Below are 68,650 nucleotides of genomic sequence, written 5' to 3' on the forward strand. Positions count from 1 at the left end.
TGAAAAGATTTGATTTTGAAAAAATCTAAACGTAGCTATATTCTGAGACGGAGGAAGTACGGTATTGGAACAAGCTCACATCACATGACATTTTCTTTCTTTTCTGTAGTCTATATGGATCATCATTCCAGGCCACAGAGATCAGACGGTTGACTTATTCCTGATGCTCACTGATGCAGCAAACCTGCTGCAGTGTTTCTCCAACCTTGAATAGGTTGGTACTCAGCTGCGCGCATAGCTCAAACATGTAGGCACCCACCCCTGCTGCTGTGATATTCAGATATTGTCCTGCTTTGTTCCCTGGTCCTTTCATGTGTTGCTTGAGATGAGGTGTTGTCTTATGGACTTAGCCGAATGACCCATTGCCGTTTCATTTGCAATTTTTTGCTCCGTGTGCTCTATTTTGTACCAGAAATAAAAATGTGAGCTGATCAAATGTCAGCTTACCGCTTTTCAAGAAGCATATGACGCCTGCAACTGCCAACCAACACCTCTCGCCGGAGACACCCACAACAGCCAAACCTCGCCCCCCATCTGAGGGGTTCGAGCATCCCACTCCACAGCCTACCACCATAGGCCAGCATAGGTCGCCGACTACCTCACATGCTCCAGAGGAGGCACTTGACCGACTCTACTAATCGGATACTGAGGAGGAAAGCCCCGGCTCTCGTCACATCAATGAGCGGGCATTCAAGACGGAGGACAGGAAGCAGCAGCACAATGGGGACAGCACAAGCGGCGACACGGCACCGGAGCATCCTCGTCGGATTCCCTCAGTGGTGATAAAGCCGAGCACTCACAGAGTTTCGTACAAGGACGCCCTATTGAATCCAAGGACCTTCAAGCCAAGATTCCCGAGCGTGCCGTCTGATCACATCAAGCAAGCTTGACTTCATGAAGAGAGAAGAAGGCCATCGCGTAAGAGGGTGGCTTCGGTATGGTCTCGGTTTGGAGCTGGAAAGACAAGCATTCATGACCGGATAGGGGGGGTGGGTGAAGCAAGCTCAAGCAGCAACACACTGACCAGTGGCTTCAATTGCTCAAGGCAAAAGTTGGCTCCCGCTGCTTCAATTGCTTTGCTCCTGACCACCACATTGGAGTTTGCAGAGACCCGCCGCGGTGCCTCCTTTGCTTGCGCTCTGGCCACAAAGCTCGCCACTGCCGTTCCACCTCACGACCACCTGTTGCTCCCCTCGCCGCCAAACCCAACACCGCCGCTCCAGCAACCGTCTCCGCCAATTCCTACTGCTGCCCAGAACAAAAGCTTCCTGAAGATCTCTTCTCACGGCAACGCCATACGGCCGTTGTGAGGAGAGCAGCTATCGTGCCAATGGAGTCGAAGCTCATCCCTAGAGCGGCCAAACGGAGACCTGACCATGTCACGGTCTGTGTGCCGTGCTCGGCTGCTACGAGGGAGGAGGAAAGGATGTTGTCCTTGACAACGCTCATCGGTGTTCAGCTGGATAGCCGTGCCAAGCTATCCAGCCAGGTGGTGCGCCAGGATGCTCTGCAATAACTCCACATCTCGGAGCAAGATTTGGGGGTCAAGTGCCTCACTGCATCGACCTTCCTACTCCACTTCTCCACCCTTGAGTGATGCACTGCAACTCTCTACCTCGGGGGAATTGTTGTCGGGTGCACTACTCTCCGGCTCATGCCGTGGACATGCCAGGTTAGTATTTCTGCTTCAAAGCTCATGTACCGTGCAAGGGTTTACATTGAGGGTATACCGGAGCATGTTCAGCAGATTGAAACAGTAGCCAGGCTCTTCAATGCCCAAACTTTCATAGAAGAGATTGACAATGAGGGCAAATCTGAGCAGGAGAGGGATTGTTTATGCTTATGGGTATGGACATCTAATCCAGATGGGTTACCTAAGACGGTGACCATGAAGGTTGCTGAGCCTATCACCTACCCTGAAGAGTATTACTATCAAATGGAGGGCATGGATCTGCCACAAACTAGAATAGGCTCGACAGAGATGTTAGATTACAAAGTCATTATCCATCTAGATCGTGTCTTTGATTATTCCCCACTGCCCAGCAGTCCTTCCGACATAAGTGCTCACAGTGGCATCAGTGGTTTGCCTGATGATCTTTATGATGAGGAGTGGCCAGTGAAGCATCAATTTGTGTGGCATTACGGGGTTCCTGATGATTGCATTGTTCGTCGTCGACTACTAGTCCAGGAATGTCTTGGAGGGTGAAGAGATAGGTCACCGCCGGGCGGTGGACCAGCAGGTGGCCAGCCAACACAGCAGTACCCGTCTCTAAACTGGCATGACTTTAGAATGGCTGAGGAAAGAGGCTTCCATGGTGAAAGCAGCAGCAATGGTGGACGGCGCAGCAACTATGGCCGTCGCCATTAGCTTCATGAAGAGGACGGGGACCTTACGAGGAACAGTGCTCACATGGGAGACAATGGATAGGTCAAAGATGGTTCAGAGGAGAAGAGTGATACGGGAGCTTTCCAGCATGCAGAGCCAACTTTCCTTTAGGGTGAAAGACTGCTGGGTTTAGAAAATTCAGATCCAATGAGAAAGGAAGCCATATTGATGGCTATACAGGCCCGGGGATTATCTCAGGGCCAAGGCAAAGAAAGCAAAGAGATAGGAAAGAAGGAGACAACTACAGTGCAACAACAAGACACTACAGTACAACTACACAGCCTGTAGGCTAGCCAGGAGGGTCTGAGCACACTAGCATGGTCGATGGGGTCGACCAAATAATATGGGAGAAGGAGAAGCAAGGGGAACAGGAAATCGGGCATGATCAGGCAAAAGATCTTGAGCAGATTCACATTGGTCTGTCTCAAATGATGCACATGAATGGCAAGATGGCACAGGAAGAAGTCCCCAACCAATTTGAAGGCCAAGAGGTGTCCCAGCAGCCTGAAAAAGAAGTGTGATGTGGAGATGAAACTGTTGTCTGATCGGCTATAGTAAACAGAGACTTTGCAATGCAAGAGCAGGGCAAGAAGGCAGAGATAACAATCCTTAAGCAATTTGAGGGACAAGTGTATTCCTAGCAGTTTGAATAAGAAGCTTACAATGCAAATGAAGGTGTTGCCAGACCAGGTACAGTAAGCGCTGACAGTGTGCTGCCAGGCATGAAAACCCCAATTACTAAGACACTTTCAGCGTCACTCCTGGGAACACCAATTGAAACAAATACATTGAAGAAAATTGTAAGACAAGAAAAAGGGAAAGAGAATGCAGATGTTAATCCAAAGGAAGCATCTGAATCTAAAATAAGGAGCAACAGGTTAGCACATCGGCCCAAAACAAACTTGATAATGGAGGAGCAAGCCACAGTACTGTTGATGAAGAGATGTGGGACTTTGGAAAAAGGACAGAGTATGGATGCAAGCCATCACAGCAAGTTCAGAGAGCAATTTGTAGGACCTCTTAAAAAGAAGATCGTCGTTGCTTTCAGGGAGACCTTTGGCCTAACTGAAAATGCAGAAGAGGACTCCCTTGGCGCACTAGCGCTGGAGGGAGAGGGTTGCTGACCTTTCTACAAAATGTGTGTGTGTGTGAAAGGGGGGGGGGACAAAATAAGTGACTGTATGGAAATCATGACAGTGCAAGAGTTCACTAATCTATGGGGTGACTGTGATCTGGGATGGACACAAAGTGACCTAGAGTGGGCAGAACATTGCAAGGAGGACCTAAGAAAATATAATCTCCATGAATGAGCAAAACTGCACAATACTAAACTGAAATGTCAGAGGACTCAATGCCAAAGCAAGAAGAAGGGTTGTTAAAGATCTGCTCAAAGATGTAAGTGGCACAATCATCTGTCTGCAAGAAACAATGATTGAAGAATTTAGTGAAATTTTAGTGACAGAATGTCTAGGCTCCCAATTTGCAAAGAGCTATGGTTACCTTCCAGCAGACGGTACTAGGGGAGGGATATTACTGGCTGTGCATGAGGACTACTATAGAATACATGAATGCTTCCTTAGAGAAAATTCTGTGATAGCATGTATAGAAGCAACTACCTGCCTAGTCAAACGGTGGATAACAGTGGTTTATGGACCACAGGGGGATAGTGCTAAGATGGAATTCCTGAATGACATAAGGGATCTAAAAGGAAGTACCTCTGACAAATGGTTACTTCTGGTGACTTCAACATGATTTTGCACGCACAAGACAAGAGTAATTTCAATATAAATAGGAGAATGATGGGAGCTTTCAGAGCTATGATAAATGAGCTAGAGCTAAAAGAAATAAATCTAAGGGGCAGGAAGTACACATGGACCAATAAACTACACATACCATAATAGACGCTGTTTTGTACTACAAGTTGGGAGTGTATGTTGCCTGATGTCTTCCTTCAAGCTCAATCTTCATTGGTGTCTGATCACTGTCCTATGATCATAAAGGGGCAAACTGCAGCAACAAAATACAAGAGATCCAGATTTGAGTCATTCTAGCCTAAAATAAGAGGTTTCAGAGAAGAGGTGGTACAAAACTGGAACAAGCATGTGGCCCTGCAAAATTCTTTTCTAAGGCTGCACACAAAAATGCAAAGAACAACAAAAAGGTTTAGATTGTGGACAAAATCTGTCATTGGGAATAATAAGCTACTACTAATTGCAGCAAGACAACTCATAGGGATTCTTGATGTAGTCCAAGAGCAAAGGCCTCTCAGCCTAGAGGAACTGATACTAAAGAGAGATTTGAAGAATAGATACCTAGCCATGACTGCAATTGAAAAATTGAGGGCTAGGCAACAATATAGAATGACTTACATAAGAGCTGGGGATGCCAACTCCAAGTTTTTCTTCCTAGGAGTCACTGGAAGGAGGAGAAAAAAATTTATACAAACTCTGGAAACCCCAAGAGGAAGTGTGCATCTGCAAGCAGAAAAACAGGAAGCTATCCTACAACACTTTCAGAATGGGTCGGGGAAGGAGGAAAGCATAAATGAAACTTTAAACTGGGAATTACTAAACATTCAGAGACATAATCTTCAATTTTTAGAAGAGGAATTCACAGAGGAGGAGATAAATGCAGTGGTCATGGATCAGAAGTTAGATAAAGCTCCAGGACTTGATGGCTTCATTGGAATATTCTTCAAAACCTCCTGGGACATCATAAAGGAAGATCTCACCTTGGCTGTGCAGTTCTTTTACAACCAGCATGGACAACATTTCAATATCCTAAATTCAGCACAGATTATTTTGGTTCCCAAAAAAAATGAGGCAAAAAGAATAACTAATTACAAACCCATCAGTCTCACCAGCAGTATAGCAAAATTGATATCAAAGCTGTTGGCATCAAGGCTAGCACAAGTCCTAAATGATCTAGTATCAAGGAACCAAAGTGCATTCATAAGAAAGAGAAGCATCCATGACAACTACTTGTACACCCAAAACCTGATCAGAGAGCTACACAAACAAAGAAGGCCGACTTTGTTCCTAAAGCTTGACATTGCAAAGGCTTTTGACACACTAAGATGGGATTATCTGATGGAGGTTATGGAACAGATGGGGTTTGGGATCAGATGGAGGGAATGGGTCTCTATCCTACCGCACACAGCAACTTCAATTCTGCTAGTAAATGGGTCTCAAACAAGAAATTTCAGGCACAGAACTGGCCTTCGGCAGGGAGACCCACTGTCCCCAATGTTATTTATCCTAGCATTACAACCATTGAAAAGGCTGTTAACAATTACTGAAAATGAGTCCACCTTGTCACCAATCCAAGGAAGAACAGCAAAACTCAGAATAAGCTTATATGCAGATGATGCAGTAATGTTTGTCAACACAGTTAGAGAGGAAATTGAGGTGATAAGAACAAACTTTGATGCATTTGGCAGAGTATCAGGATTGAAAATAAATTTGGACAAAAGTGCTGCATATCCCATCAGATGTGAGGGACTTGACATCAGCTCTATTATGGAAAGGATGCCATGCCAGATCAAAACCTTCCCATGCAAATACTTGGGTTTGCCTCTAAGCCTCAGAAAATTAACAAGGATTGAAATCGAACCACTCATTGATAGAGTAGCAGCAAAACTCCTTGTATGGAAGGTTAAAGTGCCTTGAAAAAGTTGGCATGCTCACACTGGTTAGGTATGTGCTAACTTCAATGTCAATCTATTTCATCACAGTTTTTGCACTAAAGAAATGGGCATTGAAGAAAATAGATAAAATCAGAAGGAATTTTCTATGGAAAGGGTCAGAGCAAGCAAGTGGAGGACATTGTTTAGTAAAATGGCAGAAAACTACAATGCCAAAGAATCTAGGTGGATTGGGCATCCTTGAACTTGGAGCATTCAGTAGAGCCCTTCGGCTTAGATGGTTGTGGTTTGAGTGGACTAAAATTGACAGGTCTTGGGTAGGATCTGAAACTCCATGTGACGAAGTGGACAAGCAGCTATTTAGAGCAAGCACTGTGGTTACCTTGGGGAATGGTAATAAGGCCAGGTTCTGGCAATGCTCTTGGGTTAATAGAAAGGCTCCTCGAGATATAGCTCTATGATTATACAAACTGGCATGGAGAAAGAACAGAACTGTCCGGGACGATATGATTGATCATAATTGGACTACAGGTTTATGGAGAATGCAAACAATGGAGAAAATGGCAGAATTCATAGCCCTTTGGGATTTGGTGCAGGATGTGCAATTCAATGAGGATAAGGACCAAATCAAATGGAAATGCACGGCAAGTGGATCATACACTTCAAAATATGCTTATGAGGCACAATTCAGAGGATCCTTTACTACTCTTGAAGCAAGCAACATTTGGAGGGCCTACACTAAAGCTAAGCACAAGTTCTTTGCATGGGTCCTAATTCAGAGTAAGATCCTGACAGCCGATAAGATGATAGCTAGAAACTGGGACTGTCACACGATGTGCCCTCTGTGTGATCAGGAAAATGAAACATCTGTCCACCTCTATCTGAAATGTTGTTATGCCAAAGAAATCTGGGTGCTAGTAAGCATCTGGTCGGGAGGAACTATCTGCATGCCTGCAATTGATGAGGATGAAATGGAAATATGGTGGACACGATCACTAGAGCCTTTCAGCAAGAAGCAAAGAAGATCAGTGACTGCATACTTGATCATGACAACATGGAATATATGGAAGGAACGTAATCGTCGAGTCTTTGAAGGAACATCTCTAAGGCTAACACAAGTGTTTGACTTGATCCAAGAGGAGGTGATGATGCATCAGAGAGCGTGTGGTACCCCCGAGTTGGGGTAGTGTATCTTATTTTATTATGAGTTATCTTAGAGAACTTATCCATTTATGTAATATCGAACTACATGTAACTTTGAACTTCTATCTCCTTAAATGAAGTAGCAGTGTTCCTGCTTTGTTAAAAAAAAAAGAACCCAAGCACTAACTTATCAGCACATGTCTGCTCTTGATTATATTGGAATACCATCTTTCAACTGAATGTCTGAATGAGAACCAGTGGAACAGAGTTTTTCAGGAGGCATGGAAGATATTAGATCATACTGCTTCACAATGCTCTGTAGTTCGAAGTCGCAAAAAATCTTAAGCATAAGCCACATGTTACAGGACTTTGCCAATTGAGATTCCCAAGCAGTTCTCTATAGCAATAATGCATCCAATTAGATAGTCATGGAAGGCACCATTACTAGGAAAGGAAGAACTGAACAGATCCTGTACATGTCTGCTGCAGAAATCCAAGGCATGCGCTTCTGAACTTCCTCCCTACTTTATTGTGCTCGTTTAAATTTGAGTTTGTCATGATTGATTGATTGTCAATTAGCATATTTAAGGCTCTGTGTTCATGCCATCAGAAATCATGGTAGCTTGCAAATGATGCTTGATTTTGCACTCCTTGATTAAGTACAAAAGCATAGCACATCACATGTTTTTAGTACGTTGTGAGTCTGTCCCAATGAAGGGTATACTCGAAATATAAATTTATTTGAACTTTTTAGCTAGAGGATAATTGTCCATCGTTTGTATCTTCTTGATTGCTGTTGTATACTTACACGCAAGACATACACATACACATACACGCATGCATTTTTTATTTTCAGGACAAGTTTCATGCTGTGGTTATTGGTTAAGCTCTTGTATTGAAAAAGGAATCCGAGTTGGGATTGTGATGCAACTGGTGGCTGAGCCGTGAAGTTTAGCTTGCTAGGATACAGTACAACACGTGGTTTGAAATAAAGAAAGGGCATGTAAGCACTAAGCAATTGGATACTTCTCTTTGAAAGGACACAGCTCTCATCATGTTGCTATTATGATATTCCTAAAGATTATTGCAAGCTTTTGAGGAAAGATAGGAATAAGTGCCAAGTATTCCAATTATTGAGCTAAATTTTAAACAACCACATCTTTGCCAAAATGAAATTATGAGATAAAGATGACTCTTAGTTTTATCTAATAATATCAGGGAAGCAATTAAGCGTGATACTACTGCCTTGTCAGCTCCCACTTGTCCTTGTTCTATGTAGTAGCCACTAAGGGGGCACACTAGTAGCTTTTCATAGGTAGCTGCTTGGTGTTATTGGTTTATTCAGCGCATCATAGCCTTTCGATCATTGAACAAAATTCCCAACCCGCTTTTCACCCGATATATACCGCACTAAAAAATTTATTGAGTGCAGCAACGCCAAGAAATGGTATGCTCTTATAATTTGGATGCATACATTTTGTACTAGGAATCGAAGCCTGAATTAACGTCACTATCAAAATTTGTGATCCTTGTTGAAGCCGACCGCTAGAAACGCAGCCAACATTTATTATGCGGAAAATTCAAGTGGTTGTTTTGTGCTCTTGTCAGTCACTTCGGACATCACTTCCTGTCTATGAATCAGTTGAAGAAATCAGCAAGATAACAATAAATAGATGAAAGAACAACAACAGGAAGTGCATTTCTGTTGCTTTATGCTTCTGGTATGTTTTGATTTGACCAACTTTCTACCATGCTACTATTAATCAGTATGAGTTTTCTTTCGCTCGCATTTGCATTCATCTGCTTCCTGCTCTGTGTGTTGATCTAGTGCTTTATCTTCCATGCATGAGTTTCCCCTAGTTATTAATAATACTGAAAGTTTTGGATTAGCAATCAGGTGATAGTTATGTACTAGTATTTGTTGTTTTGCCAGCACAACTTTCCTTGCTGGATCAAACATTCAAACGTAACATGGATTTTAGTGCCAGACCATCTGTTATATATGCACTAGTGCGACATTAGAAATGCAGGGATTGTTTTTGTATGTCTTCCGGGATTCAGGCCCTAAGTATGTTTATTGACGTACAATTCAAGTACTAATCATGCCGCCATTACAAGGAGTTTCCAGCTCAGCCAGTTCAGATACAGATATCTTTAGGAGGCAGAGGCACTTCAGTAAGGTTCTCGATCCACCACCTGTGACTATGAGTGAACAGTGAACATGATCTGATTTCCTGATATCCCAACAGAATGAAAGCAAATCCGGCGAATACAAAGCCTCGTGGACCAGTGGCGCGCGTGTGATGTCTCCATCTAAAAAAAATCACAGAACGAAAGGTTTAAAATTGCATCAGAAGCAATGCTGTGTTATCTAACAACCTACCAAGGTGGGTCACGCAGACGACGGCAGACCGAGACGAAGTGTGGCACGCGATGCATCAGCTTTTCGCGCGGTGCCGCCGCTGCCCGGCTGCCCCCGTGAAGGCATCCGCTGCGACGCAGCACTCGAGGTGCGTGCGATGTCTCACCCGACCCAATAATTGGCGACCTTCCTCTCCTCCTCCTGCCCAAACATTAGGTGGCAGACGTGCAGGTGCGCCGTCCTGGTTTTTCGCGCCCTCGCCATCGTTTTCCTCACGGACTTTTGGTTTGGGGCCTCCCCTCCTTCCTTCCTTCCTGGTAACCCGGCACGACCGGACCAAACGTGTGCTCGGTTGCGCGCTCGTCCTCTGTCGTGCAATGCATGGTATTGCGATTGGAGAGGAGAACGGAAAGTGAGACGTCGACGTTCTGATGTGAGTGCTGCTGTGTGAGATCGATGTGTTTTGGTCACGCACCTTGTTGCCTTGGTTGATACTTCACCGTGTCGAGGTGGCGTTTCCCCGGGCTTGCTTATGTTGGAGGGGATCAATTAGCAGTAGGCCTTACGTTAAACACTCTGGCCGTCTGGCAAGGATCGCTGTATCTGTATGGGCTGCGTGGAGGCAGTTTAGTGCGAGAGCTTGTGAGGCATGCTACTCGCTGTTACTTCATCACATCGCTTTACTTGGGACCTTGTCTTTACTTGGACCTTGTCCAGACAAGGAGATGTGATCTGACAGAGAACCACCGGAATCTTTGCTATTACTGTTGCGCTCTCTCGTCCTCTTCCTGTGAACGATCGATCCCCTGTTCTTTTGATGGGGTTTTCAGTTGGTGTGGTGGGTGCACGATCAAAGGCTCATAACCTTAGTTTTTTTTTAAAAAAGGCTCATAACCCCTGGTGCTGATCGGACTGATGAATCAAGAAGCATGCTGGAAGCAGCACAAAATCTGGAATGAGCTGCCATAAAAAAGAAGGAAAAACAGAACAAGTCTTTGGTAGTAATTTTCATGTTGCTAGTCCAGTCTCGTTTACTCGCCGCTAGAATGCGTTTGGTCAGGCTTCGAAAATGTTGATCACGGCACCAATACCAACAAAAGTTCTTGATAACGCACTACTACTGTGCTACGGGAGCATCATAGTATCGGGCCCACTACATGAGAGTAGTAAGGAGCAAGTTGGCGACTAGACCATACATGAGCACTGCTCTCTTCAGAATCAGTTAAGGGGGATAAAGAAAAGCTCTACTGGCTCATAAACGATAATGTTCAAAACTGTGATGGAATAATGTACCTTTTAATGATCTAATCTCTCCGACCGACACACTGGAATTATGTCCGACAAAAAGATAAGAAAGGCTGGAAGAACGAAAAGGCGCACTACACTCGTACAACAAGCTAATAAGGCAACTTTAGTGTGTATTTTCTTAGCTAGGTTGAAGCATGGACATGTCATGAAGTAGGACCCACATAAATAGAAAAATCTTCACTTGAGCTTCCAACAGCTATCATTAAATACTCCAGTTGAAATCAATTGTTTATTCATGGCACCGGGTGCCCAACCAAGCCACAGGTGCTTGGAGATTCTAGCTTAGCACCTGGGCTCCAATGTATAGCACCTCTTCCTAGTGTTTCTCTCTCCTTCATGCACCTCCAAGTACACTGGAGTTGCCCTAACAAGGAGGACAAATAGTGCGTCGTGCAGTGGCCCAAATTCATTATCTGTACATTCTTGGCGCCGGCAAAGAGTTTTGCTTTTCGTCGTACTTTTTCTTTGTAAACTAAAAACATCAGTGATCACGCTTTTAGATAACACAAGATCTTAATACGAACTATGAACTATAATCATTCCACGAATTAGCTTATCAATTCCATTAAAAAATCGTAGCAGAGATGATTTAGGATGCATTTGGTCAGGCTTCGCGCATCTCCAGCTCCAGCTCCTCCAAGACTGTAGCGTCCTATGCGCTATTGTAACAATTCCGACTCCTCGCTATAGGATCGAAAAATAAACTAAGAGCCAGTTTGGTGGAGCTTCAGAGGCTCCGGCTTCTCCTACTCGCGCGTTATTGTTGCGCCAGAGGAGCCGAAGCAGGAGCTAGTAGCGAAGCTTGAGCAATTAGGGGCAGGTATGCTAATTTTCTCTTAAAATCAATGAACAATAGCCCATTTACTGTTCATATAGTGGGGATTTTCATTGGACAGGGGTGGCCATGGCCGCCTCTAGACTCCACTAAGCTCCGCCAATTTGTGGCTCCACCGGCTCCTCCTTGGTCTGTGAGAGGGAGGGAGAGGAGAGAGAGAAAAACAGCTCGCGTGAACAATGCCACTACAGTGCATTGTTAGGAGGAGTCAGAGCTAAAGCTGACAGAAGCTTCACCAAACTAGCCCTAAAGAACACAGAGGAGATGAAGCTAGTTTTTTTTACTTGACCAGCTCCTCATTGTTAGGAGGAGGTGGAGCCATGTCGAAGACACTCTTAAGTCTTAAGGCTAGTTTGGTGGAGCTTCTACCAGTTCCGGTTCCACCTGACACTTCACGGAAGTATGTTTTCTCTCTCCTTCTCTTCCCCTCACAAACTGGCAAGGAGTCGGTAGAGCTACAAATTGTGGCTCCACTAGCTCCAGCTCCTGACACCCCTGCTATGCACAGTGCTGGAGCCGGGTGAAGAGGCACCAAACGAGCCCAAAGAGTCCGTTTTGCCAGGTCTTGGAATCCCATCTGGTTAGCTAGCTCGTCAAACCACACTGCAGGTGCATGCATCGTGCATGTACCGGCGCACTACTACTAGCCCGTAGCCACGTAACCGCCGGTGGATGGAGCACGTACGCTAGCGTCCAATATGTCTCGCACTCGGCTGCAGAGCCAGCCGCGCGCGTCGTCGGTTGCGCCACCCCGTACACGCCGCGCCTCTGGCAGCACAGCGACGGCCGGCCACTCGCCCCGCCGCCCCGACTCCGATCCGTAGCAACTAGCCAACTAGCAAGGCGTACGGCAGGTGGCCGGCCGGGTACCAGCCGTGTCCGGCCGCCAAAACCGATTTATCCAGCCAAAACATCCACGGTCGGCAGGGGAAATCGCACGGCGCACACGCACATGACGCCGGCAGCAGCTCGCGCGCAGCCCTGCCCACCGCGCCGTACGTGCCAACGCCGTGACCGACGACCTGCCGCGGCGCGGCCGGGCGCGCCGGCCCCGACCTCGCTCGCGAGAACATTCGTCGCCCGCGTGCCGGTACGCGATATCAAGTATCGGGGGAGTATTATGTGCCTGCCCACCGACCCCCGTCCTATCCCTGCCACGCGCGCACACGGGGGGCCGGCCGGCCGGCCGGCCGGGCGTAACTGCGGCGACAGCGACCGGGCCGGCGAGGGCGGATGGCAACCGGGCAGCCACCATGGCAGTATGGCACCATCCCATTTCTCCTCCTCTCTTCTCGTGCGTGCCGCCCCGGCCAGGCCACCCAATGATTTGCCATGCACGTACGACACACGCCGTTGCGACCGTCCCGTCCCGTCCCGGTCATCACTCATCAGCCACCGGTCGGTTGAGCCGTCGCTGCGGGCGTAGCGTACCTGGCTGCACGTACGGCGGGCGATCCGCTCGTGGTCTCGGGCCTCGACGATCTTTTGGGCGATCGCTGTCGTCGCTGCGGCATTTCATTTGTGTGGAGGGGAAGCGTGGCGGGTGGCGCTCGATTGGACTTTGGGGGGCGCCGCGCCGGGGATTTTTGGTCGGCGCGGGCGTGTCGGTGGCCGGGCGGGCGATGAGGCGAGGCTGTCTGGCCGTGGGCGTGGCCGCTGCCGTGGAGCGCGCGCGTGGATCTCACACGTCACGTGCGACCTGTGGCTAGGTCAACTGCGCGGTCGGAGGCGATCAAGGCGCGCGAGAATGTTTTTCGTTTGGGGGACCCGAGGGTGAGAAATAGGCCGGCAGCAAAAGGTACGGATGGAGGACAGCCCATCACTTCACTACTTCGGCTCACGCCGACAAACAGTCTGTTCGCTTCAGCTTATCAGCCACTAAACAGTGTTTTTCTTTCACAACAAATTAGTCGTTTCAACTTTTCAGCCGGCTTATAAATCCAGCCGAACAGACCTAAAGTCCAATCCGCTGATTATTGCATAGTATGCTTGGTGATCGATCCTCGATCGGATTCGTCCGAGATTAGTTCCGAAGGAAGCTGCAGTATGGTCTCGACTTGGATTCTACAGTAGGGTCCTAAGCGCAAATGTGGCATGCTGGCATAAGGGTGAACTCTGCGATTAATTGCCAGCACATTTGGAATTCGGAACTGGCTAAACACGTGTCGTGTCATTGGAGAGACAGGATCATGCGGTGTGCGTGTTCCGTGTAATCGCTCGCCATGGCAACCCTGTGTGGGAGAGTCCAGCGGACTAGCACCACGTTGTTTACATGCTTGTGTTCCGCGCCTGGAGCCCAGGAGCTGTTGAATAATTCATCAAAAAAATAATAGAAGCAGGTCGGATTTAAAAACTAGAAGCACCTTTTTTTCCCCCTGAATGATCATTCTCTCCGGCACCTAACGCCCCCTACTCTATTCCTCCTGCCGAAGAATCAAGGTGGCCTCCACAGCCTGGCATTCCCCAGTCAGTCAGTCCCCACGAAAAATCAGATCAAATCAAACCGGAAGCTGAACCTCACTCATCCGTCCGTACATGCGGAATCTGCTCCTTCCGGAGTCCCGAAGCAGAAGCCCCGAAAAAGAAAGGGCGGAGGCCGCCGAGTGGGCACTGGGCAGGCACTGACGAGCGTCCATCCCGAGGGGATGCCGAGTAAATGCAGCTGCGGGGGTTTGGTGGGCCGCCGCAGTCGGTGCTGGTGCTCTGCCCTGCCGCGACCGCACCGGCGTCGGGTCGGTCCCGGGCTCCCGGCGACGCGCCCAGCGCCTCGGTCCGGCCACCGTCCCTGCCAAGCAAACAACTGGGAAGATTCTCACGATCCCATCTGACATCTCTCGTTGCGGTTGCCACGGGTGGGAGATCGCGACCTGCCTGCCGCCTGCGTCGCGTCACGTTGCGTCACCGCGCTCCTCTGCTTGTCACCCAAAAGACCGCGTCGTCGCGTTCGGTCGGTCGCCACACCCCCCACATGGCCCGCGCGTGCGTGGCACGGCAGCCGCAGCGCACGCTCGGCGCCGGGCGAGGGCGAGCTGGCTGATCCGCCGGCTCTTGCGGGGTTCCCCGCCGGAGAACACCACGGCGGCTGCTGCTCCGGAAGAGGAATTAGGAGTAGAACAGAAGAAATCACATTGAGTTTGCGAAACGTTTGTCAGGTTCTTGCTGTCTCGCCGCCTACGCACGATGAACTCGCCTTGCACGCAATGATATTTTGAAACGTCAGGTTATTCAGGTCAACAGACAAACAAGAGTACTGTACGATCGGGACGGCAATGTTTTTCTGTACAGTTACAGGTACGACTCCAGGAATTAACGGGCGCCGTTGAGCTGAAATCATCCGGCATGATAGACACCGGTCAGCGTCATCACCTGCATACAGACCGGAGCAACACGATCGATATATCCTTGCAACGTCAGTGTCTATCCACTATCCTCATACCCTCCTTTCAGTTTGTGATTGTCTGCCAAAGACAGCGTCTTGTAGCAATTGGACGACCTTGGGATTTCTACACGAGTCTCTTTTTTGCACTGCTGGTGAGGAGTGCTTACTAGCACCAAAGGAGGACATTCATCACTAGAAAACACCCTAAGAATAAACCGCAACCTTCAAATTTCCAGTTATGGAGTTGCTTAACTTCTTGAATCCAATGAAAGGAAATGAGTGAATTTTACTGTAGGTGCGTTTACTATTTCCGATGTCTCATCTAGATCCATGAAACTTTAAAATTTTTTAAAGGGGTCATCTAGAACCACGATCTGATAAGAGTGGATGGGGAGGTCCACGAGCCGGAGGCAGCTTTTGCCTACGTGACGATGCCAGCATGGCAACAAATTGCCAAAAAGACCCCGTCGATGAGGTTGGAGGTCCCCGTGCGCAGCGAGCCAGGGGTCCGAGTGCGAGTCAGCGCCGCGGAGCCAGGCCAGTGCGGCGTCGGCGTCTTCGTACGCGGCGGCGAGACGGCACTCGGGCGCCAGGCGGTACTCGAGGGACGCGACGACGCCGGGCACCGCGGCGGCTATGGCCTCGCAGTGGGCGTGGTAGAAGACGGTGGCCGGGGAGAAGAGGACGAAGCCGCTGCCGTGGAAGAAGAGCACGAGACGGGGAGACTGTTGCTGGTGGCGGGGGAGGGCGGCGGGACGGGGTTGGGCCGAGCGAGGCGTCGAGCGGCACGTCACGGGAGACGGCGGAGCGGCTGGCGGAGGCAGCCTCGGAGGCCGGGACGAGCGGGACTTGGGGGCACGTCACCATGCCGTCCGGGTTGACGGCGATTTGCCAACTCCAGCGGTACGGCGTTGGCGGCGGGCGCGGCGGCGTCCGTGATGTCGTCCATGGCGATTCCTCCGATCGTCTCGACTTGCTTTGTGTGTGTGTGTGTGTGTGTGTTTCTCCTGCCTTGTGGTGGGGTGCGTTCCTAGCACTGGAGGTGGGCATTCCAGCCATGGCGAAAATTGGAGGCGCTTCAATACGCGCCGGGATTTCTCTGTGGACGGATCTGATTTGTCAAAGCGCCATGTCGTGTGACGAGCTGACTGCGGCACCAATTCGCTGCCGGGTCGTTTCCGATCGTCTGCAAGGGTGCCCGCGTCTGGCTCGGCACCTTCCCCTCCGTGGGCCCAGGGCCAAGATCAACTTCCCCTCACCCGCCGACGCTGCCCCCGTCCTCGACCTCGTTGCCGGCGAGGAGGATGACGACCATCGCTACACGGCGTCCGTCGGCAACCATGAGGCCGAGCTCAGCGAGAGCTCCGACTCCGGCGCCCTCCCGGACTTCTCGTGGCAGGGCGTGTCGTGTGGGAGGGACGGGTGTGAGGACGAGGACGAGGACGAGAGTGTGAAATGAAAGATGGAGGGATATAGATGATCACTTTAAAATTTCACGGACCTTGGGAATAGTTAAAGTACCCACAGTGAAATACACTTAAAGAAAATCTTCCTTCCAGAATTTGCTTGGTACCATTGCACCAACACATTCATTCCTCTATTTCTCTCTATTTTCCTTCTTTTTTTCCTGAAGTCAATACATTCATAGTTGTATATAGTATTTGACTCTACTTAGTGCCTGATCTGAAACAATTCTTCCATATTTTCTCTTATAAAAAATCTCTTCAGAAATTTCTGATTAAAAAAGAACTCTTCCAAATTTGTTTATACAAATTCGCAATACGTAGAGTCCAAGTTCATTTTCTTTTGACGGGCGATACATGATACTACAGGTCGATGGGGCCCTGGCGGATGAACGAAAACCATATCCTACACCACTAAACTAGCCCGCCACAAAGTCGCCATCGGCTCGGATCGAATGAAGCTTAAATAAAAAGGACTCTGATCATAGATGACGATGACGACCCCGCACTGCACCCGCCCCTGTGCGCGCATTGAATTCGCGATTCGGTCCGCAGCAGCTCGCAATACAATTCAGCTGTACTCTTCTGCCAAAGCAGTACCACCCAGTACAGCAACACATGTTTATTTTCCCGTTTGACCTTGATGAGAGTCTTCCAGCCCAGCAGTATCTTTTTGTACCACGGGCCATCCCAATTCAACCTATCCATGATCTATCTCCCGTTGAAAGGTGAAACCCAAGGTAAAAACCACGTGCGATCCTCCTCGACCCCAGCGCAACATTTCACTAGCGATGCTGATGATGCCCTTTTGCTTTTCCCAAAGAGTGCTCTCCAAATTCTTTTCCGCTTCTTGTTCTTCTCTTTTTCCATCCATGTGGGGGGACTATTTTGGTCCTCCATTCCTTTCGCCGTATTGCGATTGTAGTGTGTGTATGGACCATACCAGACCGATCACCGATGGCGCCCTGTCCTGCGTCTACAATTGCTCGCTTTCCCACGCCCCCTCGTTGCCTCTCCAGCCTCCACCAAGTTCTTTGCCCAATTCTCGTTGTCCCCGTCAGGCCGTCACCTTTCCCCATCGCGTCATCGCCGATCCCACCCATTGCGGTTCGCGGCATTGCCCACATTTTTGTTCCTCCGCCCGTAGGCCGTAGGCCACATCCCCGCCACCCATCGCCTTGCTCCCGCACGCTTCCAGTGATCCCGTCGCTGTCACCGTCTCCTTGTTCGCTACTGCCACTGGCCTACGCAAAACCAGCAGCCGTGCTGGCTAGCTCGCCGGCGCTGACCGGCGACGGCGGCCGGCTCGGGCGTTCGTTCGTTTCGTCCGTTCCGTTCCTCCGGCCCTCCTCCCCCGCCGCGGGACGGCCGCGGGGGGCCGCCGGCCTCGTGCTTTTTGCGCGTGGTTGGAGTGGTTGAGCCGATGGCGACGATCCCGGGCGGCGTGGCGCGATGACGGAAACCATTTTAATACCCGCCCCTGCAGCTGAGACCTGACAAGCTAATCAGATTTTAGGTGGTTACCTGTGTCTCCCGCCTCGCCTCGCCTCCCACCCCTCGCGCTTCGCCGCGACGCCTCTTTTCCGCCCGCCCGGCGCCCAGGATATAGTTCCCGCTCTGGCCGCTTGCGCTTGTATCTTCCTCCTCGTCCCAGGCCTTTCGGTTTGGGTTGAGCGAATTCAGCCACGAAGCGAGTGAGTGGCCGGAGGGGCAGCGGCGCTTGGTAACGGAACTCGCTCGCTTTCCAGGGGCCAGGCGACGACCGCCGCCTCGGCACTTTTCTATTCGAGGTTCCGGGTCAGACATTGGTTGCAGATAGCCCAGCCAGCAGCCAGCCGCGGGGCGGGATCGTCTTGTGTCAGCGCGGAGTCCACGGCGATTAGTGGTTGAGCTAACCGGTGGCCTGCTGTGCTAGTTACTGACCAAGCTGCTTCGTCTGTGCCATGGCGAAGCGCGGCTCGTGCTGATTGATATCTGGAGCTGCGCCTGCGCGAGCTGCCTCACGGCGATCGAGTCGGGGGGCGAGCAGGCGTCATGGCGGTGGAGCACGGGGAGGGCGTCGGCCGGTGCATACTGGTGGGGCTGCACATGGACGCCGTCGGCAGGGACCTGCTCCGGTGGGCGCTCAACAAGGCGGCGAGAAGGGGGGACCGCGTCGTCGCCGTGCACATTTACCGCAAGTCAGGTTGGTATCTGCCAAGAACTCGATCGGCATGGCAGTTCGTCTCTGTTTCAATCCTAGTGAAAGGTGGTTGAGATTTTACATTTTTCTTGGTTCTGGTTGCAGACTTGTGCAGGACGAACACTCTGAGGCTGATCAGGACGCTGGACGACTACCTGGCGGAGTACGAGTCCCTCTGCAGCCAGAAAGAGGTAAAGCAAAGCAGGATGGGCCGGACGAGCAGCGCGTTGATTGCTTCGGAGTTGTGTGGTGCCATGCTGCTCCTGATTCATCTCACATGCTATCATTGATTGGGATTTTTGTGTCAGATCGTTCTTGTCGGGCGGGCGACGCCGGGGAGCTCGATCCAGAAGGAGCTGGTGAAGGAGGCCAAGCTCTGCGCCGCCATGGTCGTGGTGCTTGGCGCCAACAAGAAGTACTCCTTCGGGTAAGTGCGCTGGAATGGAAGCAACCTTTGTATGATCCAACTGTTTCTTCCGTCACCATTGCTTAGCAATTCTTTTTTTTTTCTTTTGGGTTGGTTGCGGTTGCTCAGAGGGTCGACTTCCCTGGCCAAGTACTGCGCCAAGAAGCTGCCGCCGACGACCACCGTCGTCGCCATCCAGAACGGCAAGCCCGTCTTCGTCCGGGAGGCCCCCAAGCCGCCTCTTGGTAATAATAAAGCGCCTCTTAATTCGAGCAATTAAGCGTGGTTGGTTGCGGGGACTTGGTTAGCGAGTCGCTAATCGTTTGGTGGGGAGCTGGTGTTGAGCGCAGGAGCAGAGCCGAAGCCGGTGTTGCGCACGGTGCTGCACCCGAGCGTGGGGCTGGAGCCCAAGGTGATCATCCCCAACCCGAACCGGAGCGCGCGGTCCATGGACTTCGACGCCGAGGGATGCGGTCACGCGGCCGCGGCCGCACCAGCGACGAAGTCCTTCGACGACGCCACCACGGCCTCCGGCGGCGTGACGCTAGAGCAGAGGCTCGGGTGGCCGCTGCTCCGCCGCGAGCACGCCGCCGCCGCTGCGGTGGCCGTCCCCGCGCCCAGCGCTGCCAAGGACCATGAGCCGCGGAAGCAGTCGGTGGTGCAGTGGGTGATGAGCCTGCCCCGGCGGACCGCGCCGACGGAGTCCCCGGGGACGCACGCAGGGGCGGGCCTCGCGTCGGAGCTCAAGGCAATGCTCGACGGCGGCGGCGCGCGGTGCCGGTGGTTCCGCTACGAGGAGCTCTACGACTACACCAACCACTTCTCCGCAGGTTCTTTCAGTTCCTCATCGTCAATCTCGCGCCTTTCATCATCTATCTATCCAACGATTCGCGGCCGTCGCCAACCCCGTTCTTGGCTTCCTCGCAGAGAACCTGATCGGGAACGGCGGGAACAGCCGGGTGTACAGGGGCAGCCTCGCCTGCGGGCAGCAGGTGGCGATCAAGCTGTCCAAGGCGTCGGCGGAGGCGTCCAAGGACTTCCTCCGGGAGGTGGACATCATCACCAAGCTCCAGCACCACCGGATCGTCCCGCTGATCGGCGTCTGCGTGGAAGGACCCAACCTCATCTCCGTCTACAGCTACCTCCCCCGAGGCAGCCTCGAGGACAACCTCCACGGTACGATTATCAACCAGCTCGTTTCAGTTACACTTGCACGTTTAGTTGTGTTCATGTGAAGTCACCAAGATTCGGTTCTAAGGAACCCGGGGAATTCTGCTCAGTACGGTGGATTCGGTTCTAAGGAACCCGGGAATTCTGCAGGCAACGATTCGTGGTGGAGATTAGTAGAAGTTTTTTTTTTAGGAAATCAGTCGTGTTCAGAACGGTTGGAAGGTGTGGGAGCAGTTGTGAGGAATTCCTCACTCCCTGACGTCTGATGATGCTTCCTGGTGGTGTGCCTGCAGGGGAAAGGTCAAAGCCGGCGCTGTCGTGGGAGAACCGGTACAAGGCGGCGCTGGGGATCGCGGAAGCCCTGAGCTACGTGCACTCCGGCGGCTCGCGGCCGGTGATCCACAGGGACGTCAAGTCCTCCAACATCCTCCTCACGGAGGAGTTCGAGCCCCAGGTTAGTGCCAACACCGACACGCCACCACACTCGCATGGGATCGTAGCGAAGGTTTTCGTTTGGACTTACTGACGATCGCGAACCCTGAACTCCCCGTCGCGGCAGCTTTCGGATTTCGGGCTTGCAATCTGGGCGCCGACGAATCCGACCTCCCTGACGCACAGCGACGTCGTCGGCACGTTCGGGTACCGTACATCTCCAAGCTTTGGCTCGGTGCACGGTGGTGTGTGGTTCGTCTTCGTCCCCACCGAATTGAAGGTTTTTTTTTGTTCCCTGTGCGCGGCAGGTACCTGGCGCCGGAGTACTTCATGTACGGGAAGGTGACCGACAAGGTGGACGTGTACGCGTTCGGCGTCGTGCTGCTGGAGCTCCTGTCCGGGCGGAAGCCCATCAGCGGCGACGGGTCGTCCCCCAAGGGCCAGGAGAGCCTCGTCATGTGGGTAAGATGACCTTCCTGCTAATCCACCGAACGCTCGTATCTCTCGTTGCATCACACGCACGAGGCGTAACAATTTGCCGCCGTTTTCTTGGCGCGACAGGCGACTCCGGTGCTTAGCAGCGGCGACATCTCGGACCTGCTGGACCCGACGCTGGACGTGGAGCACGACGAGGCGGAGATGAGGCGGATGGCCACGGCAGCGTGCCTCTGCATCCGGAGGTCGGCTCGACTCAGGCCGCCGATATCGCAGGTCAGCTTCAGCTCGGCTCGTGCGATATGCATTTCTACTCTGCATTTCACTGACCAGTTGGCTGTGACGTGCAGATACTGAGCATACTACGAGGCGAGAGCACGGCGAGCATCGCCGACCAGGGCGGCGCCGCGGAGCTGGACTGCCTGGACGACGAGGCGTACCCGGCGGCGAACGTGAGGTCGCACCTGGGCCTCGCGCTGCTGGACGTGGAGGACTCGGAGTCCATCTCTAGCACGGAGCACAGCAGCGGCCTCAGCCCGTTGGAGGAGTACCTGCGGGAACGGTGGAGCCGATCGTCCAGCTTCGACTGATTGACGACTGCGATTTTGTGCACATGTATTTTTTCGTTTCCCCCCCCGGTATCTCTCTTGTTTGTCGTTTGGTTTTGTTACCGGGACCGTGTACAGTACAGAATCATCAGAGCCACATTTTCGGCAACAACAAGCTTTCTGGAAGCTTCAGATCATACATGATAACAGTAAAGCATCACGAGAAAACGAAAGGAAAAGAGCGTACCTTTGTGAAACCTACAGGGGTTATTTCACTAACAGAAAGAGGCGAAAATGTCAGAATCAATGTTAAATACTGGAGATTGTGGATAGAACAGATACATCGTGTCATACAACAGTAACTGCCAAGAAATAAGTCACTTGCAGTTCAACTGCTTACATAAATGAGAAAAAGAATTCAACAACATTACAGTAAGTTTGCCATAACATAACTGTCCTGAAACGAAGAAACACTCTGGAACAGAGCTGGAAAACTGCGGCAGGGAACCATTATCTCCCACATCCACACAGCTCTCTCCCAAATCTCTTCTACTTCTCATCTACCTCACCAGACGTTTAAAATGGGACAACATATGGCAACTGGTAGATATGGAGGTCTGGCAAAAGAGTTGCCCTGGGTTGCAACGAAGGCTGCTGCTCCATCGATTGGAACGGTACTGAACAATCACTTGCTCTGCAGGTCATGCTGGCATCAGTGTTCCTTGTACTGCCAAGCAGCCAGTCTTGCTCACCAAGATCTGAACATCCCATCTCTACCGAAACCGGATTCCAGGTAACAAACAGATCTCTGTACTTCTTCTCTTTTTTTTCAGCCTTGCGGATTTTCTTTCGATCGGACCGGGACAGCTTCGGCTCCTGAACTGGAGCAGATTCTGCATTCCTTCCAGAGGTGCAAGGCTCTTCTTTGGGCAAAGAGGCGACTGGCACCTGTTGCTGCTTAAGGACAGACAAGTCCTTGGGTTTTTGCAGAAGGGGAAGCTGTGGGGCTTCTGGCAGTCCAACGGCTGGAGACCTGAATTCCTTCGGTGCCACCTTTGTACTAACCGCATAGCTTTTTCTTTGAATATCCTCAGATGGCAACTGAAGATCTTTCTGCAAAATCTTGGCAGGTGGATGTTGAACTCTCTGCGTCATCTTGACCGGTTGAGGATCAGACCTTCCCACAGATCTCGCAGGTAAAGGGTCAACGATTCCCGAAGACTTCGGAGGTAGGAGGTCAGATCTTCCAACTGCTGCCTTCACAGATAACTGGGGATCAACCGGCTGCGTGATCTTCACTGCCGGCTGCTGTACAACTCTCTGCATGACCTTTGCAGGGGGTTCCGTAACTGATCGTTTTTGTACTGCTTGAGAATCGCCATTGATCCTTTGCTGTGCAGCTGCAGATCTCCCATTTACTTTATTGTGATGCTGGATTGAATTTTGCTTGCTCAACAGGGAACTTGATCTCATTTGTTGGACCAATGGTGGCTCAGGAACCCTTGGTTTCTCCAATACAGCTGCTTGAGAATCTTGATTACTTTTAATCTTGATGCGCACAACGTTACCTGTAAATAAGAAGTTTAGGATGAATAAAATCCTGAAACAAGTATAGTTTCCAAAAAAAAAAAGGAACAGGAAGATGGCCTCACCATTCTTAGCTTGGCTAGGACTGGGCAGCACAACCTTTCTTCTCTTGCTGCTGTCCTGCGAGCTCTCAGGAGAGTCACGCACTGTTTGTATAAAACAAGGAGCACCAAGCTCCTCTGAGAGTCCACTCTTCTCCAACTGCTCAACCGATTCACTGGAAACCTTTTTGGTCTCCTTACCAACAGTGCTGACATCTTCATGCTTTCTCTTCTTATGGCTGTGCTTTGAATGCTTAGACGTCTCACCATGCAGGAGAGCTTTCTTGTCACTCCGTTTCTCTTTCTTCTTTTCGGCCTTTTCCCTTTCTTTCTGGAGCTTCAGCGACCAGAGTAATCGTCAGTTCTGATTTAGAACGGACGATGGGAATGCAATGCAGCATTTTGGCAATATCATAATGTATTTCGATACTTACACAAGCACACAACAAGAAACAAATGTAGCATTTGCACACCAGTGCTACAAATTACAGTTCAGACATGGATGCTTCACAAAGATTTGTTCAGTTATCATTAGAACGTTCATTACACAGTTAGCCACAAAATTGTAATTGTTACAACACACTCCTTTCTGGACAACAGTTAAGACCTGCAATACTGCAAATTCTATATAGAACAGAAGACTAAAAATGAACACAATCAACCAAACTCAGTTAGTTGCTAATATACAAAGAACAAAACAAAGCAAAGAATTCAGGACCCCACATTATATAGGCATCGTATGGTAACAATTAAATCCTATAATCAACACAAAATGCACAGGACTGGCACATATCATAAAATAAGAAAGCCCAAATGGACTGACCTCTCAGCAGCACAGTTAAAAATACGCTCAAAATGATCGAAAAAAAGGGTAATCCGGTGCACAATTCTCAGTTCAAATTAGCAAAAACGTGAACAAGATCAATTACAAAGTTCAAATCAAATATAACATAGGATACAATGCTAATGCCACTGCCGTGGATACAATATGAAATTCTACAATGAATGTATTAAATTCAATTGGTATGAAAATACCAAAGATTACTACATAGGCAACATTTTCCAAAGAAGATTTTGAACAGCAAAAATAATTGCTGGTCTCGGAAAGACTTCATGGTTGACAACATAACTATCCTTCAAAAAATATTATGGTCCAACCACCAAATTGGGCATTTACCAAATCTGGCAGGATCTCTCCTTGCCTCCCCAAGCTATTTGAGGGGAGTTTACATGTACACAAGAAACACGCAACAGTTCAATCAATTTTTTATTCTAGTCTTGTTTCAATTCCAATGTTATCATGCAACCAAGATTTGAAAACTCGGAGTTAACCAATCTCAACAAGCGGTCATGCCACTTAAAATTCCCAATCGACCTGAAAGACCTCGCGCAGCTAAGCTACACGAGATTCGGAGACTTCCCTCCGCCGCAAGGGTTAGCTTCCCGGCACGTGCGATCCCCAAATCACACACGCACTACCCACAGATCTGATCAAAACCAACAGGCAAGAACAAACGATCCGGCACGTGCGTGTGTAAATCCGATGGTTCAACAAACCTTAGCGGTCGTCTCCGCCTCGGCAACGGCCACGGGGTTTCGCACGTACCCCGGCGGCGGGTAGGGGAAGCACCTCGACATGGCCGACGGGCGACCGCGCTCTACCCCGCCGAGAGATCACAAGGATTGGCGGCGGGGCCGGCCTAATCGACCGCGAATCGCTCGAAATCGATCGATTCGCGGCGAGTAGCCCGCCGGGAGCCGGGAAATTTCGGGCGCGGCGGGATTTGGTTTTGGCGTGGCGGCTAGGGTTTCGCTACGGAGGATAGAGAGGGGAAAAACTTCTAGGGCTGCGGGAGAAGGAAACAAAGAGTCTCTTCGATGGAGAGGGGGTAGGCCGCTATTTAAAGCCGGGGGAGAGGAGCCCGAGTCGTGCGGGGAACTAGCGCGTCCGACTCGGTTACGCGCTCCTTGTCTGGACAGAGTCACTGACAGATTGGCCCACAAGCTTGGTGGGGTGGCTTGTCAGTGAAAGGAAACGCCGCAAGGTGCCGTGAGGGACCGTGCGATGCTGCTCCGCGTCGCGGGTGAGGCCAGCTTAAGCGGCGGTCCCTGATTGGCTGGGGGAGGTGGGTCCCGCTTTGCAGGAGGAGGCTGGAGTCGGGTTGTCCCGGGGCGCACGAAACGTGTTTGCGGTGTCCGGTGGGGCCCACGGCGCGGAACCGACCTAGAAGCGTCGGCCACCCGCGATCACGGGCCGGCGGCACGTGGGTCGCGGCTTTCGCGTTGCCAGCCCAGCCCGGGGGCGCGGAGGAGGGAGCGACGCGCGAGAGGGACTGAGGGAGAAGGCGCGTCCAAGCAGATCTGCGGTGCCGAGCGGAACACATCGCGCGGCGGCGCGGAATTCTGCTCGAGACCTCGAGTGGCTCGTATATTTCGCGTATCATCAGAAGGCAGAGATTTTCAGCTGTGTCGGCTCAAGCCTCAAACGAATTACAGATGCGGCATCAGAGCAATCAACCGACGGGGTGGATCGATTTGGATCACCAGCGCTGGCAAACATGCTGTCTTCCCAAGCGGAGCGAGATTGCCAAGCCAAGCAAAACAGTGACGGGCAGCCACGAAAACTATATGCAATAATCACGCAACGAAACGACCAGGTCAGTCAGCATTTCAACCTTGTTTTCGGCAGAATATAAGTTGCCTACATCTTCAACAGAATTAACTGTAGATGACAAAGTAAAACCTGACTACGCAGAACTAGGCAAAACAATGAATCCACAATGCAATAAGAAATACGCGCTCTAATCTTAGGCACCAAAAGGACTTCACCTGCGCAACACACACAAATGATCCTTTTCTGCTGCAAGTGGTCACATGAAGTTGCAACCAGCCAAATTATCAATTCTCGAACCCCATAGTCATAAACTGTTACAACAATGGTCGGGATCTAGAAAGAAACCGGCCACCACGATACAGACGTCTTGAGAATTACATGGCAGTCACGAATATAAGATAACGCAGCAAAATTCAAGTATGATCGACTTAACAGTCTTCAAACATAGTTCGGAAAGCACAAAATCTAGTAAACAAGACACCATCACCAGTCCAAGCCTCTGAAAAATGTGTCGCTGAGGCCCATCACACTGAAAGGTCTTTGGTAAATCAGATGAGAAGCTTCTCAATAGAGTCCTGCAAATCATTAAATTGGATTAACCTACTGAGATGTGCATATAAGATAACTTAATATAGTGACTATTAAGCAGATAACAAATAAATATTACAAAGTCATGATATGGGTAAATAAATTTCAAGCATTACAGAATATCAAGTACCTTGAGACTCTGAATTGGCTGTTTCAACTGGCTACCCTCATTGCTGGTCACCGAGCAAGCAATAACCGGCCTTGTCACACCACAAGCACGACCAAGAGCTTGCTTTGATGGAACAAACACATATGGCACGTTCTGCACATAGCATAGGACAAAATGAATTAACCAAGGTGATTGGCCATATGGCACTTTCAGCTGGCAAACAGAAGTTATTTATACAAGTCGTCAAGCAGGATAAACCAATAAAGTGCATAAAACATGTGCAACTAAATAAGCTAGCGTGCACTGCAAGGTTGAATTATCACTACAGGCCCCTTGCGCCACCAAATAAACCCATTCATACCATTTAAAGAAGGTTGCGGACAATCAACTAGCAAAACACAGTTAAAGTAAATACTTTTTGGACAGACTAAACGACAAAGAATGTCCAACAGAAGTACAAACTGACTACCAGCATCCATATAAGCAGTTAAATACAGGCATCGATATAAGCAGTTAAACCAAAGCACCAAAATAGCCGGCTCCAATTTGATTAAAGCATATAAGAATCCATCTAACATCCGGAACTCACATAAGCATTAAAACCAAAGCACCAGCTCATCCTCAAAATTCAGCTAATTCAGGCTTTAACTGTGGTAAATAAGGGCAGGCCAGCAAACTCCAGCTGCTTGCAACATAAACAGGCTAATAAGCACCTACCACATCACATATTCACAACAAACATAGCATACAGATGACAATCCAATCGAACTACACCCTTGCCACAAAGGGGAAATAACTATCAAATTGAAACAAGGTACAGTGATCACTTACACCGGACAAATAATAATCAGTTAATCACACAGCACTAGTGCAAAATATACGTGATACCGAACAAAAGGGGGGAAAGCAAATCGTTACCTTATCCTCAGCTAGCAAGGGGAGGTGGAGAAGGATCTCGAGCGGCTCAGTGTCCGCCGCCATCACCACGAACTCCGATATCCCCCTGTTCAGGGTCTTCGTCGCTGGGAGCAAACACACGAAGACACAAATTTAAGCCAAACGCCCCAAAATTAACAGAGCACAGCGCAGAAAACGTGGGGAAGGGACTGGTAAGATACCTTCGTTGGCGCCCTTCTTGAGCTGCTTGTAGTTGGCGGCCTGCTGGATGATCTCGAGGATATTAATCGTCAGCTGCGCGTCCGCCAGCGGGTACGCCTTCGGGTTCACCGCCTCCTGGCTCTGCAAGAAAAACAGAATCCACCGGCGATTAGAGGGCGGCAGCGGCAGGCGGATTCGATTCGACGGACAGGAGATGGGGATTAGAGATAAGATTGTAGGGGGAGCCTACCATGTTCGAGATTTCGAGGCGAGAGCGAGCGAAGGAGGAGGCGGCGCCGCAGGGGAGGAACTAGGGTTTTCGAGGGAGGCGGGGTGAGTGGAGGGGAAGGAAGGGTTTATAGGGGCCTCCTATATAACTCCTGTGGAAAAGGCAGGCAGAAAGCTTATAGGTCGCTCGGCCCAGCAAGCGGCCCAATAAGCCCAAATAACATTTCACTGCTCATCTGGAAAATTCTGCGCGCGCATCGTATGTTTAACAGCCCAATAGTGTTCAACTCTAGAAGTGTTAAACTAACGCAAAAAAAAAAACCCCTAAGTTTCATTATTAATGGCTGCATTCAGCTAAGCTCTCCAAGGAAAAGCGGATAATCAATTGGTGCACAGTACATAGCCAATGAAGAACGAAGAACTGCGCATCCATTTGGCGGTCATGTAACACATTGATCTTATACACTGTCGGAGAAGCTTTATTACTGTAACCAAGCGCTTGTATGTGCTTTTTGTACAAGAACACCACAATTTACATGGCAAACAGGTTAGCACATCCCTTATATTATCTTACAACAACATGCGTCCATCTCGAATGCAGCGAGTCCGCATCTGTTGGATACTTGGATCAGCACCGAATAGCTCACTTGGACAATATAAAGCTCCCTCTTCAGCGAAATGCTGCATCGGCGGTTCCTTCCTGACCAACGCAGCAAGTTGTGATGGAACCCTAACACCTCCACTCCTACATGATTGATGGAATCGAGTCGTTCTTATCCACGGAGGAGAAGAACGACAGGTTCCGAAATGCATCCAGACTATTTGCCATCATCCGATTCCAACTATTTTGACTGTCCCCTATGATTAAGTCATCAGCTTGATATCTCGAAGATGGTATGTCCAAGTCCAGTGGTCCAAGTGAATCAGGCTGCCAAAAAAAGAAAATGTAAGCTTAGCTCATATAAGGACAATATAAAAGAAAGCTAGGATTTCTTCTAGTACCCAATATATGTCAGCTAGAGACTGATCCTTCAAGTCATTAGTGTCATCATTTCGAGGTGGCGATTTAGCACAAAACTCCTCTCTATCTTTGCCATCATCATTACAAGGATTATCAGCAGCAGCCTCTCCTCCAGTCAAGTCCTATTCCATTAAATAATATATGAATAAACAAGGTCAGAATGTATAAACTTGCTTTACTTCTAGGAGAGACCAAAGATGTCGGCAGACCTGAAGAAAACCTTGAAACCCTTCCGAGTTTAATGGATGAACTTCATTGTCAGTATCAGGAGAGCTGCTGGAAGGAGTGTTTGAGCCTTCTTGCTTCCTGGAGGCTGACAAATTAAAACTGAACTCATCACATGTTTCTTCTCCTCCCCAGATGGTTGAATGGGGAGTATGGGCTGGCTGCTCTGATGCTTGAAAACGAGAAACATGAAGAGCAACGGCAGCATCAAATGAGTCATAGCTGCATGGATTCTCAAGGAGCAAAGCATTTTTGACACTAGAAGTTCCTATGCAATCCAAATGAGTGCCCTTGGATGCTTCAGTCAGTAAGTACCCAACACTGATATCAGTAAGGGTATCTGCCCACTCTCCTTCGGATATTGCAGCACAATTCATTCCTTGATCATCCTGAAATATAAATGATAATATATTATTAGGGAAAGGAAGATCTCGCCCATAGAAACATTTTAATGTCACTTTACAGAAGCATGCAAGAGACAGAAAATAGAACCTCAAAAGCTTGAGTTACAGGAACCCGCACTTGCTTCTGGCTGCCAAACTGAGAGGGTGTCTGCTCTGGAAGCTCAGTGATCTTGCCTGTGCTAGATGGTGTAATATGCAACAGTGCTGACTGATCTATTGAACTACAAGGATATTGCTCATGAATATTACTACTGAGCAAAGCGTCATCCTTTTGCACACAAGACTTATCTCCTGAGGGCGATTTGACCTGGATGTCTTCCGGCATCATGCAGTTTTCAAAATGGGTTAAAGATATTTCACTTACTCCTGCTTCAAGCTCAACAAGAGAAAACCAACCATACCTTAACAACAAAAGGTTGACACAACAATTAGCAATCTACAAGCGTCTACTAGTGATATAACAGATTGTGATTTTCTATCATCAGAGAAATTATATACCTTAAACGGAAAACAGAAGGGCTATTCACAGAAAGAAACACGTCAGCTACTGCAACAGTATCTCTTGTTGTCCACCTCTGATATGTAGCTAAATCCTCTTGGTGAGCACAATATGGAAAAAGAATAAGCTCTCCAGATGCAATGTTTGAATTACCCCATTTACGGTTCAGATGTTCTAACACAGATGATATCTTCTTCCTAGAGCTTAGTGTGAGCTCCAGATGTGGATTGTGTTCATCCTGTTAAGAGTTGACAAGGCAGTCATGACATATCCAATATGCTCACAAATTAGAGAACTGCACAGGATATCTCAAAACCCACACCAACCATAAAGAAAGGTTTGTTCAAAATGTAGATGGCACTAATCAGGCTATCCATTCATCATCTTTCATCTATATCATGCATGAATTTGACTACAGAGACCTGAGTGCTCGGCCAATAATTCACCAGTTGATTGACAAGTTAAATACAGCTGACGGAGGGAAAATGTGATTCATATGTGCTTTGCTAGTAACAAGAGACCATGATTTACCTTTTCCAATGCCTTCCGTGTAGCTTCATTTATTGGAAATAACTGCAGCTTCAGCTTTGCAGGTGCTTGTGAGTCTGCTTCCTTCATATGGTTTGTGCTGATGCCTGCCAATGCAGAATAAACACATCAAGACGATAGAAACCTGCATCTGCTACTGTTAACTTCAAGGAGGGTGTGAAACAAAGTTCAGTGATTACAAGAACAAAAATGAAACTGCTAGGAGCAATACCATCAACAGTAGAAAGTTTGTCTGATGAAGAAGTCAGCGTTCTAGCATCAACATTACATAACATGCCAGGGTTAATAGTGTTGCGCTCAAGCTCCTCAGCTGCATCAGCAACTAATGAAACACCAGCCATGGCTGCTCTCTCCCATTTTTTGTATGCAGCGGATGCAACAACACCACCTGAAACAAATCACCAGCTATCCACATTAATGCAACAAAGGTTCAACCATAGAGAGCTCCTCTACATAATAATTTGACCATCAAAGATTTTGTCAAAACTCAAAGCAGTGACAAAAGATGAGTAAGGCTAAGTCATATCAAAAGAAAAGAGAAGAAGTGCCCACCTGCCCTCCTTTTTTGTTTCACAGTTCTTGTGGCGGAGAGATCTCCTTTAGTTGCTCCTGACTTGCTAGAATTTGTTTCCGCCATCCGCTTGAAAAAAGCCCCTTTAGGAGATGCAACTCTGCTACCATTTTGAGCATCAACTGGCAAAAATTTTAGAGGGAAAGCCTCATTCCCAGGAGTCTTGCCAACAATTGGAGATGGAGAAGATACACACATATCCACTCGTGGGCACTTTCTTCTGGACTTATTTCTGTCCTTTAGCAGTTGATTTCCCTATATAAAAAAAGAGACATACTGCATCAGAAAGAAGAAACAAACTGAAGACGTGTTTATACTGAAAGGAAAAAAAACATGGGGGCAAAGTAACGCACCAATGCTTCTACAAATGTTTTGAATCTCCGAGGCTTCAGATGTAGCTTTGATGCACTGCAGCTAAATTTTTCGAGCAGAGACCACCTGCATCAAAATCAGCTCATATCTGAGGATTTTCCACGTGATGTAAAAGAAATAGTGCAAGGTCAAATGAAAAGGAAATGAATATCAACAACAGACAATTCAGATAATTCACATGTGAATAACAAATTTAACTCCCTCTACCTCCCATAATTCTGTTCCGACCAACAGTCAAACAAGCACATCCTTAGCCGGTGAAACTTTCATTATTAAGAAAAGGTTCTTTGAATGAGAGCCGTATGAGATAAAAACCTCATCTACGGTTTTGGAACAGAGCACCTTTCAATAGAATGAATGACCATAACACATGTTGGCTCAACCTGAAAGAAATTATGTGGAAGATTTGCAGAATCATTATGAAGCTGCGACTACTACTACAAATTGAATTTAGATCGTCCATGTAACACAGGAGTAAGGCAAGCACTTCAAAGTCAAGAGAATACCATTTTAACTAAACGGATCTGACAGAAAGGTGCATAACAGACCAGTAAGTATAACAGGATATCTACTACATAACAGAATTATAATTACTGGTTGTCCCAGCCTCAGATATTATAGCTGGCTAGCTACGAGCCTACAACCTACCAACGTGTTTTGTACTAGGAAGATGATAAATCTGAAGTCCTACAAATAGCATATGTCAAAGAGAGAGCTCAGGAAACATTACAAAGTAACTGCTAGTTTTTTGCTCCTATGCTGTATAAATAAGACCAAGTATGAACTATATTTTCTCAGACAATTTGCATATCGTAAGATATATTCAATTACCAACGGAGCATAGCAGCAATGGTATCCTTGGAGTTTTTTGCATCAAGTGAGAATCCAGGACCCAATAGTTTCTTCATGCGCCGAACAAGACGATAGTAGTAATGCCTGACCTGTATGGCATGGAAAGCATTGATTTTACATTACATTCATAGACAATGGAACTGAACTTTTATACAATAAGGTAGCCATGTGATGTCGTAAGAGAAGGCTAAACATTTGAAGTAACAGAGTTAGAAAATAGTATTGCAATTGCCACTTTAAATCCTGCACACTGCCCAGTTTTATCAAAGGCTCACGCACCTAGATCTCAAGCAACAAGCAGCATGGAAAACAATGCCTCAAGCTGCTCTAGGAGCACTCTAAATGCAAAGCATTTCTAGTCAAAGTGCAAGACTGCAAAGCCCAAAAGTCTGAAGGATACTATGCCCAAAAAACCCTTAGGAAAGTTCATACAGAACTAATAACTGTTTCACCTTGAACTTTCCAAACAATCCATCATGTGCAATGTCATAAGAACATCTTGGTAGAAAACTAAGTACCTGATCCTTGTTTTTACTCTGGACACGGTGTGTAATCTTCTCAAAGTTCTGGGAAAAACAACATGGGATTCCCCATCAATCGATTAGTATGCCCTGACTAGATAGCAAATAGGAGAAGAACATTGCATCCAGAATGTGCTTCTCACTTTTCCAACTTGGCGCAGCGCATTGAAGAAATTCTCCTCCTCTTGGCGTGTCCACGCAGCCCATTGACGAGTCGGCTTTTTCGCTATCAAAATCAGTCATAGCGCGAAAATATCAGGCAAAATCGAACTGGGATAGACAGGGAGTCTGGAAAAAAGGACGTACAAAAATAGTTCAAAAAAACGAACCAGGTTTCCGATTGGGATCGGAAGGCTGAGCCGAATCAAGCTTCTGATTTGGATCAGATGTTGAAGGAGCAAACTCTATAGTTTGAAGTAGTGGATTCAACTCTTCATGCACCTCCTTCTCCATGGCATTCGTAGCACAGGAATCACGAAATTCCTCTGCTCCGATTTGGGCAAACACGACAAAAAATTTACAAAAGAGAAGAACAGATCGAAGGACTGAATGGGCTATCAGAGCGAGGCAGACTGACCGTGGTGGCGATCGGAGAGATCCGCCAGTGAATTTTGATTTGGGGGAAAATTTTGGCACAGTTTGAGGAAATTTTGAGGATTGGGAAAGTTAGGGATTGGGGAATTGGGGAAAATTATGGGCGAGAAGATGAGTGCAATCGGTGAAAAGGGGATCTACCGCCACGTGTGCCTTCTCTTTTGATCGCACGGCTATTCTTCGTCCAGGTACGATATCCAAGCAGGCGGATACAGGCGCGGTCGGAGGGCGAAGGGGCGGCGCTGGTGTGGTGGTCCGGGGGCGTCAGGTGACGGCCAGGGGGTCGGGCTGAGTTCGAGATGGGATTCAGGCACACACAGCGGCGGTTTTGTCATTAAAAATATTTGGTACTGTAGCAGCGTAGAGTCGAAAGGAAAAAAAGGAACACGACTAAATCTCACGGAGTATATTGGCAGCACCTTCGGACCCAATATAATAATATAAGTGCTAATTTGGAAACTGTTGTAAAATAGTTTTTTTAGAAGTTGTAGAGCATAATTGGTTGTTATGAAATTAACCTGGAGAAAGAACGAGGAAGAGTAATAGTTCGGTTGGTTAGGACCTCAATATGCATCCTGACCACCAACGTTCGATTCCCGAAAAAGATGCTAGCGCTATTGCCAGCTTAACTCTTAAAAATAAAGTGAAATTTACACACATGTTGTTTTGTCTTCCCTACTACACGTATATTGACAACACCGTATTCCAGTAATCTGGTCCCAACATAATAATATAGTGCTATTTTAGAAAGTGTTGTAGAAATTAGTTGCAGAGTAGAATTGGTTGTTATGAAATTAACCTGGAAAGAGAACGAGGACCAAGCAGTACCTCAGTTGGTTGTCACGATAAAGAAACCGATCAATTTTGATGAGCTTGTCTGTAGCTACCACGTGTTTTTGAGGCGGGGAGTCAGGATGCTCAATCTTAATTCAATGATCCTGGTGTCTTTTTCACTTTTAATCGCAAATAAAATTTCTTCTCTCAACACTTTCACGATAGTAAGTTTTCAACCATGGCATGATTCCCCCCACCCCACCTTCCGTCTTTGACGGATCCATCACCACTGCTCACTCTTCTGCTAACCTCTCTCTATGTGGTACCCATGCCCAATTAGATTCCTTCACTACCACGTACAAAAGTGTTTGCCATCACCCCCAGCTAACCTACCTTCAGTGCATCCCTCTATACTCAGGGCTAGAGGATCTTCATGGAGAAATTTTTTCCTAAATTCTACTCCCTCAATCCTAAATTACTATTCGTTTTAGCATTTCTAGATATATCACTCTTGCTATGTATCTAGATAATTATGTGTAGGTGCATAGCAAAAGTAATGTATTTAGAAAAGTCAAAACGAATAATAATTTGGGACTAAGGGAGTAATCCTTAACCTAAGGACATAGAGCTTCGTTAGTCTCACGAGAGTCAAGAAAAAAACACCTTCTACAATAATATTTTAGTGGCGAATTACCAATCTACAAACGTCAAATGTTCAAATATTTTTCCCTCAAGCATTTGTTAGATTATATAAGTAATGGAGTCCGGAAGGCGCTAAGACTTTCTGGCGGACACATTAGACGAGCAACTGTTTTTTCTTTGTACCCACCGTATGGATGATCTACCAGGGGAAGAGGCTAGGGAAGATGATCCTATAGGCGCCGATGGCACGTTAGATGATCCTATAGGTCTCGAAGCATTTGCTGGAGCACCGCACGACAATGGAACTGTGGAAGTGACACCAGCCACCGAGGGGACGCGACCGTAGCCTAAAACCGCGTCGTGGAAGATGGAATCGACTGCAGTGGCAGTGGCACCACCAAATGGGAATTTAAACATTATATAACGCCGCACAGGGCGTCTCACTTGTCCTAGCAATGCCGAAGGGGCCAGATCAAGATTGGATGAAGAGTATGAATCACCTTTTTCGAGAGAAATACTCAGATAAAATTACCATTCTGACAAATCAAAACAGCTACCACATATGCTGCGGGACGAAAACAGAAGCTAATTCCTTCACGGGATAAACAAACATATTGGTCCATTCATTCAAACAGGGTGACGAACAGATTGTATTTCAAGCTACCATCTCTGTCCACCGTTAACCCATCAAACAGGCACTAACAACAAGCCACATCCGTTCCTTGAGCGATAGATCATACAGGAGGCACATAGGCAATTTTTAACTACTGATACCGAATACAGCAACCTCAGCCACAAAGCTGCGCGATGCCATGAAGAAATCTACCTCCTCACCGGAGGTGCACCACCTCGCCCGACTGGACCACCACCACGGCCAGCAGCAGCCTACAAATTGGCAGGTAAAGAAGTTTAGGAATTATAATGCACAACTCCAAATATAATTCAGATCAGAATGAGCCTCTGCCTTTTATTCTAACAAATCACAGTAATCTACAGGTATTTCCAGGTGTTGCATAGTCCATTTTACCAAGATATTTGGATTCCAGTATCATCCCATGTGCTCAGTTCTCTCATTTTAATATAAGATAAAGTATGGAGTTAACTTATATATATAAAAAACTTCTGTAGAGTTCACAAGATGCATCATGCATGCTTATTGCTTCAATCCTGCAACAGCAATTCAACCAGGAGCTGAACTTGTCGGCCATGATGACACAATGTTCAGGCCAGTGGAGATTTTTCAAACATGTTTGAAGCTCAAAAGAATCTTATCTTACAAGTTAAAAGGAACTGAAAGATGTGACCCACCACCACCCAATCACTCCCTCCCACCTGACCAGATCTACATTCTACAGCTCCAGCTAAAGATGTAGATATGAAAAAAAAACAAGGCTGAAGCTAGCCACGGAAAGGGTCAATATTGATATAAAGCCTCTCCTAATTTGTATATTTGAACATGTTCAATTCGTCCAGTCCACATTACATTTGTTTTGTTGTTCAAAAGAGCAGAAAAGAAAACCCCTCCATGGTTCATTTTGCCTCGCGGTACCAGCTAAAGTGAAGGACTATGATATGACCAGAAACATAAATGCCATGCACCCTTACCAGTTTATACTGTTCCCATCCTCACTGCAAACCATTGATAACCCCATCTAAAGTTCTAATAAGAAAATCTTAACACTCAACACTTTGCTTTAATTAGATAACAAGCTTTTTTTCCTATTGCACTGACCCTAGGCACTTCATCCAATTCCTCCATATGCAAATAGACAAACTTATCCCACAAATTCTGTGCAACTAGGCCTCTATCATAAAGAGCAGCAAATCCAATGAATTAAGATCAACAACATTGGTTCGGTAATGATTAATCTGTTCTACCACACAGATCACCATCGTAATATCAAAAGCAAACCAACAATCATACAACACAGATCACATCTCTATGTATTTCAGAGTGAACATAACAGAACTATCAAATTAAGGTACATCAACAAAACATACATGGACTCATAGCTACACTGCTTGTTTATTACAATTGTATCACAGAGCAGAACAGTTCATGGTGACGAAAATTTTTGCTAAACAGATGCTTTCATAAAACATGACTATACATGACAAGGGATGCCATTAATTTTTAGGAAAATGAAACAATATTAGTATTAGGGTACCATCGGATCCTAATGGGCAACCTCTGAATTTAGAGAAAAGACTTGTTGATCAACAAGAGCAATGCATAAAGCAGGTGGTGGCCAACAAACATAACAGAAACAACAAATTTTTCCACAGCCATAATACGTTAACAGTAACCGCGATAAGAAATAAACACTGTTCAACCCACATAATTTAGATACTTTTTTCCGTTTCTCCAAAAAGGGGGAGGGCCCTTTCTCCAACATGCAACTGCACCAAGATCTTCCCTTTTGTAGCAAATTCTTCAATTCCCACCTTTTTCCTATTTCTACTTATAGTCATTTTAAGCTCCAATTATGGCAAAGGAAGATAAAATGAAATTTATATATGATGATCCGGTGGCAGTGAATAGCAATTATCTGAAGTAGCATTTTGCACATTTAAAAATTTGGGGATGCCTTTGACCAGCCATATCACACACAACCCCCCAAAAAATATTTTACAACACCCATTAGATTAGTATTACAGGCTTCAGCAATCCATTACAGAACTAATGAAGATATTTTATTGGAATTCTAGCTATCCAAGAGCAAGCTGAATTTGCAGTATTATTCATATTTAACGTGTAGGATAGTGTGCCAGAAAAATTACCTTTCTAAATTCACAGTGGTTACTCGTCAGATATTTCTATACAGTCACCCAAACAAAAATTGTTGTGTTGCCTTTGAGAAGAGGCAATGCACAGTCAAGCGCACATACACATTGTATTTTTCTTTTAGAAATTATAGAAACAGGATTATCGTATCATGTTAAGTATCTAGTGAATGCCAAAAAAGAGAATAAGGCGAAGCAATCATCGTGCATAGAGTTAGAACATGGAAAGCAGAAGTTACCCGAGCACGCATTGCGACCGCACGACCACGGCCAACTCCAACAGCTGATCCTTTGCCCTAAATTAGACAAAACAAAAACATAACAATCATGCATCATCTCACCATTAGCTTGTCACGCAGCAAAAAACACAAAACAGTAGAGGAAATCAGCCACTAACCCTAATCCTCGCTTCCAAACGCTTGAACATAGGAGCGTTCTTGAGCATGTCTGGTATAATCATAAATCTGCAACATTATAAAGGCGAAACCCACCCGCAGAAGAAAAATTAGTCCGCTGCAACTCAACCAACATTACGTCGAGAAACAAATCGAGTCTTACAATTACCTTACTCTGCTTCCTCTGATGAAGACGTGCTCCAGCTGCGACACCTTCCCATCCTGCAGATTAATCGGCGAAAAGGAAGGGAATTACTCGGGGAAGCGAAATCGATGGGGATCTGGCTCAGATCCGGAGGTAGCGCGGGAGGAGAGAGCGTACCTTGGCGGTGAAGGTGATGTTCTCGAGCTGGCAGTTCCAGTTGTCCTCGCACTCGACCATGGACCCCCGGTACACCTCACCGGTCTTGAGCTCCACCGTCACCACGTGCCCCGCCGCCTCGTGGAGCAGCTTCACCGGGATTCCCAGACTCCGGCTCATCTTCCCTTCCCCGTCGTCCTCCTCTCTCTCTCCCTCTTGCCCCTCCTCTCCGCGCCGCTAAAACCCCAGCTCGTGGAAAAAGCAGGCGGCACTAGACGAAGCGGAGGCGGCGAAGTGGGAGGAGGAAGGGCAAGAAAAATAAAGAGGCAGGCTTGCTTGGATCATACTGGGCCGTTTGGTCACAAGACCCGACCCAAAAATGAAAACGGGAGCCCGGCCCAAGTCGCCGCGAAAAACGACCGCACCGAATCGCTTGGCGATGAAGGCAGCATGCCCGAAAGAAACAGATGCGACGCGGCTTCAATCCACCTGTCCGTCCGCTCACCTAGAACTAGAAGCCGAACACGCCCGAACCAACTGTCCAACTCCCACATTCATTTCGCTCCCCACGCGTACGAACTCGCAGATCGGAGAGATAGACCGAGGCGGCCGCGGAGTTGCCTCCCCCTCTTCCTTCCTTCCCCCCGTTCGCGCGAGAAGCTTCTGGAGTGTTCCAGTCGAGCGGGCCTCCGATGGCGCTGCAGTGGATGATCCTGGCGTGCGTGGTGGCGGTGGAGGCGGCGGTGGCTGCGCTGGTCACGCTCCCGGCGCCCCGCGCCGTGAGGGGCCAGATCGTCGCGCTGACGTCCTTACTCCTGCAGCCCATGGCCAGCGTGATACCCTTCGCTGCCTTCCAGCTCCTCGGTGCGTGCGTGGCCCCTGTCTCCCCGACCTTCTGCAGTTCTGCTGGTGCTGTACTGCTGTTGACGCCTTTCAGACTCTGATTGGTTAGCTTTTTTCTGATGTGAGTGCAGATATCTACTGGAAGAAGGAGCACAGGCTGATGTGCACCTCGGAGATTTGCACCGCCGAGGAGCGCATCCGTTTCGAGAAATCCGTGAGTGGTCGATTTTCTTTGTGTGTTTAGATTTGTTTGCTGTTTTTAGGGTTTTGGTTTTCCTACTTAGCTTTTTAAGTCTAAAATGTGTTAAGTAGCTGGTTCTCCCCCATAGAGAGGGCTAGATGTTTAGTCGGGCTATATTGATTCTATTTTCTTGGCATCTAGTACTTTGAAAAACACCACTGGTAGTATAGAGAAAAAATTGAAGTATGGAAGATTTAGAAATGGTTATGGCTGGATTACTGAAGTATTGGCAATACACATAGAGCTGGTTTAGAAAGTGTGGCTATTGAGGACTCATGAAGTGGTCCGATCAGATCTTATTATGATTTTTTTGAAAGGTTTAGTGTTGCTAGTACCTTCAATTTGATATGCCAGGTAGTAATATGATTACTCCCCAAATTTTAAATGGCTCTGGCAAGAAGCGGATTTTTTTATATTTTTGAACACAAGTTAGAGAACCAGAAACTAGGAACAAGATGCAGAAGAAAAATTTTGGATTGGGGTAACAGAGGAAACGAATGCACTCTTGTGTTATAGACACATAACCTATTATCCTTCATGCATAAGCCCACTATGCAAGTGACAGACAACATGATACAGATGAGCTTCACCTATTAGCTTACTTTTTGTAAAGGAACTTCAGGTTTTCTCTTATGCTAGAACCATGTTACTATATATCATCAAAGATATGTTCATTTGCAGCCAACTTAACTAAGATCACCATTTCTTAAAAGGACGCCGCTCTTCCTAAACATTTGCACTATTCCATCATTCATTCTGTCCTGTGAGGTTGGAATATCTGTGTTAAGAACTTTTTTCTCGAACACGCAGGAGAGCTGCGTATAAATATATTAAGAAGAAAAGGGTTTATGTAAACCCAAAAAATACAGCACAGGTTTTTAGGGCAAACCTGTACAGAAACCCCTTACACTATCTGAAATAGGAACCTTCTATATAGCACCAAGACCCAAAATCTAGACCAAGGACCCCAACTGCTCTTGTGAGGGCACTAGGGCGAGGAGATGTGAAATTCCTCGAGCCCCAGCCATACACCACAAGTGCATATCATCTCTTATGGAAGACAGGACAGTATTCACATCAGGCGGCAGTCCGTCGAAGACACAACGATTGCGATGTCTGTGCTAAGAACTTTGAAGTTTATATACCTTCCATCCCATATAATATGCAGGTTGCATGATAATTTACCATTGCTGAGGCACCTTTTGGGCTAAACTTCTCCTCAGTATCTGAAATGCTCTTGTGTATTGCAGAAGAGTAAGGCCCAATGAAGTCGGTAGTGCATAATACACTTTTTTTTTCCTTTAGGAGGAATGATAAATGGGTCTTGTTCTACTAAGAAAGGGTAACCATTGTGGATCATGACTGGTGCATTTCGATCATGTATCAATTTAAGGAACTAGGTGCACCTGAGGCAGAAGTATCGCGCTGGAGTAATGTTAGGCACAAAATAATAGCGGGTATCCCCTTTATTTTGTAGATTGACAAATTGAAACATTAAGTCAGCATTTGCAAATCCATTATCCATACACTGTGCAGAAGATATTCTATAATGTTACATCTGCAGAAAGAACGCGATTTTTGTTAACCTTCCATAAAGTAACCCACCTTTAAAAAATAGGTGTGTATGGTGAGAGTTGGCCCCTTGCCCATTCATCCTTCCCTGCTCATTGGTATCTTTCCATTTCTTTGAACATCTGTAGTTATAACATTTACTTTCTTATGCACAGAATTAACTTTTGTGAAACTTCTGTCGGGTTAGTATCCACTCAAATAATTTTCACATGTTTGATTTGTTTGCTCCCATTTTTTGTGGTTTTGTGCCTTGTGAGTGTGATTCTGGGCTGTATTATATTATCATTACAGGGATTCCCCCTTACCTTTAGAAGTTATGAACTTATAGCCAATAATCTTATGCATGCCAAGAAATCGTATTGCCGTGTTTTATAGGAAGGAAGCTGTAATATTATTTTTTCTTTGTTTCTTCTGTGTCTCAATGATGATTTTTCTTACGCAGATGTTCAAAGCACAGAGGAATGTCATACTATGTGTTTCAGCATGCCTCCTTTATTGGTAAGCTTCTCATCTGCAGAATCTGATTAGCAGACTTTCCATGAGTATCCATTTATACTAATTTATTTCTTTTTTTTTACTTTGCTACAGGTGCATTTATCGTGTTGTCAAGTACAACAAGGATATTAAGGCATTGGAAGAGACTGAGAAGCGCCTCAAGGAAGAGTAGATCTATTGTATTTCAAGGTTAGTGTGATTCAGCGCATAGTAGGTTTTGCCTTAGTGATTGGTTCAATGTTAATTTAATAATACTTTCATAATGAAAAAAATAAAATCAGCACTTGAATTGTTGGTCAACCCAGACTTTAAAGATTTAGTCACTGGGTTTTACTGGAGTAGGTTTGCTGAAATTAATAAATGGGAACATAGGTATAGGTCATGCTGAAACTGGAAGTTGTCCACCTAATTGTTGTGCTCCAGCTATGAAGCCAAGAATGCATATATGTCTTTTTCATTTCCACTAGAAGTTTTTGTGCTTCTGAATTCTGATTGGTTTGATCTACGTTTATGAATCTGCCTATTATGCAATCCACTGAGCCCCATCATCCTCGTCTCTTGTTTTTACTTTCTTTTTATACCAATATGGTATAACTGCTAGCTAGTGCTTGTATCTTAGCCTCAGTAAAGCAGGAGCATGGCATACATGATAACAGCAGCATCTTTTGGATGTATTAATGGAATTCTTGAACTATGCTTACCCTTGCTCTGGTGAGCAAGCAAATTCTTCCCCTATGGGGCCCTCCACCTAAGCAGTGGGGTCAATTTGTTTTAGCCTGTCTTCCCGACCTGCTGAGGAGTAGCTGCGAGGTTCCAGTGTTCCATAAATTTTTATCAGTGTTCGGATATGATCTCCATTGTGTTTAAATTTTTTTGTAATTTGATCACCATGTGTTCTTCATTCTATTATTCTTTGATTTCAGTTTGTAGTTGTCAACAAATGGACATTTGAGTTACATTTTTTCCTTCCTTAACTTGATGCAGGTGGATCATGTGGTGTTCCTAGCCTTCAGAAGATGTGTTAAGATCATAGTTCCATAGGATTTCTGTTGTATAGTGTCCTCGTTGGAGCAAAGAAGAGAATTTCATGCTGTTTCGGCACAAATCTTAAGTATCAGTGTTATTTGGTCGTTTAACTTAAGACGATGGTTACTGTGGGCATTTTTAGCATCCTTGTTCATCAACAGTTCAAACATTTTCCAGAAGTTGTCAGAACATCCGTATACTGGGCCTTTTCTTGGTCTTGCATGTTGAACTAGTCTGGTATTTTGTTTAGAATTGTATTTAGGCACGAAGACCCTGAAACTTATCTTGCTGTCAAAGTTTCCAGCAGTTGAACTAAGACCCGGTCGCAAACCTACGATGAATGGTGTATTATTACTGTTGCAATAAGAAAATGGGAATAGATGCCCGTGTCCTAGGTCGGGTGTTGCCGTCTGCTGTTCTTCGATGGTCAGGTCAGACTGTGTGACTCGCGGCTCTTGGACGCCTCTATGGTCGTCTGTTTGCTCCTCTATGGGCAAAAGCTGAAGTGGTATCATAACGTTTCGCGTAAAAACTTTGCTTTTGCTATATGCTGTTACTTCAGACAAAAGTTTGATGGGTCATTCCAAATGTGAACTGATCGACACAGAAACGACAATCTAAGACGGCATTGCCGCGCCGGTGGCGAGGTATTCCAGGCTACTGCGCTCGCGTTCGGCCCACGCCTACTTCAGCGAGGCCTCTTCAAACCCGTCGGCATCTTCCTCACGACGATGCCATGCGGCCCTCGTCACGCGGCCGCTCGGTGCGCTCGGGCAGGAGCTAGGCGAATCCATGGCCCGCCGCCCTCTCGTCGTTCCGGCCTCTCACGATCACCTCGCCCGCGCAGCACGACTCGCGTCCGTCTCTGATGCGAACTTCTCTGATCTGGACTCGTAGGCGCGCACCAGGCCGGCCGCGCGTACCAACCGGAGCCCGGGCCGGGCCTCAATGCTCCGCGCCAGATACGCTACGACATGGCTGCCGGTGTTCTTGTTGGTGACGGAGCGCGGCGATCGAAGTTCCTGGAGCGCGGCCGTTTCCCACACGTGCGCGTACGCAGCTTAGGAAGCAGCCGATACTTAGCTGGTTATAAGTCAACTCGCAAAGTCCGACGAGATTAGCTATAGGATCAACTTCTACGGGTTTGCTAAATTTAGGCAATGGAAAAGCAGGGGCCAGCCTAACCATGGTGGTTGACATGCCAACGAGGTATTCACTGCCCACGGATTGGGAAGGGTCAAGGCAAGGGCGAGAGGTGAATACCGTACCTCAGTGGATCTAGGTTGGCGCAGTAGTTCGTGGTAGGAAATGGAAGTAGGGGTAACCGGGTAGGGAACATCCCCAAAAGACCACTTTCATTCATCAAAATTAACAGAAAACGAGTCTAGAAACAAAAAAAAATTAAATCATACAGGTAGACAAAAGTATATATAGAAATAAGCATGTCTTCACAGCGGCTCAAGTATATATAGAAATGTGCTGCCTGCAAAGACGTAGAAGTTGCAGCCCACTTGGAACTATCTCACCCCTTCAGGTTTGTTTTCTTTTTGCAAAATAGCCCAACATTCCAATTAAAAGGAACCATGAACCGAACCTAGCGGATCAGTCCTGTTTGGTTAGGCTTTAGTCCTGTTTAGTCCCTCTTTTTTTTTTACCTCTTTTAGTCCCTAAGCTTCCAAATAAAGGGACTAAATGGTGACTAAAGGGATGGGTCCTCTAATCCCTTATAGGGTGACTAAAGAGGACTAAAGCCTCAGGAGGACACCTTCTGACCCTTATTATTGCCCCGTTCTTGACCCGTTCCTCATTTATTTTGTGCATTGATTAGGAGTATTTTGATCTTTATTCATCTGCTTTAATGGTCTTTAGTCCCTGGATTCAAACAGGGATCAAACAGACACTGATTGGGGTAAAACCATTACTCGATATGTATATGTATGTAATGTATATTTAACATCCTGGGCATTGAATATTATTCTACTATTTAAAAAGATATAATTACATAAAATTTTAAAAGATGAAGTGGTGCATATGCCCCGCTACACATACACCTATACTTCGCGGTATGGTACTACTCTAGGTCCATAGGAACGTTCATAGTTTATGCTTAACTTCACCGTATTCTCTTTTCTCTTTTCAGTCACTAGTAAATTAAATTGCATGTATGTGTTTTAAGAGATATTAGAGACTTATGAATTCATCACATTTGAGGCCGACTTGTAATTCGTACGTAATAAATATACTATAATTATTTCAGTTACTCGGGATTTGGCTCCCAAATAGCACTGGTGACTGGAATTCATACACAGGGAAATGAGTGGCCTCTTAAATTCCCCTCCGGGATTTTTCCTAGCATATAGTTAGGACTGCCCATGAATGATCTCACACGTTCCGTCTACAAATTCGATGTACCACGCCAAAATTAAATACTATTTTACATTATCTATATTAATTCTCACAAAATACACTAAAAAGTAAAGAAATCTTATAAACTAAAAAACACACGTTCCTGATCTCCCTTCTCCTTCCTCACGTTTACGGCGGATCCTTACGAGATGCCAGCTCATATCCTACCTGTTGTGATAACCATGGCAAGATCTTAGATATCTTTCTCTTCCCATATTTTTAATGGACGAAGGAGGAAAAGGATCATTCGATCTGATCAGGTGAGATTTTCTTCGGTCTCTCTCTCTCCCCCCGTTCTCTTCCATATCATAGGACATAGGAGGAAAAAAGATCAATCTAATCCGGAATGAGTTGTAGTCAGAGATGCATACGGCCTTCATAGAGAGTTGTGATGTTGTGCATGCTAGCATGGTCGTGCTTGCTGCTGTCGCTGGTTTCGCAGCTGTGCAGTTCCTAACGTCACTTGCCACGTTGATCGATCTGAGAATATTTGGACTCTGGGTTGTTCTAATGACAGCTATGAATCTATATGCAGGTAAGCGCTAGCTGCATGATGCTAGCACATGAGCACAGCACTACAGGCTGAAACTCTTGCTGCAAAACGAGTCGTCGGCTGACAGCCTACGATGTATATTAGAGATATAAGCCTTCAATTAAATTCTGAATTCTAGGAGTTGATGCCGAACAACCTTATTGGGACAAGTTACTGCATGCACAACAAGTACGCCAACATCAAGTCATGCAGGTGCTTTGGTGTACTAAGTTTTTATACCACATCTCATCCTGAATAACAGACAAGTAAAGCTCACCATGCATCACAAATTGAAGAACACCAAATTCATTTGGCATGTCTCTATGTACCTATTCGTCGGTATGGTTAATTGATCGCACGCCATGCAGAGAAGACCCAAGATGGATGGCAAGGACGAAGGAGGCTCATTAAGCTTTGCTTCAGATGAGGCCATGGGTATATATGCACTCAGTCTCTATACCCACAATCTGCATCATCATGTCATCCATGCAAAGGTTACTTCTACTAAGTGGCCATGGCTGCATGTGGGTGCCGTATGCAGCCTCCTATGTACATGGTTCTATACTATAATTAATTCCAAAATTAATGAATTAGTAAAAACGTCCTAGATGCGTGCATGTATCGTTCAATACCCAAAATTGTTCTACCAACCACTTGACCAGAAATTTATATATAGAGACATGTACAAACGGCTAACTAAACTATGATAGTATATTCGTACCACTCTGGCTTAGTGAGAATGACTTAAAGAATGAGCAGTCCCCGATACATGGAAAAACAGACTGCTCACTACTATATATAAATATATAGGAATAAAAAATATATAGGAGTGTGTTTTCCTTATGTAATTGTCTGCTTTTTTAATTTTTATGAAGACTTTGGCTTCAGGATTATTCATATAGGTTTCTAAATCAATCATTATTTTTAACTACACAACCTATTTGATTGATGACTAAATATTTAAGTGAAAAATAGAAAATTCACGCATACATCTGAGGTAGACTATAACCTAGCTACATGTGTGCGGAAATATTTGTTACTGAAATAAACATACATGTTAAAACCTGAAATGAGCCATAGCTACTTATAAACACAACTGATGTGTCTTAGGCAGGCCATATAAATATGTACCATCATAGCAACAAAACAAAAATGTTAGGGAAGCCAAAATTGAGATGAAGTTGCATAAAGAGTAATTAGCAACTAAAGCGTATCACATTCAGATAAAGGTATACGAAAAAATATCTATATGAGTGAGAGGGAAAATAAGAAATTTTAATTGGTTATGGACCCATATTTTTCTATAAATTTGTAATAACTATCTCTCTTAAAATTACTGGCCCGTTTGACGAACTAGTCGACTTCGATACAAAACCGTGCCACTGAGTGGTGGGCAGGCGCTATCTGCTTCACGGAAAACATGAAAACGACAGGTGAATTTGATGTGAACCTCGTCGAGCTTCTGCCACAGGGAACACGGAGGGGCCGGCCTGCTGCTTGCATCAGAAACCGTCGGGGCGTACGCCGGCCGGAAAGGCGACGACGACCCCGTCTTCCTCGGAAACACGCGTACGGCGTACCGACGAAACCGTGTTCCCTCCTCATCGCGTCGAAAGAGAGGAAGAAAAAAAACGCGCAGATCACACGCACGCTGGTCGGCTGGACGACGGAGTGGTAGGAGCTCCGAAGCGGGCAGGCATACCCTCCCGTCCGCCGTGTGATTGCGAATCAAAGCTGGTATGTATATAATGTGTGTGAACGCTTATGCTAACCAAATCCTTGCATCGTACCAGTAGACAACAGATAAACAATTAGCCAGTACGACGTGTGTGCCCCTGCCCCTAGAATGGAAACTCTCACTAAGGAAAACAAAGAGCAAAAAACGTTGCTACTACCCGAAACTATATAAAAATCCAGATTTTTCGTTGCATGTTTTGGTCGCAGAATGGGTGCAGATACAGAATAACTTATGTGGCCAGAGGAGCGCGTGTGGGTACCGGAACATGACAGCAACTGAAGGACGCCGCGTCAGTCTTAGTTAAAAAGAACTGAAAACGGCGTCCGGTCTGAACCTACTTCCCATCGGAGACCGGGGATTGACCCATCCATCAACCGTTCCACAGCTCAAACAAACTCGTACTAGGAATATCAATAAAAACCAGAAGGGGCCAAACATTCAATATATCTAGTGGACGTTCAGATGGGAGAATTTGAACGTTAGGTAAAATTTGCCTGCATTTGATTTCCACAGAGCTGATTGGACCAAGAATATAATGGCTGAATGGGAACACGAGGGAGGCATGAACTGGCTGCCCTGCCATGGGGACTATTTGTCAATTAAACAGGTTTAATTATAATGTCCTCAAGTGTTGGAAGGCAGTGAGGTTGGTGCTTCCAGTAGTGTGTGCCTGTTTGATTTTAAATTTGTTTGGCCTTTATGTATATAGGACCTCTAGAATGAGGAGCAGGTACCGTACGCTGGTCTTCAGCTGACATGCTTCTAGAGAAAGAATGCAGACATTAGGAAATAGTTTCAGCTGAAATATCGTCATGGAGACACTGTTCTTTGAGCAAGGCGGGTGCGTGCGTGCTTGCTCGATCTCCAATTTTTGGCGCTTGTATGACTTCTAGAATGAGGAGACGGTGTTGTTAGTCTTCATCTGACAGCTGACATGCTTCTAGAAAAAAAATGCTGCCATGAAGATATACTTCCAAAAATACCATTGCAAAGGAAACTGTTATCATTCTAGCAAATGCTTTCATAGGATGCAGGAATTCAGAGTAACTTCATTACGGACTTTAGAACCTCTTGCCCTGGATAACATGCACATTTTTAGTACAATTTTGAACGTCCAGCCGTAGATAACATGCTTACGTTTAGCAGATAATCGCATAGTAGTTCAGTGCTGTAAAGCAAAAGCGAAAGGGCCTCTTCAAGATTTTAATACAGCTGCTAACTTTGAATGGAGCAGTGCTGGAAGGATTTCAGTGGTGGCTTTTGTCTGAGTTGCTTTCAGGCACTCCACATGGGCAGGAAAAGATCAAAAGATAGCTCTAGTTTGGAGGTATCTTTCTGCCAGTTTTAGGAGAACCTGTGATTTGACCTGTTACTACTTGTATGAGTTTCTAGACCAGCTCACTTGGTTTGAGCAGTTCTTTGTTAGTGACTACACGTGGTGATGTGACGAACTGCTGCACTCTTTGAACAGCTCTTCCAGAGAGTTCACTACAAGTTACTGCCTACAATTATGGATGGTTATACGTAACAGAGTTACACAAATTTCTGGTCGCAGTTCCTCAGGGAGACGTTCTCGAAAAAAAAATCATCGGGGAGACCTGAGACTGTGACATGCTTTTGGAGTTCAAACGTGATGATGGGAGCCAAGTTTTTTCAGACCGAAAGAGTGTTAGGATTCGAAATGGCGCCGGCGCCGGATCCGGTTCGGCAGACTTATTTGATGATTCGCAACGAAAATCGCCGTACCGTGCACAAGAGTGCTGAGAAGAGTGCCATTGCTGACAAGGTAGCAGCGCACAGTTGATGACTGGGACTTTGAATTGTTCAAGCTCCAACTTTCACCATGGAATGGTCCCGGCTTCTAGTGTTTGGTAAAACGGGTTTGCTGTAATCAACCTGTCAATGTTTATGAATTTGAAATGCTTGCGTGAATTACGATCAGGTACTAATCGAGACCGATGACACACACACACAAACTTGTATGGCAGAATGAAGCTGCTATTCTGGACTGACTCCGAACTGGTCCGAAGTCTGAATTAGGAAAGCTAGACCGGTGGATGAGCTCCATCCATCCACACAAGATCATACACGTGTTCTTTCGTCCTACTATTAAATTCCACAAAGAATTCTAAAAAATCAAATTAATTTCAGCCGGTTTCGAATTTTATACGTGATCCCAACCCAAATATGGCCTGAAAACGCTAGACCTGCCGGATCTGCCAAAAAGGAAAAAGGACCGTGACGGCTGGCACCTAACTAAAGCCAGCGCGCGTTAAGGCATTACCGACCGTTTCTTCCCTCCCCCGCGGTTTATACACACATTCAAACATGCGTTCAACGTCAACGTTCCAATTCAAACCCTTTACCCGTCCGTTGCCTTCCCTCCCTATTTGAACCCGCCTTCCACCTCCAGCCCCCCACCCAGTCTTCGCATTGAACGCTTCACACCTCACCCACCAAGAGAACAACCCAGCACGCCTCTCCAAGAACTCATCGTCCAAGCCCCTGACCTTCTAGCTCATCCCGCTGGTCTCGATGGCGCTGCTGGCGCGGAGAGCACGGAGGGCGGTCACCAAGGCGGTGTCCCTCGGCGCCGGCGCCGGCGGCGTGGAGCTGGCGATCCCGGCGCACTTCCGGTGCCCGATCTCGCTGGACCTCATGCGGGACCCCGTCACGGCGCCGACGGGGATCACCTACGACCGGGAGAGCATCGAGGCCTGGCTGGACACGGGCCGCGCCACCTGCCCCGTTACCCACGCGCCGCTCCGCCACGAGGACCTCGTCCCCAACCACGCCATCCGCCGGGTCATCCAGGACTGGTGCGTCGCCAACCGCTCCCGCGGCGTCGAGCGGATCCCCACGCCCAAGATCCCTGTCACGCCCGTCCAGGCCTCCGAGCTCCTCTTCGACCTCGCCGGGGCCGCGCGCCGGCGAGACGCCGTGCCGCGGTGCGCCGAGGTGGTCGCCAGGATAAAGGCACTCGCGAGGGACAGCGAGCGGAACAGGCGATGCTTCGCGTCCATCGGCACGGGCCGCGCGCTCGCCGCCGCGTTCAAGTCGCTCGCTTCCGCCGCTGACACCGCGCCGGCGGGGCGCGTCCTCGAGGACATACTGGCGGCATTGGTCTGCATGATGCCGCTGGACGAGGAGGCCGCCGCGACACTGGGCTCGCCGAGCTCGCTGGGGTCTCTGGTCGCCATTGCGGAGAGCGGGAGCTTGGCGGGGAGGATGAACGCCGTGCTGGCGATCAAGGAGGTCGTCTCGTGCGACGGAGCGTTCGTGGATTTGAGCAGGAAGTTGGACGAGATTGTAGACGCGCTGGTCAAGATCATCAAGGCTCCCATCTGCCCGCAGGCCACCAAGGCCGCCATGGTCGCCACCTACCACCTGGCGCGGTCCGACGAGCGCGTCGCGGCGCGCCTCGCCACCGCCGGGCTCGTCCCCGTGCTCGTCGAGGCCCTCGTCGAGGCCGACAAGAGCATGTCCGAGAAGGCGCTGGCGGTTCTCGACGCGGTGCTCGCGTCGGAGGAAGGCCGCGAGAGCGCACGTGCGCACGCGCTCGCCGTGCCCGTGCTGGTCAAGAAGATGTTCCGCGTGTCCGACCTGGCCACCGAGCTCGCCGTGTCGGCGATGTGGCGGCTCGGCAGGGCGCCCCGCGACGGGGAGGAGGACGATGAGGTGACGCGGTGCCTTGTCGAGGCGCTGCGGGTTGGCGCGTTCCAGAAGCTGCTCCTCCTCTTGCAGGTCGGTTGCAGGGATGCAACCAAGGAGAAGGCCACCGAGCTGCTCAAGATGCTCAACAAGTACAAGGGCGTAGGCGAATGTGTCGATGCTGGGGATTTCAGAGGGCTCAATAAGCTGTCGGCCTAAATCGGGAGGAACTTGATGTACAAAAAGTGGATACTGTAAAAAAGAGAGATGTAACCTGTAAGTAGATAGGATAGTTGCAATTTTGTTGGACATGCTTCCATGCTATTTCAGCAGCTTAGGTTCAAACTGAAAATATTGATTTTCTTTTCCTTTTGTGAAGAACTTGTAAGTTTCTTTTAACATATTTTAAGGGGAGCAATATAATGTCATGCTATCTGAAGAAAATTCTAGAGAAACCAGATCAGAAAATTCTAGAGAAACCAGATCTAAATTCTAAACTACTGAACTGATTTGCATCAACTAGAACTTTCTTAGGACCTCATGCTTGAAATGTGGGGTGGCTCATGCTTGTAAAGTTGGTTTTAGCTAAGTGAGGCTAAAGACCTTTTTCAGTACATGCCACTGATACACTGTGTGCACCTAGTTTTGAATCGTATGCTAATCAACATCATGTCGCCAATTACGGATAAATTATAGATTACGGATGATCATTAGTTATCACTAAAAATTGTCATGAAAGGATGTGCATGGCTAATTTGTGCCTAACTGTAACATGCTGTCACATTTTGTTATTGTCTGGGTGAAACTTTAGATCACATTTGCCCTGTAATCCGAACCTTCAGTGGAACATGACTCCGAGTGCAATAATTATCTCATGACCCTTTTTTTCCAACTTTCATATCGTCCATAGACTTGATCCGTCATTCTTCTCCATCTGTCCCTGGCGAGATTTACGTCTTATGGGCAGGATCTACCAGTCCTAGAGGAAACCTAAGTGAAGTTAGCAGCACAACGTGGTAAGCGGTCGGCGCCTCGGCAGGGCCCTGCCCGCCTTGATGATGGTAGATGGTTGGGTGGGTTGGGCTAGATCGCTAGAGGCAGGGATAACGATCCTCACGACCTCATGGTGGTTAGATACTTAGATGGAGTCGAGCAGTGGAATGACCAAAGGCCGCTGGATGTTGTGACAGACCCTCATCTCGCGTCTTACTAAATCCGTTCTATCTCATCATACCATGCAAAACACAAGCAATCAGACAGAGCCATGTCCAAGGGCGATGCGTCAAATGAATCCGACTCCGTCCTCACTTCCAATATTACGTACATATATGAGAGCAGGAAAAAGAAAAATACCACGCCATTCCCAAAAGCATAACTGGTAGTCTGATAATAACCAAAGCATAACTTATAACCAAACGTCTCGACCCTTTTACCATGAATTTGAAAGAGTAATTATTAGGTCAGCGCTATGAATTTGCTACGAAGTATATATTCTTGCGATTTATTTTTTTCCCTTGTGAATTCTTACAGCATCATCCATAGATTTGTCGAAACCATCCGTTTCGCTCAATGCATGTGTTTTTTGTTCTATATCCGTAGTGTGTTCTGTTCGCTCGACATTCGTTCTAGTCGTGCCTTGGAAGTTGGACTATTCCGCAGCAACGCTAGTCCATTGTATCCGCCTAGACGCACGAACAGTCCTCACCTTTGAAAACCTCAGTTCAAGCTTGGACCGATCGACGGAGTAGTAAAACGTGACCAGGTTGACCCTACACCGACCGAACTTGACCCAGACCAGCCTCTACCCGTACGCCGGCCGGGCCCCATCCAGATCTTTGACCTCCGGTTCTCTCTGCCCGAGCTCGTACGTGTCCGGCGGCTTGCTTGTTTCGTAGCAGCACTTCGTTTGTCTTGGGTTTTTGAGGAGGAATTAGGGGACAGACAGCAGGATAACCAGAATAGATTCAGATCAGAGTAGCAGGAAGAGGAAGCTTAGAGGAAAATGTTTATGTTTATCTCTCCAAAAGATCCTCTCCCCTCCTCTCTCCACAGCAGGATATAAAAGCTACACACACGCGCACACCGCTCACTCAGTTACATGTGCTCGGCCCTCGTCTGTGCGTGCAAGCACTGCGATCCACTCCGGACCAGCCCATCTTGTGTTGGGCTTCTTCCTCCATGTACTTGTTCGCGGCCCAGGAAGCGATTCACCTTCTTTAGCAGCACTAACAGTTTTACAGCGACTTCCACGACTTGCGTCACGCGGTCACGCCGACGACGAAGCTTGGCGCCTTGGCGGATTGGCGCCCGCGCCGTCCTGATCGTTGGACACCGCCGGCAGTGTGGCGTGCTGATGAGTGATGAAGCGCGACGTGAAACGCCTGAGGTGCTGGGATGGTAAATTTTGCGCAGTGCATAGCACCCTGGGTAGTGCTCTAAGGTAGGACCCACACCTGAGGTGCTAGGGTGGTAAATTTTGCTCCAGCGTTTAGCAACCTGTGTGGGACCCACGGAACTAGATAAGAAAAATAAAAAAAACTCCCTTGCTCTCCCACATGCCTGCCTTCCTCCTCCGTCCGTTCATTCTGTTTCTTCGTCCGTTCCGGAACGCCGCCGATCCAAAATTCCAAATCTATCATTAGTGTTCTTTGTCCATAGCAGATGGCTCAAATCGATTGCTCTCGATCCCCTCTTCCAGATCCACTTGGTTTGCATTTGGGTTGGCAGGCTCACGTGGTCTTTTTGGAAAAAGAAAGAAGCAGGGGATAGAAGAATGGGCTCCGATTTGTTTTGCTTTATCGAGCAAATCAGAGGGAACGGCCTCGCGCTCGTCTTGGCGTGGTGAATGCGCAGCTTGCGGATGTGTCCGGAGCAGAGGAGGTGGGGACGACCGCTAGCCAGGGCCGGTCGATTTGGGAGACCCAGCGCGAAAGTAAAACTTGGGACCCTTTAATATAAACATTATACAAATATATATAAAATGTTACTAATAAATACTTACATTGTTATCATCGACGTTGATGTTAACATTTTCTTCATGATTCCTATTAGTTGGTTTATCCGCAACAATTATTACCAACTCATCGGGGTTCGTCGAAACGTCCGTAGGCTCAGATAACTCTTGCAAAATTTATCCATAGCTCATCTCTGTGATTCTATCAACTCATCCACACGTCTTTTTCTTTTCTTTTTCTCACAGCCTGATTCATATTTTCTAGGCGACATGATATCCCACAGTGCTGAAATTATTATAAATATACAATAGTTATAAATTAGTTGAAATTAAATAATTTATGATAGTAAATTAATAATTAATGGTATGAAAAATTAGCAATCGTATGGTGTACATGGGTGCTGACGCAATTGAACATGAACAACCTGATCTCGTGCGACAAAGTCAAACAGTAACCTGGAATAATACACGCACGAGAGGATCACGCGCATGCGCGGGACGACGGGAGTGCAACTGTCGGGCGCAGGCGCGCAGCATGGCAGCAGGCAGAGCAACTTTTGGCGTGGCGGCAGCCCTAGCCCCTAGGCGGCGCTACGGCGTATGCGATCTATTCGCGTGTGCGTCGCGTTTCCCTGTTCGACTGCCTCATCCTTTAGGCTTGACACCTGGGGGTGGGGCCCGTACTAATCTGCAGCCTTGCAGGCTTTTGTTTGTTGTTTCGACGTTTCGTTTCTTCCTACTCCTGGGGGCCTCCGGTTGTATTCAGGTCTGGTTGTATTGTTGCCTGTTGGGCCTGTCAGTGTGTCACCTGTGCGCTGGGCGTTCTGGGCGCTGCCTAGGTGCTCCTGCACGCGCCTGACACCTAGGGGTGGGGCCCCTGGGATTTGGGGGCCCTAGGCAGCCGCCCCTCCTGCCTCCCAGGGCCAGCCCTGCCACTAGCGTGGCTAGAAGCAAGTGGAGCTCACTCGCGGGGCAGCGGCGCTCGCGTCCATACGCGCTCGGGGGAGGGAAGGGTCCCCGGCGAGCCCCAACAGCTGGAGGAGCCACCGGCGGCTCTACGGACGGGCGCCGTTAGGAGATCATTGAACGCTGCAGCCGCGGCATGGGTAGACCATGGTTGGCGCCATCGTCGTCCGAGGCTGAGGAGGAGCCTGAGGAGAGGATGCAGAAAGAACTTTTTAATCAAGGCACGAGTGCAAAATTGAGCACCAAGTGCTGGGATAGCACCGGATAAAAGATTCTCTCCAATGTATGGCACCCTCTCAGCTGTTCTCTCTCTTGCTAGCAAGAATAACTCCAAGACAGGTACGACTGTAGCAAGTACAAGAACAAGGACAAGGACGACACCAAGAGAAGAAGGAGCACCGCAAGAAGGTCAAAGCGCGCGCCTTCATCACCTCTCTCAGCGACGTCAATTCCGACACCGACGACCACACTGACTCAAGCTCAAGTGAGGAGGACGACAACCACAAGACGAAGAAGAAGGATGGCAAGAACTTCAATGGCCTCTGCTTCTACTTCGGCAAGAACCGCGACGGGTACTGCGTCATGGCCCTCAACGCCGACAACAAGAAGGATAGCAAGGAAAGTGACTCCGACTTGGAAACAGAGGTAAAGCCCACTTCTGAACAACTTACCTTAGAAGTAGAGGAACTCAATGATTGCTTGCTAAATCAAGATAAGTTGCTTAAAAAGACTGCTCGTGAACGAATTGAGCTTAAGACTAAGTTGGAGAGTGCTTTGATTGAAATAGATATGCTTAAATCTGCTCCTACTATTTCTGATGTTGTTGATTGCGATGAATGTGCTGTTCACATGGCTAGTATAGCTTCTTTGCAATCTAAGCATGCTTTGCTTGTAGATGAACTTGATTTGACTAGGGCTGCTTTAGATGAAGTTAAAACTAGACATGTTTTACTTGGTGCTTGCAAATCTTGCCCAGCTTTACAAATTCAACTTGATAATGCATGTGCTAAGATTAAAGCTCTTGATAAATCTGATTTAATTGCTAAATCCAAAGTTCCTGAATGCACAAAATTTCATGAATTTAAACATGCTTTGCAAAATACTGAGGATGAAAATTACTACTTGCGCACTGTTCTCAGTTGGGTGTCGAGTAGGGAACCTCAGTTGGGTATGATGATTCAGGAGTTTAAGGTGGCTGATGGTTTTGTAATTGGGAATATGATCAAGCAGTGCAGATTTGATGGGTTGTATGAGAAGGTTTTTGATGGATTATATGAGAAGGTTTTTGATGGGTTGTATGAGAAGGTTGGTCAGTGTAGTGGTGAGAGAGAAACAAGCAACTTCCACCCCTTGTGAGTCACCCAAGCTGAGTGGAGAGCAACATAACCTAGATTGTGAGGAAAAACCTATAGAGTGTGTTAAAGATGGAGTGTTCATTGAAATACCACCAAAAGTTCCAAAGAAAACCATCTTGGTGGAAAAATCCAATCACCTCAGAAACAAGCTTGACACACTCCCTGATATGGCTTTGAAGCATCCTCCACCAAAATCCCAAGCCAAATCACAACCAAGAATGAACACTCAACCCAAAGCTAATCCACAGCTGAAAGTTAACCCTCAACCCAAAGCTAACCCACAGCCAAAACAATCAATTCGGTTTCACTGTGAGTACTGTAAAAGGGAGGGTCATCTTGAGAAGTTTTATTTTCGAAAGAAGAAAGCTTTGAGGTGTGAGCGTGCGTGGGGCAACAAGGATATGTACCACCCCTCTCATGGTGTACATGCGCCTAGAACAACTCCTCCACCTCGTCGTGTGGATAGTGTGCATTCAAATCCTTCTTGGAGGTTTGCCAGCCATGCTCCTCGTCATGATCAATATGACTTAGGACAGCATGGTCGTGGCTTTGAGTCTCAGAGGCACAACAGACCACAATTTCCCCCTCGTGGTGGCCGTAGTCCTGTAGTAAGATGAGAGATGGTTGATTTTGCTAACCCCACTCTTGAGAAAATGGTTCGACACTGGTATTCTACTTGTTTTACTAACCCCAATATTGAGACATTTGCTCATCCTTAGTCTCCTTTTTGTTGACAGGTCGGAGGCTTGGAGAAGACACGGCTCATTGATTCCGATTGTTCTCGATATAAGACCGGTGATCACAGATGGTTCTCCAGCCTCACCCCGGTGATGATCAGAGAGTACATCACTTTTGGGGATAATAGCAAAGGAAAGGTATTGTCTGAAGGTGCAATAAAAGTAAGTGAGAATTTCATGCTCAAGCGAGTTGCTCTTGTTGATTCCCTCAGTTTCAATTTGCTTTCGGTTTTGCAACTGCTTGATGATGGTTTTGATGTTCGTTTCAAGCAGAGGGCCTTACGAATTTTAGACTCTTGAGGTGATCTTATGTGTATGAACATCCCCGAGGGTCAGTTTTTCAAGTTGAGTTCTTTAAGTTGTTTGGTCCCTCTCGGTGTTTAGTTGCTGGTTCTTCTTCTGAGCTTTGGAAGTGGCATAGAAGATTGGGTCATTTGAGTTTTGATTTGCTTTCCCGCTTGAGTGCTCTTGATCTTATTCGAGAATTGCCTAAGCGCAAATTTGAAAAAGATCTTGTTTGTGTTCCCTGCTGTCATGGCAAAATAGTTGCCGCTTCTCACCCACCTGTAAACCAGGTGATGACTGAGCATCCAGGGGAACTATTGCACATGGATACAGTTGGTCTAGCTCGCGTTTGCTTAGTTGGTGGAAAGTGGTATGTTCTTGCGGTTGTTGATGATTTCTCGAGGTATCCATGGGTCTTTTTCATGGAACCTAAGGAGGAGGAGGTATGTCCTTTTGTTCGAGATTTGATCTTGAGGTTGAAAAATGAGCGACCTACAAATGCCATGAGAGCAATTCGCAGTGACAATGGTATAGAATTCAAGAAATCTCGTTTTAAAGTCTTCTACAATGATCTTGGTCTTGAACACCAATTCTCATCGCCTTATGTCCCTCCTCAAAATGGTGTTGTTGAACGAAAAAATTGGACTCTTTGTGAAAAGGCTAGGATGATGCTCGATGAGCATAGGGCTCCTAGAAAATATTGGGCCGAAGCCGTCAACACTACTTGCTATGTTTCTAATCGAATCTTATTGCGAGCTTTCCTAAAGAAAACCTCTTATGAGCTGATGCATCGACGCACCCCCAAAATAAGTCACCTGAGAGTATTTGGTTGCAAGTGTTTCATTCATAAGCAAGGTAATTTGGACAAATTTGAGTCTCATTTTATGGATGGTATTTTTCTAGGATATGCTTCTCATAGTTCTGCATATCATGTACTTAACCTTGAAACTAACCGAATCGTGAAAACTTGTGAGATTACCTTTGATGAAACTATGCCTTGCACAACTCCTGTCTTTGAGATTGAACAAGCTCCACCTGCTGCACATGTACCTTCTACTTCGACTATGAGAGTTGATGGTCCTACCCCCACTCCCACTACTACAAGCCATCAACAAGTACCACTACATGATGATGAAGAAGAAGATCAGAGTGATCCAGCTGCTGTTGAGGGGGAAGCAACTTCAGAGCGAGATACTCCATGGCACATTCAGCGTCGCCATCCTCCACAACAGATAATCGGTAACTTACATGAATGCACCACTAGGCATAGCTCTAGGCAGATTTCACACTATGCACATTCCGCATTTGTTGCCTCTTTCGAACCCCAAAATATTGGACATGCTTTATCTGATTCAAATTGGGTTAATGGCATGCATGAAGAGTTGGAGAACTTTGAGTGAAATAAGGTTTGAGTTTTAGTTGAACCACCTCCAAATTGCCATCATATAGGAACAAAATGGGTTTTCAAAAACAAGCAAGGTGAGTATGGGTTGGTTGTGAGAAACGAAGCGAGGTTGGTTGCCCAAGATTTTAGCCAAAACGAGAGAATAAATTATGAGGAAACCTTTGCCCCTGTTGCCCGTTTGGAAGCAATTAGAATCCTTCCAGCCTTCTCTGTGGCTAGAGGTTTTAAGGTCTTCCAAATAGATGTGAAACGTGTCTTCCTAAATGATTTTATTAAGGAGGAAGTGTATGTGAAACAACCCCCTAGTTTTGAAAATCCTAAACATGCTGATCGTGTTTTCAAACTTCAGAAAGCTCTTTATGGCCTTAAACAAGCACCTAGAGTGTGGTATGCAAGATTGAAATCATTTTTGCTTGTGAATGGGTTTGAATTGGGGTCAGTGGATAAACACCCTTTCTCCTCACGCAAGGCAATGACTTGTTGATTATTCAGATATACATGGATGATATTATCTCTGGTGGTTTTTCTCATGCTTTGGGTTCCAAGTTTGGAGATGATATGAGCAGGGAATTTGAAATGTCGATGATGGGTGAGTTGACCTTTTTCCTCGGGCTACAAATCAAGCAAAGCAAGGATGGGGCCTTTGTGCACCAAGGCAAATACACGAATGATGTGCTGAGGAAGTTCGACATGGCTGATGCCAAGACATTGTCAACTCCCATGACGATGACAACGGCTTTGGATGCGGATGAAGACGGAGAACTGATGGACCAGAAGGAATACCGGAGCATAATTGGTTCCCTCCTGTACCTGACGGCGATGAGGCCCGACATACACTTCGCCGTGTGTCTATGCGCTCGTTTTCAAGCTTCACTAAGAACATCACACTGTCAAGCAGTCAGGAGAATCATGAGGTACCAAGGTCCATTAGCTCTTGCATAGCTAAAGGGACTTGATATTGCTCAAAGAGAGATTTGTGAATTGGTTTGGGACTTTCCCCGAGGTTCATTGAAGAAATTTGAATCGGCTCCCATTCACCCCTCTCTGGTTGCCCATTCCAATCCTTCATATAGATTCATGGTCTTTAATATTCTACTGGGTTGGCTTACAACAGCACATTTAAATCTGCCAGAGAGCAGAATTTGAATACAAAATAAATAGAAACTATATCTGCTCCCTCTCTAGCACTTGAGTGCAGCTTAGTAGCTAATGTTCTCATGTATGTTATCCAGGAGTGTAAGTTCAGAATTTCGGCTATCCCTGGTGACATAGATCAAGACCCACAACATGGCTCGGAGAAATGTAACACCTGAAGAACACAACATAACTGGGAGCGAACAACACAGTGCATCACCAATTTTTCATAAATAAATGCATAATAAGCCAATACGTTAGTATAGCATTCATCGCAGCCATAATCATACGGATGACATTTTCTGAGATAAAGACATGAATAATTAAGACCAATTATCACAAGCATCCTTGTTGACCTCGCCAGCCATTGAGGCGTCGACCCCGCCGGCGACGCGTCGACCCTCAAATAGCTTTGGCAAGGAGTTCGAGGCGCGTGCGCTCACGGTCTGCCCAAGCTTGAAAGAAAAGGAGGAAACATGGTTGCCTATATTGACTCGCCACGGTTGCACGCTTATATGTGGTGAAAACACCAAAGAAATTTACATCAATACGGTTGTGATCGTCCAGGACTGCACCTAGATCACAACCGATCCAAATTCAATTACAATCATATCTCTAACATTCTCTCTCAATCTAAACTTATCTTCCTCTTGAGATTTAGATTGTTCTTGAACTCTTCTAGCTTACCAACTGGCAAAACTTTAGTGAACCCATCAGCAATCTGATCATGGGTGGATATCAACCGAATTTGCAACTGTTTCTTGGTTACTCTCTCTCGAACAAAATGAAAATCAATTTCAATATGTTTAGCCCACGCATGGAAAACTGGATTTGCTGAAAGATAAGTAGTTGCTAAATTGTCACACCACAGGAGGTTGTGCTAACCGAACTCCCAATTCCAATAATAATGATTCCAACTAAATTAACTTTGCAGTAGCATTGGCCATAGATTTATATTCTGCTTTAGTACTAGATCTTGAGACAGTAGCCTACTTTCTAGCACTCCAAGATATAAGATTAGGATCAAGGAAAATTGCAAAGCCTCCAGTAGATTTTCTATCATCAACACTTCCAGCCCAATCAGCATCAGAGAAAACACTCAAAGTTATAGAACTCACCTTCTTGATATGTAACCCAACATTCAATGTAAGTTGAACATAACGAAGAATTCTTTTAACTGCAGTCCAATGAACTGATGTTAGTGCATGCAAAAATGACATACCTTGTTTACAGAAAAGGCCAAATCCGGCTGAGTGAGAGTCAAGTATTGCAGCGCCCCAACAATACTTCTATAACGAGTGCTATCTTCTAGACCAAGTAGATCACCTTCAAAGCTTGATAATTTTTCCGAGCTAGGTAGTGGATTTGGCGACCCTTTGCATTTGACCATGCCAACACGCATTAAAATATCTTGTGCATATTTTTCTTGAGAGAGTAACAATCCATCCTTGCTTTTTTGAACTTCGATACCTAAAAAATAATTTAAGTCACCAAGATCCTTTAGAGCAAATTCCTTGCACAGATCCAGCAACAGAGCTGAAATTGCTTCACTAGAAGAGCTAATGGCAATAATATCATCGACATATATAAGCATATAGATGCTAACCCCTGATTTTTGATAAAGAAACAAAGAGGTATATGATTTTGAAGCAACGAAACCGAGATCAATTAACTTGGAACTCAATCTCGCATACCAAGCACGTGGAGCTTGCTTCAGACCATAAATTGCTTTATCAAGTCTGCACACTAGGTGCGGAGCATCTTCCTTCTCAAAATCTGGAGGCTGTTTCATATAAACCCGCTCTTCCAGAACACCATGCAGAAACGCATTCTGAACATCTCGTAAGCACCAGCCTCTGGAGACAGCTAAAGATAGAACAAGCCTCACAGTAGCAATCTTCACAACCGGACTAAACATGTCCTCATAGTCAATCCCATATCTCTGTCGAAATTCCTTAGCTACCAGTTGCGCCTTGTACCGATCTATGGTCCCATCAGCTTTCTTCTTGACTTTAAACACCCATTTGCAATCAATCAAGTTACAGCCATCTTAGGGCTCAACCAAATGCCAAGTATTATTTCTGAGCAACGCCGTATACTCTTCTTGCATGGCTTGTTTCCATCGCAAATCACCAAGAGCTTCTTGTAAATTCTCTGGTTCACCAGTAGCATAAAAATTCCCATACCGAATATATCCATCCGTAAATTTCTTGGGCTTGACAATACCATGCTGGAGACATATACATCGCTGAACCGGTGGTGAAACTGAGACCGGCGCATCTGATCCAGCCGGAGGAGCAGAAGATCCAGCAAGCGCGAACGGTGAAGCAGCAGGTGCAAAACTGGATGGAGCAGCAGGCGCGAAACCGGACGAGCCACGCGGCAGCAGTGGATCGGCTCGTTGCGAGCTGGATGAACCCGACGGGCCACCCGGCGGCAGTGCCTCGTCATCTCGCTGCATGCGCGGCGCATGCGCATGCTCTTGCACCTTGTCATCTCGCTGCATGCGTAGCTCTTGCTGCACACGCGGCGCATGCGCATGCTCCTACATGGGAGACAAGGTGCCCCCCCCCCACGCTTGAGTGCAAGAGAAGCAGTAACCGCGGGCGGATTAGGACAAGCAGCGGCGTCCGGATCCTCTACGATAGAGATTCCTTCAACAGCAAAACCAGGGCCATATGCGTCATTTTCTTCAGTATTTTGCTCCAGATTTGTTGCTACAACTGGTTCCTGTACAACAGCACTATCTTCTCCAAGATCATTAGTAACATTAGGTGCATAACTTACATCCCCATAACTAAACAAATGTGGAGGAAGAAGATTAATTTTTTGGCGGATTTGGGTGCCGACATTGGGAGGGAGGTGTGCAAAGGGAAAGATGCCTTCATCAAAGACGACATCTCTAGAAATATTTATGCGACCAGTGGAAATATCAAGGCACTTGAAGCCTTTATGCATGGCACTATAACCAAGGAAGACGCAATGAACAGAGCGGAAAGGAAGCTTGCGAGAATTATATGGTCGCAAATTTGGTCAACCAGCACAACCAAGTACTCGAAGAGATTTATAATCAGGCGTCTCATGAAGAAGATGAGTGATAGGAACCTCATAATCAATGACTTTGCTGGGGAGAAGATTACTGAGATAGGTTGCGGTTAGAAAGGCATGATCCCAATACTTTAGGGGCATATATGCATTAGCAAGAAGGGCGAGACCAACTCAACTATATGATGATGTTTTCGTTCGGCCACGCCGTTTTGTTGGTGAGCATGAGGACAAGAAACACGATGTGTGATGCCTATGCGCTGGAAGAAGGAATTAAGCTTCTCATATTCACCTCCCCAATTCGGCTGCATGGATTTGATTTTGCGGCTCAATTTTCTCTCAACAAGTTGTTGGAAGTCATGAAAAATTTGAAAAACATCAGATTTTTTCTTTAGTAAATAGATCAAGTGTACTTGCTGAAATCATCAATGAAGCTAACATAATAGTTGTGGCGCCCAACAGGCATAGGAGCTAGTCCCCAGACATCAGAAAAAATTAAATCAAGTGGAAATTCAGATGTACTATGTGATATAGGATAGGGCAACTGACGGCTCTTGGCCATCTGACAAGAATTACAAATAGACTCTGAAGTTTTGTCACTAGTACAAGGAAGTTTATTCAAACTAAGGACTTTCTATACGATAGGAGAAGCTGGATGACCAAGCCTACTATGCCAACGAGTAGCTGAAGGAGTAATGGCCGAAAAAACTTATTTTCTAAAATCTTCTGGAGCTATGCGTGATCCTAGGGGATAGAGGCCTCCTCAGGATCTACCTTAATGAATGATTTTCTTCATTTGCCAGTCCTTTATGCAAAAGAAAATTTGGATGAAACTCTAAATAAGCATCATTATCTCGAGCTAGTTTGTGAAGAGATACTAGATTCTTGCTAGCACTAGGAACATAAAGAATATTTTTCAGGATGATATTTTTGCTAGGGGTATGTAAATTGTATGACCAATGTTGCTAATTTTTATACCTGCTCCATTTGCCATATGCACTTGATCACGTCCATTGTATTTGTCATGAACGGTCATCTTTTCAAGCTCACTGGTGACATGATCCGACGCCCCACTGTTGACGTACCAGTTTGTGTCATACCCATAGCCAGTAGTAGCCGCCCCTGTAGACTTCTAATTTTGTTGATCCTCATTGTCGTCGTATCTGTACCAACAACGATTTGTTTCATGTCTCGCTTTCTTACATACAACCTTGACATTACGACCTCCTTTCTTGAATGAGTTTTTTGGGCCGAAACTACTATTATTATTGCCACGGTTTGGTCCACCATGACCACCACTTCTACGACCACGGCCATGATTGCCATTACCACGGCCATGACCATCATAGTTATTGCCATAGCCACCGTGTCCTTGACCAGCTATATTTGCTGACGACTGAAACTGGCCACCCTCTTGATATATCTCCATGCGTTAATCATAGGTAAGTAATTGGGAGTACAAATCACTCAAAGAAAGATCAGCCCGACCAAGCATAGAAGACACAAAGGGACTATAATCAAAATCAAGATCATTCAAAATAAAGTGAATCATCTCATCGCTATCTATGAATTTCCCAACCGTGACCAATTCATCCTTAAACGAGCACATCTTGGTGAAATAAGCTGAGGTCGACATGTTACCCTTCTTCGTCGTAGATAGTAGAACGCGCAGATTTGCAATCCACGCCTTTGCGCCGAGAATATCCTCTCAAGCGCCTCCCATGCCTCTGCTGCTGTCGTCGTTATTGCCACCGGTGCTAACATATCCTTAATGAGAGAATTTAGCACGTAGCTCGAAACCCGCCGATCTTTTGCAAGCCAGCCGGCGCACCAGATGAAGTTGACGCCATGCTTCTGTTCTAGCGCAGGAAACAATTTTGAGTCGCCTGGTGCAATGCTGTAGCAGGTTTCTGGCGCAAGCAGTACGGAAGGAGGGCAGCGCAGGAAGCCGGCAAGATTGTTTGGCGCAGGAAATTTTTTTTGGCAAGAATTTTTTTAGAAAGGGGATGTTTTGATTACCGTGATTGACTCTCTTAGGACTTGTTTAGTTGCCCAACTTTGGACAACCAAAATTACTGTAGCGCAACTGTAGCGTTTCGTTTGTATTTGTGAATTATTGTCCAAATATTGACTAATTAGGCTCAAAAGATTCGTCTCGTAAAGTACAACAAAACTGTGCAATTAGTTTTTGATTTCGTCTACATCAGTACTCCATGCATGTACCGCAAGTTTGATGTGATGGGGAATCTTCCTTTTGCATAGTGTCAAAGTTGGAATTTTGGGGAACTAAACAGGCCCTTGTCACGGTTGCACGTTTATACGTGGTGAAAACACTTAAGAGATTTACCAATACGGTTGTGATCGTCCATGACTGTTTCACCACTTAAGAGATTTACCAATACGGACTGTACCTAGATCACAACCGATCCAAATTCAATTACAACCATATCTCTGACAACGCTTGCTTCAGCGAGGCCTCGACGTCAGCCATTGCAGAAGCGAGCTCCTCTCGCAGCGCGTGATCAGGTATCGCGGCGAGCTGCTCGTCTGTGATGCGAGGGGAGGACCGGTAAGGATACCGCACCACGTTCCTCTGCTTGCACCCCGTTGGCATCTTCCTCATCGTGACCTTGTTGGCCTCGTCGTCCGAGCCGGTCTCGGCCATCTAGGTCACGGCCGCTGCCGCCGCAGCCGCGAGGTGCTCGCGCACGGCCTCGGCCCCTAGCTCCTCGCCGGCGGCTTGCTGTGCTTGCTCACGGCCTCACCCACCATCGCGCCGTCGCTGGCCGACCTGCTGCGCTTCCCCAGGAAAGCATCACCCGTTGCCTCAGTAATCGATGGGCCTGTTCGCTTCAGCTTATAAGCCGGCTGAAAAGCTGAAACGGCTGATTTGTTGTGAGAGGAAAATACTATTTGGTGGCTGATAAGCCGACTGAATAAGATGAAGCGATCAAGCCGGATATCAAGCCTCGCCTCGCCTCGCCTGCCTCTCAGTATCCCTGATTTCTGGGGCTCCCTCTCCGCCTCCCTCTCTGTTATATCTTCCCCCAATCGCCTGCCCCTTCACCGACTCCGAGTCCTTTTTTTTTTTTGTCGCCTCCGAGTCCAACAAGTCTGGGGGGATTTGGATCGATAAGGCCCAAAATTGGAGAGAGCGCTCGGGCCCGTCAGCCCACGAAAGCTTCTTTTTGAGTTCTAGGGACCAACCAAGCCCACGGGAAGGGTATCGTTAACAGCACGGCACATAGCCCACAGGAAGGAAAAATAGTATCGTTAACAGCACGGCGTAGCCCACAATAAGATGAAAAGGGAAAAAAAAAGTAAAAGAAAAGGGGGCTTCTCCCGTCTCCAATCGGCCAACCCCAAGTCCCCAAGGCAAGCCACCGTCTCATCAGACTCCACCCCACCCCACCCCACCCCTCTCCTTATCCTTCCCTTCGCATAAACCCCCCGGCGCCGTCCTCACCCTCGCCGCGACCCCCGCCTCCGCCGCTAGGTTTCGACCGCCCGCCTCCAGGCCTCCGCGTCTCCAGGTAAGCATCTCCGCCGCGCGCCCCCGCCCTCCGCCCCGTCCTGGCAAAATTTGTTCCGTGTTTCTGATTTCGTCGAGGGTGCGTGTACTTGTCGCAGGGGAAAGCAAGGGGAGGGAGAGGATGGCGGCGCCGATACCGCGCGAGTGGACAGGGCTGCAGCAGTTCCCGGCGGCCACCCAGACCAAGCTGCACGAGCTCCTCGGCAAGCTCAAGGAGGAGGTAACTCCGCTACACGACTATACAGCGTTATATGCGTGAATCAGTTACCACCTCCGGTCTTAAATAGATGTCTTCCGGGAATGTGTGCGGTGGGAAGTCTAATAATTGTTGTTCATGAAATTATTTCTGTTTGTCGCATAAAAATGATATTGGATGCCATCAGAAGTACTGCAATGTCGTTACAATTTGGTTAATGGTCAAATTGGTGAGTTAGAGACCATATCATTTTCCTAAATGACAAGTGAATCAGACCGGATGTAGTAATTTTGTCAATGATGGTCGTGTTTTCTGGTTGGTTATGTGTTGTTAAAAATTGGTGATGTTCTGCTTGTGTTTGTGATGTGAAGAATGTGAGCACGTTGACAATTCTGGTGATGGGGAAAGGTGGAGTGGGGAAGTCATCCACCGTTAACTCCATCGTTGGGGAGAGGGTTGCCACTGTCAGCGCTTTCCAGGTTTTGCTTCTCCCTTTTCTAGTTTCTGGTTGGGACTCTTGCTGGAGTTGCTGACATGTGTCTGTGTTGTTGGATGCTGTGCTGTGCAGTCCGAGGGTCTGAGGCCAACAATGTGCTCCCGCACAAGGGCGGGGTTCACCTTGAACATTATCGACACTCCTGGGCTCATTGAAGGTGGATACATCAATGAGCAGGCTGTTGAAATCATAAAGAGGTATGCACATTTCAGCATGTTAAGTTATACCTCTGCTTGGCTGTAAGTGAAGTGAATAGAGTGGAGATCATAAAGAGGTATGCACATTTCAGCATGTTAAGCTATACCCTTGCTTAGCTGTAAGTGAAGTGACTAGATACAGGTTTGATAGAATTTAACATAGGGCTTTATATGTCAATGTGTCCTGAGAAACCAAGGATTGCCAATTTGGACTTAGTTTAAGGAAGATAGTTTCTTAGTATCTGATTGTTTTTCAGTTGGATGCTTTTACGTAATTGAACTAGCAAGTTCTTTGGGTGACACATTTTGAAAAACATTGTTTTGACATGTCAGATCCTTGGATAGCATGGGGAAAAATATGTGCTGAAATATTCGCTCGTGAGCATGTCCTTATTATTACTCTCTACAACCATGACCACACTATGGTTTTCCAATTGGTGTGCCTATCTCTAGCGAAGCACTCCATAACCTTGACTGAATTTTACTACATTATCTGTTCTGATATAGCAAACGAGAACTTAGTAGATGTGCAGATATTTGGTTTACGAGACATTGTGTCCAGAGTGGCTGTGTTACCTTGAATGATGTAGTCCTATGCAGCCCTAACAGTCTTTCTCTTATACGTTTACCAAAGTTTCTGGAAAAAAAGAACTTGCCAGAAAATAAATCACCAAGCATCTTAAATTTGGAATTAGAGCAAGTCATTACTTTCACATCATAAACAACAAAATGATGTCTCAACTTTTTTTGTAACCATAAAAATTCAGAGTGACCTTGGATCCACATGCCAGTTTGACATTGAGTAGCAAGTGCCAATGAGTGAAGTAGGAACTCCTGAAGCCCCTTTTAAATTAAAATGCATGCATCTTACATGTTATTAATGATATTACAGGTTTCTTCTGGGCAAGACTGTTGATGTTCTCCTGTATGTGGATCGCTTGGATGCGTACAGAATGGATACACTGGATGAACAGGTTATAAGAGCCATCACCAATTCATTTGGAAAGGACATTTGGCGAAGGGCACTGGTTGTGTTGACCCATGCTCAGCTCTCACCGCCTGATGGAATCGATTATAATGAGTTCTTTACAAGAAGATCAGAGGCACTTTTGCGATACATCCGTTCAGGCGCAGGAATCAATAAACGAGAATATGGGGTAATGCATGTTTTGATTTGTCATATGACCAGTTCCACCATGCTCTATCAAATGCATATGCATCTACTAGGAGGTGCAAATTGTGTTTAGTTTCCACAACCTAGACTAGTCATTTTCTGCCATCTTTTTTAGTTGGACATACTCCAGTGGAAATGCCTTTTGACTTATGATCTCGGCACTTACCTTATATGAGTGCTAGAAAGAACACTAGCTGCTAGATAAGGCCA

At 46.8% G+C, this 68,650-nt stretch overlaps 8 protein-coding genes across 8 annotated transcripts in view; 4 read left to right on the top strand and 4 right to left on the bottom strand.

Annotated features, from left to right (window-relative positions):
* Positions 1-17,555: 17,555 nt before the first annotated feature.
* On the top strand, positions 17,556-21,891 carry LOC101780937 (serine/threonine-protein kinase PBL27). The gene is made up of 11 exons (XM_004984989.4): positions 17,556-18,704; positions 18,807-18,892; positions 19,010-19,128; positions 19,237-19,352; positions 19,458-19,937; positions 20,035-20,283; positions 20,571-20,731; positions 20,837-20,916; positions 21,018-21,171; positions 21,271-21,420; positions 21,495-21,891. Exons 1-11 carry the CDS (start codon positions 18,554-18,556, stop codon positions 21,732-21,734), a joined length of 1,986 nt encoding a protein of 661 aa, XP_004985046.1. The 5' UTR covers positions 17,556-18,553; the 3' UTR covers positions 21,735-21,891.
* Positions 21,892-22,015: 124 nt separating this feature from the next.
* Positions 22,016-25,192, bottom strand: LOC101781343. Its single transcript, XM_004984990.3, has 3 exons — positions 24,878-25,192; positions 23,345-23,657; positions 22,016-23,260 (listed from the first exon to the last, which is right to left on the bottom strand). The coding sequence occupies exons 1-3, from the start codon at positions 24,956-24,958 to the stop codon at positions 22,269-22,271; spliced, it is 1,386 nt and encodes a 461-aa protein (XP_004985047.1). The 5' UTR covers positions 24,959-25,192; the 3' UTR covers positions 22,016-22,268.
* Positions 25,193-26,170: 978 nt separating this feature from the next.
* On the bottom strand, positions 26,171-28,113 carry LOC101781743 (NHP2-like protein 1). Its single transcript, XM_004984991.2, has 5 exons — positions 27,980-28,113; positions 27,750-27,870; positions 27,550-27,653; positions 26,653-26,784; positions 26,171-26,509 (listed from the first exon to the last, which is right to left on the bottom strand). The coding sequence occupies exons 1-5, from the start codon at positions 27,980-27,982 to the stop codon at positions 26,483-26,485; spliced, it is 387 nt and encodes a 128-aa protein (XP_004985048.1). The 5' UTR covers positions 27,983-28,113; the 3' UTR covers positions 26,171-26,482.
* Positions 28,114-28,368: 255 nt separating this feature from the next.
* LOC101782144 (TSL-kinase interacting protein 1) lies at positions 28,369-33,805 on the bottom strand. The gene is made up of 14 exons (XM_004984992.4): positions 33,549-33,805; positions 33,301-33,456; positions 33,115-33,197; positions 32,969-33,016; positions 32,430-32,539; positions 31,580-31,664; positions 31,208-31,481; positions 30,867-31,043; positions 30,638-30,741; positions 30,106-30,344; positions 29,696-30,008; positions 29,188-29,592; positions 28,960-29,100; positions 28,369-28,885 (listed from the first exon to the last, which is right to left on the bottom strand). The coding sequence occupies exons 2-14, from the start codon at positions 33,422-33,424 to the stop codon at positions 28,703-28,705; spliced, it is 2,286 nt and encodes a 761-aa protein (XP_004985049.1). The 5' UTR covers positions 33,425-33,456; positions 33,549-33,805; the 3' UTR covers positions 28,369-28,702.
* Positions 33,806-35,556: 1,751 nt separating this feature from the next.
* Positions 35,557-38,759, bottom strand: LOC101782551 (small nuclear ribonucleoprotein SmD3b). The gene is made up of 5 exons (XM_004984994.3): positions 38,483-38,759; positions 38,330-38,382; positions 38,163-38,229; positions 38,005-38,061; positions 35,557-35,866 (listed from the first exon to the last, which is right to left on the bottom strand). The coding sequence occupies exons 1-5, from the start codon at positions 38,639-38,641 to the stop codon at positions 35,804-35,806; spliced, it is 399 nt and encodes a 132-aa protein (XP_004985051.1). The 5' UTR covers positions 38,642-38,759; the 3' UTR covers positions 35,557-35,803.
* A 185-nt stretch (positions 38,760-38,944) lies between these two features.
* Positions 38,945-43,030, top strand: LOC101783228. Its single transcript, XM_004984995.3, has 5 exons — positions 38,945-39,325; positions 39,436-39,518; positions 41,560-41,615; positions 41,706-41,801; positions 42,597-43,030. Exons 1-4 carry the CDS (start codon positions 39,154-39,156, stop codon positions 41,782-41,784), a joined length of 390 nt encoding a protein of 129 aa, XP_004985052.1. The 5' UTR covers positions 38,945-39,153; the 3' UTR covers positions 41,785-41,801; positions 42,597-43,030.
* Positions 43,031-49,748: 6,718 nt separating this feature from the next.
* Positions 49,749-51,444, top strand: LOC101783635 (U-box domain-containing protein 21). The gene has a single exon (XM_004984996.3). It carries the CDS (start codon positions 49,850-49,852, stop codon positions 51,182-51,184), a length of 1,335 nt encoding a protein of 444 aa, XP_004985053.1. The 5' UTR covers positions 49,749-49,849; the 3' UTR covers positions 51,185-51,444.
* Positions 51,445-66,229: 14,785 nt separating this feature from the next.
* LOC101784033 (translocase of chloroplast 34, chloroplastic) overlaps positions 66,230-68,650 on the top strand; it is a 3,808-nt gene continuing 1,387 nt past the window's right edge. Inside the window, exons 1-5 of the mRNA XM_004984997.4 lie at positions 66,230-66,378; positions 66,476-66,597; positions 66,945-67,052; positions 67,142-67,266; positions 68,159-68,423. Coding sequence (XP_004985054.1) covers positions 66,499-66,597; positions 66,945-67,052; positions 67,142-67,266; positions 68,159-68,423 — 597 coding nt within the window. The 5' untranslated portion in view covers positions 66,230-66,378; positions 66,476-66,498. The remainder of the gene's footprint in view (positions 66,379-66,475; positions 66,598-66,944; positions 67,053-67,141; positions 67,267-68,158; positions 68,424-68,650) is intronic.

Source organism: Setaria italica, chromosome IX, assembly GCF_000263155.2.
Source record: "Setaria italica strain Yugu1 chromosome IX, Setaria_italica_v2.0, whole genome shotgun sequence".
Classification (NCBI taxonomy): Eukaryota; Viridiplantae; Streptophyta; class Magnoliopsida; order Poales; family Poaceae; genus Setaria; species Setaria italica.

Bases quoted from the DNA above. Each gene is read 5' to 3' on its own strand.
- LOC101780937 (XM_004984989.4), top strand. From the start codon at position 18,554: ATGGCGGTGGAGCACGGGGAGGGCGTCGGCCGGTGCATACTGGTGGGG. The intron at 19,353-19,457 runs GTAATAATAAAG...TGTTGAGCGCAG, and splicing joins GGCCCCCAAGCCGCCTCTTG to GAGCAGAGCCGAAGCCGGTG. The intron at 21,421-21,494 runs GTCAGCTTCAGC...TGTGACGTGCAG, and splicing joins TCAGGCCGCCGATATCGCAG to ATACTGAGCATACTACGAGG.
- LOC101781343 (XM_004984990.3), bottom strand. From the start codon at position 24,958: ATGTCGAGGTGCTTCCCCTACCCGCCGCCGGGGTACGTGCGAAACCCC. The intron at 23,658-24,877 runs GTTTGTTGAACC...TGGTCGCTGAAG, and splicing joins AGGCGGAGACGACCGCTAAG to CTCCAGAAAGAAAGGGAAAA. The intron at 23,261-23,344 runs GTGAGGCCATCT...TCTTATTTACAG, and splicing joins TCCTAGCCAAGCTAAGAATG to GTAACGTTGTGCGCATCAAG.
- LOC101781743 (XM_004984991.2), bottom strand. The intron at 27,654-27,749 runs GTATCTTACCAG...GTTTGCTCCCAG, and splicing joins CAAGAAGGGCGCCAACGAAG to CGACGAAGACCCTGAACAGG. The intron at 26,510-26,652 runs GTACTTGATATT...AATGATTTGCAG, and splicing joins AGCCAATTCAGAGTCTCAAG to GACTCTATTGAGAAGCTTCT.
- LOC101782144 (XM_004984992.4), bottom strand. From the start codon at position 33,424: ATGGAGAAGGAGGTGCATGAAGAGTTGAATCCACTACTTCAAACTATA. The intron at 31,665-32,429 runs GTAATTGAATAT...ATTTTGATGCAG, and splicing joins ATTGCTGCTATGCTCCGTTG to GTGGTCTCTGCTCGAAAAAT. The intron at 30,009-30,105 runs GTATATAATTTC...TTTGTTGTTAAG, and splicing joins CCTTCTGTTTTCCGTTTAAG to GTATGGTTGGTTTTCTCTTG.
- LOC101782551 (XM_004984994.3), bottom strand. From the start codon at position 38,641: ATGAGCCGGAGTCTGGGAATCCCGGTGAAGCTGCTCCACGAGGCGGCG. The intron at 38,383-38,482 runs GTACGCTCTCTC...ATTAATCTGCAG, and splicing joins ACATCACCTTCACCGCCAAG to GATGGGAAGGTGTCGCAGCT. The intron at 35,867-38,004 runs GTAACTTCTGCT...GCCAATTTGTAG, and splicing joins CGGTCGCAATGCGTGCTCGG to GCTGCTGCTGGCCGTGGTGG.
- LOC101783228 (XM_004984995.3), top strand. From the start codon at position 39,154: ATGGCGCTGCAGTGGATGATCCTGGCGTGCGTGGTGGCGGTGGAGGCG. The intron at 39,326-39,435 runs GTGCGTGCGTGG...ATGTGAGTGCAG, and splicing joins CGCTGCCTTCCAGCTCCTCG to ATATCTACTGGAAGAAGGAG. The intron at 41,616-41,705 runs GTAAGCTTCTCA...ACTTTGCTACAG, and splicing joins TCAGCATGCCTCCTTTATTG to GTGCATTTATCGTGTTGTCA.
- LOC101783635 (XM_004984996.3), top strand. From the start codon at position 49,850: ATGGCGCTGCTGGCGCGGAGAGCACGGAGGGCGGTCACCAAGGCGGTG.